The sequence below is a fragment of the Parasteatoda tepidariorum genome, chromosome 1 (genome assembly GCF_982258835.1).
Source record: "Parasteatoda tepidariorum strain Cologne lab strain chromosome 1, Ptep-v5.0, whole genome shotgun sequence".
Lineage (NCBI taxonomy): Eukaryota > Metazoa > Arthropoda > Arachnida > Araneae > Theridiidae > Parasteatoda > Parasteatoda tepidariorum.
Window position 1 is genome coordinate 113,082,891 of NC_141755.1, and position 72,089 is coordinate 113,154,979.

Below are 72,089 nucleotides of genomic sequence, written 5' to 3' on the forward strand. Positions count from 1 at the left end.
TGCCTTTTTCAAGGGGTGTTTTTAAAAGGTTCGAAAATTAGTTTTTTTTCTTCTTCCGAAAATGAGTTTTTCGGTTCATAGCTTATGAAAGCTCCAATCGTTTTACAGGTTTGCTGAGCTGGGTTCAGCGAGATCATTGCACTCTCATGTGCAACTCCGCTGCATTTTGCAAGACATTCTTTCCGGCTTTCATTTTCCTCCTTCTGAAATCGGGCCGAAAAATCTCCCGATCATTTTATAATGGTCAATATAATCAAGAAAAGAGTTCTTGGTCAGAAACTAGTTATTTTATCATGATCGTGTAAAGTCTTCGAAAATTATTTTGCTAATGTATATAGTGCTTAAAAATATTCTGTCAGTGCTTAAAAAGTACTTAAAAGGTACTTTTTTACTTAAAAGGTACTTTAACTACGCTGCCTGTCCAGACATTTGAGTACTTCAACACTCTTTCTTAAAACACGTTAATGCAAAACGAAAAAAAAACTTCCGAATACTTTGGATAAGTCCAATGAACTTTGTAGTTAGACTTAGATTGGACAGCTCCAAATAGCTGGGCACATCAACCAGAGGTCTATTGTACCCAAACCCTAAATCATGACTTTTTTTTCTTTCTTTTTTCCAAACTTTGGACATGTGCCTAGGTTATTATGGAACGAGCCCAGTCCTAAATCATGACTAGAGGAAATTCCTAATAAGGACAAATAAATTATAATATAAAATGCTGTACAACTACAGTAGCCAATTATTGCCTTAGCAGCATCAGCGAGTTGTTCTTTTTTTTAAATAGGGGAGATAGGGCCGTGATGGCTCTTCCAATGATGTGAACCGGGTTCGAATCCCAGCAATTCAGCTCTTAGACGGTTGGAGTCCCCTTGCCGTCAAGCTAACAGTGGGAGATTTCCTCTCCATGTAACTTAAATGCGTGAGACTTCCATCTAAAAGTCCTCCACGAAGGCAAATTTGACCCAATATTTAATGCAGGAGTTCCCTTGTCTTCTGAATTACGGAGTTAAACTTTAAGGGTCAGCTCTTCAATGAGTTCTATAATATTTGTTCTGAAACAATATGTTTAGACTGATTTAAAATTTCGGGCCGGCCTGGTGGCCGAGCGGTTAGCGTGCCTGACTGCGAAGCCATAGGCTGCGGGTTCGAATCCCGCTCTGGGCATGGATGTTTCTCTCTCTCTTTGTGCTGTCCTCTGTTGTGTGTGTGTATGATGTGTGAATGTGGCCCACCCTATAAACGGGTTTGTGGCAGTCTGGCGTGGGCAATGTTGCTCGCCTCCGTGACTTTGGTTCACAGGTGCCCACTGGGTAACGCGAAATGAGCAACAATTCTGGCTTAGTATAGGCAAAAGATTCAAATTCAGTGCCTGCCATTGGGAAAAAAAAATTTCGGGATTTTTATTAAATTTATTTTCTGCGGAATAAAAGAGCCATTTCATAATTAGAGTTTGTTTCTGGAATGGGTCCAGAGATGATTGTGTTCCGGAAAAAATCCGAATTTTTCGCCAACTGCGATCAGGAAGTTTTCGGGAATCTAAGGTCCTGAAGTTTCACGATATCATTGATCACATTTATGTCTAAAAAATCTTGTATATTTTATTTAAAAATATTGGAATTTATACTTGGCATCTCTTTCATCTGTAAATATTTTTTCTGGAAGAATAATAAGTGTGATTAAAAATAAAAATAAAATTATACATAATTATTCATTTAAATTATGCTGCATATAACAGGGTGTGTAGCGTTTGTAAAAAGTACTTAAAGGTGCTTTTTTGTGGATTTCGTTTTTAAAAGCTTTTAAAGGTGCTTTTTTCAGCTGGCGTTTTTAAAAAATGCTTTTTTCCGAATAATTTTTTTTCTTCCCTTCAGTGATATCTGGTGGATCCCATGCATTTCACAAAAAATGGGGAGTTTGCTACGTAATCATTCACGCGGACTTCATGTCGTACCCACGTTATGACTTGCGCATGCGCGCACACTTGAAACCGAAACCCGAGTGCTCCAATTCGGATAGAGAGTATCAGATCCTTATGAAATGTTTTTCTTTTTAATTTATTTTAATTTTGTTCTTGTTTATTTTATTTTACTTCTAACACTTTTTTTGACGTAGGGGGTAAGGGTACTTTTGTTCTGAGTTCAGGGTCAAGTTGAATTCACTCGGTGATGTGGGAAAGTACTGATTGTTTCGATTTACGCCCCTTTCTTTTTGGGTTTTTTTTAACGCTAAAACTGTTTATAAAAAGTTTTTGTTTTTCAATTATATCATTGATTGAATATGAATTTTTTGAGTGCTTGAAAACTTTTGTAAAGTGCTTGAAAAGTTTTTAAAAAGTGCTTATTTTTGATTCAAAGATTTGACTACGCATCCTGTATAATTTATTTAGAATTTCGTGTTTTGAAAATTTCAATGATTTAAATTTATCATCATCATCATCATATCTGGCTAGACAGCCCAGGGTGAGCCAGTGCCTTCCTTTGAATTCGAATCCACTTCTCTCTACTTTTGACATTTGTTCGCCAGTTTTTCTCCTTTAGAGTAAGGAAATCAGTCTCAACTAAATCCAACCATCTCAGCCTGGGTCTACCTCTTTTCCTGTTCGTTAGGGGTTTGTGTAATAGGATTTTTTTTAAATTTGAGTCATCATTCCTTCTGAAAATGTGAGCTGCCCAGTTCATTCGATGTATTTTAATGAATTTCACAATATCTGGTTCTCTGTAGATTTTATACAGTTCAGAATTATATCGTCTTCTCCAGGAATTATTTATTTTTATCCCACCAAGGATGGCCCTCAAAACTTTTTTCTCAAAAATGGCAATTTTATTTTTACCAGCTTGAGTTAGGTTCCAGGTCTCAGAGCCATAGGTAAGTATTGGCCTAATTAATGTTTTATAGAGTAAAGGTTTTGTATTTTTTGATAAAAGAGAGGATTTGAAAAAACGTTTTAAACCATAAACGTTTTAAACCATTTAAATTTATACTGACATTAATTTTTTTGAAATGCTTCATTAATGATTTTACTAAAGAAATTTTCAGGATTTTTGAGTTGGGCTCACAATCAACCCTGATAACACTCGAAGGTCTGCAGCCAAAACTACAGTAGCCAATTATTGGCTTAGCAGCATCAGCCAGTTGTTCTTTTTTCCAAATAGGGGAGTCGTGATGGCTCTTCCAATGAGGTGAACCGGGTTCGAATCCCAGCGATGGCAGGTAGATACGAATTCCGCATCCAGCTTGCACTGACCACAGAGCTGACGTAAGTGGTAGACGGTTGCAGTCCCCTTACCGTCAAGCTAACCGTGTTAGGTTTTCCTCCTCATGTAACTTAAATGCGTGAGAAATGCCACGAAGGCAACAATACTTAATACAGGAGTTCTTTTGTCTTCTGAATTGGGTTCAAAACTGCAAGGTTGCGGAGGTAAATCAAACTTTAATGGGTCAGCTGTTTAATGAGGTTTACATTATTTGTTCAGAAACAACTTTTTCATTCTTTTAAATTAATAATGTAGAAAAAGGAAAATTTGCGTTTTCTTCCGCTGTATGGCGTACTCTTAATTAGAGTACTTAAAACAGAATAATTTAAATTTACGTTAAATTAATTTTAAAAGATTAAAATAACTTTAAATTCAAATAATTGGTAGCAGTAAATTAATATAGGTGACAAATTCCCAGATATACAATCGTAGATTGTATTGAATTAAAAATAATGTTCAAGTAAAAGTTAAATAAAAGATTAAAAGTTAAATTAAATATTAAAATCACCCATTCGATATAATATATGAAGCGAGAATTGCCAAAGCAGCCAGTGAAGAAACCAAAACACAAAGTGTGAAGTCAGCACGCTTTAAAATTGATCAAAGGAGGAGGAGGGGGTGGCGCCACGTTCGCCGCATCCTTTCGCTCTTTTCCATCGCAGGGGCGTGGAATTCTTCACAGAGGGGCGGCGAGCATCTTAACCCTGGGCAGATCCGGATTCCGCGAGGAGGTAAGGGGGATTCTACTGGGAGAAAATGTTCTTTCATTCTGTAAACAAGCGCCGTTGCTAGGAGCAACCGCGGCCAAATAAAGGGTACGGCTTCCCTCGCAGCTGCACTGAAATGGTAGGGGTAATGAAATTCCTAAAGAGGCGAAAAAAAGGGGACCTTTCGAAAAAGATGTTCTCTCTTCGTCTGAGAGGAAAAATAAGAATTTGGAAAATAATCTACTTTCGTATTTTTATTAAATTGGGATAGTATCGTCATTTAAATTTAGGATCGCCCTTGGCCTTTTGGCTGAGGAGGGCTTGGATGGATCATAGACAGGGATATTTTGAATTGCTTCATTAGGAATTTGGGGGAGCTTTTTAATTAAATTATTGGTTAATTTTTTAGCGAAAGAGAAAATTGTGGGCATGTTAAGATCGGTGTGAATGACTTCATTCCGAACATTCCAAGGGGCTTTCGTAATAATACGCAGGGTTTTAATTTGAAATGTCTGAATTCGCTTGCGATTTGCCCTAGAGTGAGAATTCCAAATCGGAATACCATAAGTCAAATGATGGTAGTGCAAGATAATAACTTTGATTTTTAGGATAATTTGCTATTACTATTAATATAGCAACTAATTGCTCCTCGCTCAGCTTTCGCTTTGTCGAGGGCTTTAGTGATATGGGGGTTCCAATGCAATTTTGGATCAAGGGTGATTCCAAGATATTTGACATTTTTGCCCCATGGAATGGGTTCGTTAAAGATAGTTAAAGGGGCGGGAAAAGAGTTAGCTCTTATCTTCCTTTTAAAAATGACTGCGACGTATTTAGAGGCATTAATTTTGATTTTCCAATCAACGAGCCAAAGCATCAAATCGTCTAGGTAATGATTATGGAAAGTTTCCTAGAGTGAGCTAATATTACGGTGTCATCAGCATAACACGCAATTGTGAGCCCCGGGGGGCGGGGGATATCATTAATGTATAAACAAAATAAAAGAGGGGATATAAGACTTCCTTGTGGGACGCCGGCCTCAATAGTTTTGGGATTTGAGATCAACTTTTGCTCGAAAAAATCTATTTTTAATGAAGGAGTTGATAATGTGAATAAAATGAGCCGAAAAACCAAGTTGCATGAGCTTGTAGAGGAAGGCAGGGTGATAAACCCTGTCGAAAGCTTTTGCTACATCCTCCTACGGTTTCTCCTTTTCTAAAACTTTCATGAATTGATGCTGTTACTCTGAGCAATTGGTGCACCGTACTATGTCTGGCACGAAAACTGAATTGCTCTGGGATAAGGATGTTGTCCGTACAAAAAACATTTCATGCGTTTTAGGAGGACAAACTCGTAAATTTTAGATGTGCAGGGCAGTAAGGATATCGGCCGACAACTCGATGCCTCTTCAAGATTTTGATCTGATTTTGGAATAGATATTACCAGTGCGGTCTTCCAAGTATTTGGAAAATGTGACCGCTCCATCATGAAATTTATGATGAAAGTAATAAAAAGAATAAATTTAAGGGGGAGATTTTTGATCATGCGGTTTGAAATATTATCAAGGCCGGGGGCTACATTAATATTTAATTTTTGAATAAAGTCTTGAACTTCTGTAACTTGTACAGGTTCAAGTTCTGTTTCATAGGGAGAATCAAGAGCATTTTGGAAAATGATAGTATTATCATTATCGGGAATGTTATGCGGTTTAAATTGCTCCTGGAGCGAGTCCGCAATAACTTCTGCTTTCTCATTAGGGAGAAAAACAGTACCGGTGGGACTATTGAGGGAGGGCATTCTTTGAAATGGCCGACGCTTGGTCTTAAGGGCCTTCCAAAATGCAGTGTGATCGTCATTTAAACTTTCACAAAAATCAATCCAGGATTCTTCTTGAAATTCCTTAATATCCGATTTGATCTCGTTTTGGAGTCTACTTAATTTTCTTAAAATATTGGGGTCTTTAGTTTTTTGCCAAAGTTTACGTAGATAGTTTTTGTTTTTGATTTTTTTCTTAATATTAGGGGGTAGTTTTTTAGGACTGTTCCTGAATTTAGGAGTGGAGGATTCTATTTTAGTATCGTTAATGATGTTATTTAAAATGTTAAGTGAGTTCTCAGCATCCTCTAGTGTATGGAGATCTGCTGGGGGAAGAGGTTTATCTTTTAGTAAGCTCGTGAATTTCATCCAGTCAGTGTTGAGCTGACCCGGAGTGTTTAAATTGAGCGTTACTGTATCTAATGTTAAAATAACGGGATAGTGATCATCTGATAATTATAAGAGATATTTTTGAATAACGCAATGTCCAAGGTTGAAGGGTGTGTATAACCTAGGAAATTTTGCGTGTGGTCAAAAGGAGCTGTTGCCGGTGCTTTGGGCCCATTTCAACAGATTTTTACCATACACATTGTTAGAAGAATTATTCCAAAAGGTGTGTTTGGCATCTCCAGCTAGAATGATATTTGCTGAGAAGGAGAATATTTTAGAAAAATCGCCAGCCGGAAAGGGTATCCTGCTTTTCCTGGGGGGGGGGGAGGTAAGCAGATATTATTGTTAGTGGCGGTGAATTTGGAATAAATATTTTAATGATAGTCGCCTCTAAATTTTGAAGAGAATGATTGGTGGGAATATTTTGGTGAATGATACTATTATTAATGTAAATGCACGTTCCGCCAGAGGCGATACGCGCATTATTTCTATTATTAAAATAGATAAAATAATTGGGGAGTTTTTTTTTGGGGGGGGGGGCACCTCTATTAGAGAAGTGGGTTTCTTGAATTAGTATAATATCAAAGTTTTTATCTAGGGTATAGTCTCGAAATTCTCGGAATTTCGAGCGTAACCCAGCTGCATTCCACAAACAAATCGTCAGGGTTTAGGAGTGGGGACGGTGGTGGCCGTTTTAATTTTGAGATAGTTAATGTACGTGAGATATGCTCTGTCAGCATATGTGTGTGTAGCATTAAAAGAGTTGAAACTGAGCTGCATAGCTTGCAATAAGTGCTCGTCGTTTCCGAACTCTCTACCGAGTTCCATGAGTGCTCTGATCATTTCAGAGAACTCACTCATGTTGGAACTCTGGATAGAATTTTTTTAATAGGGGGTGAGGGGGTTGTCTTAATGCCCTTCAACATAGCTGATGTTGGGAGTAACACTTTATGTTACAGGAAAATTCCCCGGTTTTGGTGTGGTTTGTTTAACTTGGGAATTTTTATTTTTAGTGTTCCTACCCTTGTTTTGGGTAGGTTTTGGAGTTTTTGAATAATTATTTTTTCCTTTTCCGGGAAATATGAGGCATTGACGCTAATTACTGGCGTGCTCCCCGCCACAGTTAGCGCACAGAAGTGGTGCGTTAAAGGGATGAGTGCAGTCCCTAACCTAGTGTGGTTGCGCACAACGTAGGCATTTAATAGGCAACTGGCACATCTCGGAAGAGTTGTTGAATCCCTGGCAGAGGTAGCACACCCTTCCTACCTCTAATACTCAAATTTTACTTCGGTTCCGAGAAGTTCTGAAATTTCAAAGATCTTCTCGGAATTGGGATTGATTTGGAGGTAAAATAGGGACATTGGGGTCTTTTTGGCACCTTGTCTAGAAAGCTGAAAGCTTTTCTTGTCCCCTTTAAAAAGGGTAAGTTGAAACAATTTGCTTGAAAGAGTTTTTAATTATGTTTCTCAACTTGAACCCAATTCAAAAAAAATATTGTTATTTCAGAAAAATGACAATATTTTTTGCTCGATATGCCTTATTTTGTTAAACAGCTAAAAATGAAAAATTGTAATAAGATTCCAAAACCTTGCTAGGAATTAAAGAATATGCAACAGAGTATTTGCATTATATTTGTTTATTCTGTTAATAGATGTTCTGCACCAGTTATTTAAAATAAATAATAGTTTCTTTCTAGTTAGTGGAGATGTATATCGTCAACAGATGGCACTGAGATACATTGAAATTTTACCATCAAATCTAGTGGGTGTTTGACGGATGCTGTAAAGGCTGTTTCTGTACCAGACAACACCTGGAATGGTGGAATTGGAAGAGAGGCGTGAAAGGGGAGGGAGATAAAGCCATGATTTTCCGGGTTACATTTTTTGGCAAAACTCAATATTTAAAGGGTGCGCCAAAAGTTTCGCATTTATACTTTTTACTGATCTCTTTTTCTCCTTTTTGTGCGAATAAATCAGAGGTTGTTTTGATTCCCCTTAACTTGTCTTATTTATTCAGCCATTATTTTTAGACCATTAATATTTCGTTTCAGACATCATTCCAAATGTTGGTAAACTCCAATAACTTTTCAAATAATGTTCCTTCATATTAGTAACACTTTTCAAAAAGCCCTTCAAAAGAAAAGGCTAATAGTTAGATCTCTATTTAACGAAGTTGTTCAATTCCGATAATAAGTTCGTTATATCAAAAATTCGTTAAATGGACCTTTTAGAATACTTAAACATCACAAAGCAGGTTATAAATTCATAAACACTAGACATTATTAAAATAGCACTTGATGCACCTTTATCTTGTAAACTAGTATCTACTATTTATTTTATAAATCTTAAATGTAAAAGAAATCTGCATGGAAAGCAAGAATAGAGCAAAACATTATCCAGTGTTACACTATCATGCTATATGCATTTTCAAGTAAAAAAAGGCTACGTATAAAATTATAGTTGCATTTATTATAAGAAGTAATTTTAAACATGCCTCATGCTTTCCATATACATTACGTCATGCCTTCTTAAGTTAAATTGCTACTGCTAAAATCCGTTCATTTTGTTTTGAGTTTTTCGTTCATTCCCCCCCCCAAATAATGCGTTAATAAATTTGAAATATTGTAGGAAATAGAGAAAGTGGATCTCAAAGAAAGGTTCATTAAATAGAAAATTCACTTCGCTATTTGGAAGTCGAAAATGTTCTTGGTTCACCCCCCAAAAAATTCGCAAAATGGAAGTTCGACTGAGTATATATATACATTCTTCAAAAAGAATTTTCCTTAAAAAATAATTTTAAAGCCGTAATTAATGTGTTTGGAAAATAATTTTGATATACATTTATATAAATTATAAATAAAAATTGTTCTTTCATTTCGCCGTAAAAGGACAAGACTGTTTCATTTAGACTCAATTAAAACGTAACATTTTTCACAGTTTCCTTGTTGGTCCCTCTCTTTTGGTTGGGGCACACTTTTTTTCCCATTTAGAAAATAGTTTTGTTCAAGTAAGTAATTCCGTGAACGATTTGAATGGAGAAGCAAGCATCGACACAGGACAAGGCGTGCACAGATGGCAGAATAATTATAGTTTTCAAGTACCTAAAGGTTTTTAAATACTTCTCATCATTGACAGAGGAAAAATAAAATCCTTTTTATTCATTAGAAGTGATTTTTCAGTGAAATGAAGTATGTACTTAAAAGAAATATGTTTCTGTTATAACGTATTTTGTTCCTTCAAAGATGTGTGTTGAGCAATAAAGGAAAAATTCTACATTATAGCCTCATTATTTAGTATAGTTAAGTTCTCACACATTTGTCTTAGCTTTCTGAATTCATATTTTTCAAATCATTCAATTCATATGTTTCCGACAAAGTTTGAAATCCGCCATAATGCCTAAAACTAACCGACAATGTATGAAGCAATTTCTATTTCACACATTTCCTCCCAATGAGAAACCGGCTAAGTATATAATACATTTCCGATTCGTCAAAATGTCATTCAAGTCTGCCATGTTGCAGCAAGTAAGTTAATGTCTTATTTTTTTTTGTACGAAAATTTTGTTTCCCTTAATAAGAAAGGAATAAATTATGTTTTGTACAACTTTTTTTTTTTTTTAATGGCACTCTCATTACTTTTTCAGAATAAAATTTTTATTTTTGACATATGCACATCATTTACATAATAAACTCATCAATTACATGATCCCTCGTTTTTTTCATACTTTGCCATTTGTCATTCTATAGAATGCCTAGGGAAAGTATGTAATATTTCTCTTATTTCATACCTTGCCGGAAAACATCTATACCATGCCCGTTTTATACTTTGCCGGTAACACATATATTTCATTTTATATTTTTCAGAAAAACATTTTATATAATAAAATATCTTAACTATTATAATTTTAAGTAAGAATATTTTGTTGATATGTTAATCATTGTAAAATTAATGCTACTTTTTGATTTTTTTTTTTTTTAAAATCAGCCATAATTTAGACAAAATTAAACCCACAGAATGTGTTAAAAATAGTGTGGCTCAATGTGAAGTTATAAACTAGAAGTAAATTGTCAACAATATGTAGCTCTAACATTATGTCAAAACGTACGCCTTACTTATAGTATTAGATTGGAAACGATCTTTACCACTGTTGAGTCTCTTACATTTCTAGAAATAGGACATAAATAAAGTGAAAGATGCAAGAAAGTGACATTTTCAGCATGAGTGCCGTTCTTCTGTCCTGGGGACTGAAATTGGACTTGAGAATTCTCGCAGTGGACTGATCCTTAAGACGCGGTTCCCAGCAGATCACCGAAGTCAATCATCACTGACCACTTTGTCTAGCCTGCCTAGAAACCGAGGGTGTGCGTTATGGGTCCTCGTTAAACTGTTCTACCTTAAAGTGCCCGACTTCGCGTGCAAGTTGTCGGGCTACCGAAGCGGTGGTGCTATCCCCTCTGTAGAGGATCAAAAATTGTGATGGCATGTTTTCGGATCATCCTCGGGGATGTTTCCCAAACAGTCGCAAATAGCCCATTGTGCAACTTTAGTGCGATGTATATGAACTACAACAATAGTCTTGAGAAAAATATATGAGCTAAATTCCATCAATTAAAATTTTTTTCTTCATTGGAAATGTAACATTTTAACGCATACAAGGTTCGCAAGCATCAGGAAAAAAAATAACAGGTATCAATTATGTTATGCTCTTTAAATGTTCGGATTTGTATGTGAAAACGTCTAATTTTTTCCTCTTTTTTTTTAAAAATTTTATTCAAACTAGTCAAACGCGATTTATTAAAGCATAGATTTTGAGAAAGTATGAAATATATGGTAGGTACGTACTTAATTTACGTCACCCTAAGCTGCGCAGTGGGCTATTGGCGACGATCTGGGAAACATCCCTGAGGATGATCCGAAGCAGGCTCCCCTGCTTTCGTAGCCTGACTGCAGAGAGAGAGATAACCAAATCACCCAAGTAATATTTTTCAATGCTTTATTTTTTTAATAAGGCAATCAATAATAATTAACATCATTAATAATTAACAATAAAAAATAAGCACAATTTGCTTCTTGGTGTATTGAAAATGGAGTTAAATATATAAGAGCCCCACTACCCCGGTACCTTGTGGTTTTCCTTTCCGTGTAACGCAAGTGCGATTTAGTTCCATCAAAAAGTCCTCCACGAAGAGAAATTTCTCCTAACCCTTGTCTTTTGGATTGGGTTCAGAGTTACTGAGCTGAACATTAGTATTCGTAAATCCAAATTGGGTCGACTGTTCAACGACGGTTTAAAAATAAACTACGAATGAAAAAATGAATAAATTTTTTCCCGACAGCGGACTTAAGTTGGAAGGACGATTTAGTTAGTGCAATTATTTCATCCTAATTATAATTGATGTGTATAAGGGGCCGTTCAAAAAGTACGTACACAAAAATGGAGAAATTTTAAACCCCTCCCCCCCTTCGTACATTACCGTACATAAGGTCTTACTCCCCCCCTTAGAGTACGTACATTTTATTAGTCTACCCCCCTTTTTCATAAAAATTAAAATAATTATGTTTTAAATAAAATTAAATATTTACTTAAGGAGTGTGTAGGATGAAGTCAAATTTAAATTTGGTGTATGTTTATAAAGTACGTACTTTGTATAATACCTCCCCCCCTCCCCGTCGTACAAAACCGTACATAATAGCAAATCCCCTCCCCCCCCTTCGGGATGTACGTACTTTTTGAACGGCTCCTAAGGTTACTTATCTTAAATCTTAGCTATCGTTGAAATATGGAAAGGAAGAAAATAAAAAATGTATGTTTGTTTTCGTTATGTCTACTGCAACCTCCTAAAATGTGTCTGCATAATCTATAAGCTCCGATTTATCAGTTAATATAATACAAATGTGAAGGCCTTATCTTATAAAGAAAAGATAAGAAATAATATTTCAGTTACCTGGATTGGGTTCAAAATGACAATGCTACGGAGTTACATTAGTAGTCTTAAACCCTAAAAATTGGATTGGCTCATCAACGATTGTTATAAAATAAAATTATTATTAATACTAAATACTTGTATTTACTATGACTTATTGCTTTTGATGATTATTTCCTAGAATTTAATTGATAAGAACTGAACTAAGCAGGAAGGGGCCCCTATAACATGGTCATACTGTTTGAAATTGAGAATATAAATTTTACTGACATAAAAAAAAAAAATTTTTTTTTCAGATGAGCAATAATTTTAATTAAAAAATATTTTGTACACCTCAAAAACTCAATGAGCATAAAATAAGGCATTTATAAATTATGCATAATTAAAAAAAATTTAGTAGCTACCAGTATTGACGATAAATTCCTTGAGGTGATAGAATCTTATGGCAAAAGAGAATTTATATATCATGGCGGGCAAAATTATTTAAAATCTATTTTAATTCATTATTTGTGGTACAACTGAAACACATTTAAAGAAGTTTTGCATTAACTTAACAAAGAAGGAAAAATGATTTGTTAATTAGTTTTCTTTTCTTTTTTTTTTTTTTGTGAAACCATATTCTCATCCTTGACGACTATTTTTAATGAAGCATCAAGTTTTGTTCCATTTCAAAACGGGGTCTTCATTTCTTTATAAAAGGGTAATTACAATAACACCTGTTTTGTTAGCAGATGTTTTTCTTACTCATTTAAAGTTGTTTTTTTAAAAAAAATCGTTTCATTCTCCAACAGAACTTTTCTTTTAATTTTTTCTTTGTATGAAACAATTTTAAAACGATTTTATAACTCTAGAACATTTACTTTTCTTTGGCATTACATTTAAAAATAATTGTACTTAAATCAAAGTTTTTTTTAAAGTGCTTGCTTAAAAAGAGAATTAAAAGTAATCAAAATAGTAATGATATTCCTCAATTTTAAAGTATCAAAATGTATTTATATTTATCTAACGATTACACCACATACACTTTTAGTACTTCGAACTCAGAAGGGAAGGTAAAAAATGTTCGAATTATCAAAAATACGAGTTTCGTATGAATACTTGAAAAACGCTGATTTCACGAACTTACTTAAAAAGAAATAAACGTACTTTAAATTGGCTTTTTTTTTAATGATTACCCTCGAGTTGTGTCAGATTAAATAGATTGCTAATCTGATAATTAAATCAACCATTTTGAGCGATTAAAACTTTTCTGGGGCAATCTCTTTACAAACAATATTATACACACGCTGTAGAAATGTTTATTCTTTAAGGGTTGATTTACACACACTTAAAGTATTAATTCTTAGTTTAAATTAACTGTACTTTGAATCGGAATATAAAAGTAGCAAAAGCATTTTGTTTCAAGCATTTATCTACCTACATCTATGATGATAGTACAGCAAAAAGTATCAATCTGAATATGTTATGTTGTAACGAATTATAAACCGGTTTAAAGGAGTAAACTTAAATATGCTTATTAATTAGTGTTAACTATTAAGTTACGAAATTAGGCAAAAAACAAAAGCACACTTTCTTCGAATATAAAATGAAACTTTTTTTGTTGTTGAGTGATAGGGATTTTAGCACAAAGCAGCCGGAATTGTGTAAAATAGGGGCCCAATTATTTAGTCTTATGTTTGGGACCCTTAATGTTAATTTTACTTTTTGCTCATTTCACTATTTCGTGGACCTTTCAAGCAAACCAAAACATTTTTACATATAATTATAAAATTTCTTTTTCCAAAGAATTTTTTTTTTAATTATTTCGTTAAGTAACTATCGAACACTTTTAACAGGTGTGTAAATTTTTACACCGTTTTAAAGCATGTAACTTTAAATGACGACATTTAAACGAAATCAGTTGAGCAATTTAAATGATGAAATTTAAACGAAATCGGTTGAACAGTTTCTGAGTTATCCAATTTAAGAGAGTCGTATACTTAAAATTTAATTTCTTGTGAACTACTGTGCAGATTTCATTCGAATTTTGTACTTTGTCATTTTAAATAATTTTGTAATTTAAATTTTGCCGTAAATAATTGAAAATAACGAATAATTATTAAAAAGTATTTTTTCCCGCTAATTATCTTCAATTTAACGCGCTTCATAGGTAAGAGTAAGAATTATTTTTAAAGCTTTGCAATGAGTGTTAGCAATTAAAATTAGGGCATTTTATACTTTGCCATTTTAAATCGATAAAATGAAAAAGCGTCTTTCAAAATCACTTTGTGGTTTGTTATTGATGTTAAACAAAGTCTGATAGTTTAAAAAATTCTTTTATCTTTATGTGGAAAAAAGGCGTTTACATTTATAAGTTCGTTTTTAAAATGTATAATCGTTTTTAAAATGTATAACCAAAGTTTTCTTGAATTTAGTATGTTCAATTTATACACTGGTTATCATAAATTAAGGAAAAATCACAAAAATAGCGATAACTCTTTCAAAAGTAAGCCAAACCGTGCAAAATTTGCATATGTTGTCCACTAAGAGTAGCTGAGTAAAATTGCAATATGCAAATTAGTGGCGCTGCACTCGGCTTACGTCATCTGCCTGGAGCATAAAAGTCCAAGTTTGAGAGAAAGCACACAAATTTTACTGTGATTGCGACATTGAAAATCTGAGATAGCCAATTCGTAATAATGACCTCTAGGCATCATTTGCCTGAAGAACTACGATGGAGAGCCATCGGGAGACTAGAGGCAGGGCAGAGTCAATCAGAAGTGGCCAGATGGCTAAATGTGAGTCCATCTGTGGTTCATAGACTTTGGAGGCAATTTCAAACCACAGATTCGGCATCTAGGAGGTTCAGTCAAGGACGGCCAACTGTTACGACCAGTGCCGATGACCGATATTTGACATTAAGTGCACGCAGGAATAGAACCGCTACTCCGACACATCTTAGATCCTCTCTTGCTGCAGCCACCGGAAGGTTGGTGTCAACGTCAACTGTGCGCAGAAGGCTCCACGAAGGTGGCCTGTATGCGAGACGACCAGCCATTTGCGTGCCGCTCACATCACGCCATAGGAGAGACCGTTTGCAGTGGGCCCGACAACATGTCCACTGGACGTCAGATCAATGGAGGCCTGTTCTCTTTACGGATGAGTCCAGGTTTAGTCTAGAAAGTGACAGTAGACGTTATTTGATATGGAGAGAACCTGGGACCCGTTATCATCCATCAAACATCCGTGAAAGAGATGCATACGGAAGAGGCAGTGTCTGTGTTTGGGGAGGCATATCCTTAGGAGGGCGCACATACCTCCATGTCTTTCCAAGGGGAACCGTGAATGCTCAGGTTTATCGAGACAACATCCTTGATGCTTATGTGCGCCCATATGCCGGGGCAATTGGTGATTGCTTCCTGTTACAGGACGATAATGCAAGACCACACAGAGCTCGCATTGTTGATGATTATCTTCAACAGGAAACAATTACTCGCATGGAGTGGCCAGCTCGATCCCCGGACTTGAATCCTATCGAGCACGTTTGGGATGCTCTAGGGAGGCGTGTATCTGCCATCAATCCGCCCCCTCAGACCCTTGCCACGCTTGCAACTGCTTTACAAGAGCAATGGCTCTCACTTCCTATTGAACTGATAGACCGCATAATTGAAAGCATCACACATCGCTGTTTGTGCTGTATTGCTTCTAGAGGCAATCATATTCCATATTAAAGGTACTTTTTCTATTGCAAACCGATACTTCCAATTTGTTTATTTTATACATGTGCTAATTTCTATACTACTATTAATGTCTGATAATTTCTTTTTATGTTGTTTAATACCTTACTATGTGTTGTATATTGTGGGTAAGTTTCATAAAATTCCATGTGTAATTTCTTGAGTTATCGCGATTTTTGTGAATTTTCCTTAATTTATGATAACCAGTGTATATGTTTATCACACGCCTGTTGAGGCAAAAAAAATTATTTTAACTTTAATCAAACTCTGCTCGGCCTTTTTTTTCTTTTCTTTTCGATGCCTCACCCCTTAACGAAAGATGAGAACTCAGCTTTTATATCTTGGCCAAAGGATACCAGCTCATTGTTCGCCAAGGTTTATATAATGCAAATACCGAGAAAGAAAACTTTAATAAGTTCTTTTTAAAAATACTCTTACTTAGTTTGTTGGAAAGTATTAACTTAATATTTTGGAATATTAATTTCTAGTTCCATACAGTAGATAGAATAGAAAAAAAATCTGATTTTTATGAAGTTTTATTAAAAGAATAACCGAAATGCGCAGTTTTTGTTTCTATAGGGCCTTCTTGATTTGCATAAGACTTGGTCAAACTGATTTTCAGATCGGTATAAGATTCGATTATAATAAATAAAACAAACATCATTATCATGTACAATTATAATTAAATCAATTGATCAAGGGTTAGAATTCCTTTGCCCTTAGGCTCCGTAGGAGATTTTAATGGTTTTCCTTTCCATATAACATTTCTTTCATTTTGTCTCAATGCTTGATCAAGGAGTTTCTTTGTCTTCTGGTCTGGGTTCGAAATTACAAAACTAGGAATTTTCAACACTGAACATAAAATAAAATCATATTCGTGACTGATTACAATTTTTATCATAGATTGTAATTACTTGTACTCGGTAAACTAGTAGCGAAACAGGTTCGAACACTCCATTCAATTCGAACAAAGTACAATTAATATATGAAATCTCTTAATAGGTTTTTTTATTGTTGAACAGCCTACCCAATTTTGGGTCCACGACTACTAATGTTCAACTCCGTAGCCTCGTAATTTTCCAGAAGACAAGGAAACTCCTGGATCAGCAGCCCCCAGAGGTATTGATTTGTTTATGGGAACATGGAGGGCTTTGTGAATCAGACACCATTTACTTCACGGAGAGTCTTCGGCCGACGGGGATCGAACCCACGCCCTCTTGGACATGGGTCTAAAGCCCTATCCACCAGGCTATCCCGGCCATTTCTTCATAGGTTGTATACAAATCCTTTGAACTTCGAACTCAGAGGTAGCAAGTAGCACACTACGAGATAATGAAACTACTGTAGTCGCTACTCTTTTCGTAGTTTGTAGTGTAAAGAAAAGTAGTGTAGTAAGTAGTGCGATTGAAAAAAAAAACAATAGTTTGTAGCGATTCCCGGCAACTACTTTTAATGTCAGTTTAGAAAAAAAAAAATACGGCTCTATCGGAACAAATTTTTCGAATTTGATGGGTACAAATTTTGGCAGGCAGGTCCATCAATGGATGCAATGAAAATGCAGCTGCAATAGAAAAATTACGTATTTAAAATCAAGTATAACTAATATTTCAAACTAGGCATTACGAAAAACAGATAATGAACCACTTTGGTCACACCTTCAAACGCGAATGCACACAAATATTGATGTTCTTTTTAAAAAATGGAGTGTATTTTCGATGTAGTACTTAATTTCTTAGAGAATAAGAAATTGCAATTATTTGATAATTTCGCATTTCTTAAAAAAAAAACATTCTTATTCGAAAAAGGCATAAAAAGTTGAAGGTTAAATGAACAAATTCGAATTTTTTTTTTTTTGGAGTAACAAACTGGCTCATATACACATTAATAATTATTTCTTAGTTATTCTCTCATATTTAATGTCAGCCAATTTCTTATTCAGAACAATTTTGAACATAATATGTAAATTAAGTTCTCCAGCAAAGTTCTTAAAGTACAGTTTTTAAAAAAGGTAGTTGTAGTTAACTACATTTGTAACAAAATAAACTGCAAGAGTAATTTGGTTTTTCTGTCCACTGGTCGAACTAACAGTGTGTGCTTTTCGTTGTTTTCTTTTCCATTTAAACACATATTATTATCATTTTTTTCAGCAGAATCGTTATTCTCTCAATTGTATATTTGAGAAAAACATCTTTTTTTTTTATCATTGTTATCTTTTTATTATCTGATAAGAAGGAAAAGAAAAAAAAATCTTTAAATTAAAATCGAATTTAATTTATATAATATAAACGTTGGTTGGTATGGAAACAGAATATCAAAGAAATGAAAAAGCAGGGCAAAAGTAATTAGTGGTTGATCCCATTTTATAATTTTCATTTAAAAATTCTGTGATAAATTATTGAATTGTTTTGTCAAATCAGATGAACTAAATCAAAGTATTTTTGTACAAAATAACATTTTTTGAAAATAAATGATCCCTCAATTTCTTAGATTCAATTTCAGGAAATTAAAAAAATGTTAAGCTGTCTACTTTAAAAAAATTCCGAAACAAAGAAATTCCGTAAGTTAGACCAAACAGTTCTTCGGAATTAATAGACATTCCCTTTACTTGACATGGAACTTTCACAATTTTTTAAAATTCCTAAATCATTATTAAATCTAATAAATATGAGAGACACAAAAACTAACGATATGGAGAAAAAAAAATTTTGTTTAAAAATAAATATTTCTTAAAAATAGACCCCTCAATTTTTATGTTTAAACTTTACGTTTTATTTTTAAAGTTTAATTAAGAAATTGTTGAGTTGTCTACGTTTATTAAAATAATAAAAACAGCTCGTAAACTACAAAAATTCGACATAGAACTTTTTAAAATTCTTAAATCAATATTTAATCGAATAAGAGACACGAAAATTTTGAGGACTTTTTACATACCACGAAAACTCGTTGATAAAGTAAGACTTCTTTACTAGCGATAAAATCAATTTAATAAAATTAATATTTGATTAAATCAAATTAATATATGATAAAAGCATAACAATCAAATAAATATTGAGGTTGTTGGGAAAAATTACGAGACTTTGCAAACAGTTATAAAAATTCCTTTCCCTCCCATGTCACCCTTGTTAGGGGTAGATAAGAATTAATGGAAAACTCCCACACCGCCCTTAATTTATTTCTTTGAACACCTGCATTAAGTGAAGGCTACTTAAGATTTCTTTTCAGATTTATTAATATACTTATCATGCTTCGTTGTCGGTTGGTTTTCTTAAAAATTATGTGAAGAAGAAAAAAAAAAAAGGACTGCGTAAATATGAGTAGACGATGATTTACAAAACTATGTTCTTTTATTTCAATTAAAAAAGAAGACAAGCAAAATCTATTAAAAAAGCACTTTATAATTGCTATTCTACTTTTTGTTTTAAGATTCAAACTGTACAATCAAGTGTTTCCTTTAAAGAGAAATAAAATAAAACAAACAGTGAATATGAAGTGTTGAAAGAATTGGACCAGGAGTTGAATTAAAATAAAGGTTTATGTTTCACTTTAAGTGTTGCTTTCAACATAACGGTTGTATTTTATTTTTAAATATATCTTACATTTAAATCTTAATCGAATTTGATAACATACAGAAGTTACTGGTACATGTACCGCAAACTTTCTAGAGTAGTGCCAATCGATTCCTTTTTTTTAAATGCTCGTTATAATGGAAGAGTCGTTGTAAGAGGAGATCGTATATAATGAGTTTAATCTATTTTAGTAATTTGAATTAGTTGATCTAGGTCAGCGGTTCCCAATATTTTTCACCTACCGAACCCTATATAATTAACCTTATTTAGGCGGGGGGGGGGGGAAACGATTCTTTTTTTAAAACGAACTTGATGAATCGATTCACAAAAGAGTTGATTAAAATATCGATTCGTTCGTTTTCACACTACTCTACAGTACCTGGACAAATTATGAGACGTACTCTAAGATTCTATGTAAAATCTTAATGGTTTGCACTTGTTTATGTATCAATTAATGCAAAGTAAATACAAATAGGAAGTATATAAAAAAAATCTCCTGAATAAAAACTCATTACATGTATGTTTAAATATGAAAATATTGCGTATTAACTCGTGAAAAACATGTAATTAATGAAATACTACAGCACGTCTAATAATATGGTCTAATTATTATAATGTACTTATAAAATACCTGATATAATAAATATTCTCTATTTATATAATAAATATTGTCTCATGTATCCAATCGTCGAATTTAACCAATTGATAGACGAACATAAACAATTGCAAACCGGTTTCAATTGCCTAGAAACAATAAGCTGTATGTATCACTTGATAATTAACATAGAATCTCATAATTTAGCCAGGTACTGTAGAGTCATGTGTTACAGCACACGACGCAATAAGCTTTACCACATTTTCTGATAACTTCTAGGACACCATCCACTTTCTTTTCTAACCAATCCCATCTCCACGGAATTTTTATATTTTGCTCACATTTATAATATCAGAACGAGAATTAATTTCCGTTCTATCTGACACCATTGTGATACAGCCGAATCCCAATTTAACGAACCCCTACAGTGTTTTCATCATAGAAAGAAAATGGGTGAGATTTCTAAAAACTGAAAAAATACAAAGACTTGAAAAAAAAATTTCTTTCATTATAATACATTTTTAACGTCTTCTATTTTTTAAAGCATTGAATATTCTTGCTGCATCATCATAGAAGATTTTGCCTTTACTAGGTATTCGTCCATCTTACATTAGTGCATAAAAAATTTGAACGTCTTACATGAAAAAACCTTACCTGCGGTAAACACGTGGTTGCAGAGAAATGTGTTCTGAAAGGGGTTGTGTTCTGTTGTTCGAAAAAGTTCTGAACAATACTGGTAAATAAGGAATCTAGATAACGGGGAAAATGTTGAAAATAGTGAAAGATCCAGGAAGAAAAGTGAAATGGATTTTATTCTAATTGGCGTAATTCGAAGCTTTTTCCAAAATGCGAGAATTTTGAAATTGATTTATAGAGTGCGCGAATTTCTCGCGGTAATCATTTTTTAATGCGAGAAAAGAAAAAAATATGCGAGATTCTCGCGCTGTAGTGAAAACACTGGCCCTATATACCGAATTTTGCGATTTATCGAATTTTATGAAGTAGATTTATAGGAGATAATGACTCAGAAGTCGATGATATTGAATCTCCAGTAAAAATCGTTACTTTTTCTGATGTTTTGCACGGTTTGAAAACTTACCGAATGTAAATGTAGGAGTATATTCTTGACGTCGAAAAAGAACTTATTAAAGTAACAAATAAGCAAACCTTACTCACGAAATGCTTTAAAATTTCAAAATAATCAGCGTGTAATCATTCGCTGTAGTATAAGTTCCTAAATAAAAAGTGTCAAGATTTCTTTTTATTTCGTGTATTTGCTTATTAGAGATGTTCGAATATTTCATAAGGTTGGACAATTTTTTTATTTTATTTTGCCCCGATATTACGAATTATCCCAGTTTTAGCGTATCTCATATATTAGTCTCTATGAATTCGTTAAATCGGGGTTCGACTGTATATTAAAAATTCAAATATTATTGCGGTTACTTCTTAAGAGTTCGAGTCAAAAACCTGAATTCGGCGTGCGAGGCTCATGAAACGTGTTTCGTGGTACCCTAGGGTTCCGAGAATTTAGACAATTAAATTAAATTAGTAACAATTTTTGAAATCTTCAAATTGTATTTACATCCAATTATTATTTATTTAATATGTCGGTTATTTCTATTAAATTATTTAAGCAAAATGGCACAGAATAAGTTAGCAGTTTCTAAAAAATAACTTGGCTACTGAAGTCTTTTAGTTTTGTCTCTGATCTGTATTTCCCATTTTTCGTTGGTAACTTTACGTTTTACAATTAAGTCTACGTTTGTCACACACGTCTGGAAAATGAGCGTCTATTTTTGAGCGCTTGAAACATGTTGACTGTTATTTCCAATCAGTGTAGTTTTAAAGCAAATGAAGTTTTAATCAAGTAATAATATAACATTTCAGCTTCTTGCGATTTTTTTAAAATAAATGCACTAGTAGTTTCCGACAAACTTTACAGAGAAAGTAAACAAGTTTAATTGTAAAGAAAAGTATTTCTCTAATAACCATTTTCAATGTTTGTATCATTTGTTTTTTTTTCCTTGAAATTCAGCTCATTTTCAGTTTATACTAGATTTGTCCAGAAGAATTCGTCGATCTGACACAACACCTAATTTTAATATTATTAAAGTTGAAACAATTAAAAAAATCAATTATTCATTTCAAAGCTAATGGTAGTCATTGTGCGTTTATTAAATCGGTGTTCTGCCACATCAATCATTTCGAGTTCTGTAGCCGGAAAGAATTGGGAAAATATGTTTTCTTACGATTTTATATCCTTTATGGCATCTGCAGCGTTTTATAAAAATATTTATAGTTCGCTGAAACTATTAAGGTAGCATCAAAAAAGCTTCTGGTTATTCTATTTTTTTAAATTATTATTGGGCTCCATATACCCTTTAAAAAACCGTCGGTTTCCGTGATGAAAGGCCGAGTGAAAAGTCTTTTCTTATACTATTTATTGATTCTTAGCAATTATCATGAGTTACGAAATTAGACGAGTAAACAAAACATACCACTTTTGTTTCTCGAAGCATTCGGATTCCTGAAGCTCAAATATTGAGAGTAGCTGCAATCTAGGAAATAGCGTCCGAATATATTGGTCAGCAGGGCAGTATGTGTATCGAATCTGTGTTCTTCTGAAGTCAAATTTAAAAATGCGAATTTTTCTAAAATTTTATCCCTTCAGTGTCGATAAATGAGTACCAAGCATGCTTGGGAACTAAACACTGGGGGTTCCGCGTTCGGCTGACTACCTGAACGAAACATCTGCCCCTTCACCCCAGAAAACTGAGTTAGAGATATTTTAGAAAATATTTGTCCCATTTTGCCCAAATTTTTAAGTAATAAAAATAATTAACATTTGATAAAAGCTATTTTTTGATAAAGGTTATTCCTGAATGTGAAAGTTTACACTACGTTCGTAATGTCGGCACAAAGAGTTTCCCTTTGAAAAAAAAAATATATATTTTTTTTTAAAAAGAAATGCATATATATATATATATATTTTTTTTAATTGAATGCGTTGATAGTTAAAATTTTGAAAACTCTTATTATTTTTCTTAACAATGAATTTCCGTCTAAGACCCGCTTTTAAGAAAATATTTAGCCTATTTCTTTGTTCTGAGGGTATCTGGCACACAGAGCTTCGTTTAACCCATTATGACGAGAAATTTTATTTTTTTTGTTCATAATTCTTTATCTAAACGATTGCTTTCGCATAAATTTTCTATTTCAATATTAGCTTGCTTTTTAGCATAATTTTAGTTTATTCCACTGTTTAAGGAAGCGAATAATGTGCATCGCCTTTTCTGAAATTTACACATTTATGAAAATAATGCCAAGTTAAATTGATAATTAAAAAAAAAAAAGTCAACTTTGAAGTTATTTTTAAAATTGAAAACTTTATTTTACCTCTGATTTTTAATTGAGAGAGCGAATAATTTGCTTTTTTTGGTTCTGAACTTCAGACATTCGTGAAATAAAATTGGTAATTTTAGAACAAAACAAAAAAAAAATGCAATTTAGAAGGCTATTTTTCGAAAAGAAAACTTCTTTTGAAATTTAATTCAAGCGGGTAAACTGTATCTCGCTCTTTCCGGAATTTAGACATTAAAACAGATAATGTCAAGTTTAATTAACAAATTTAATAGAGAAAAATTTAGTTTAAAATCACCATCAGTCAAAAATGGTTCTCTACTGAATGAATTACAATAAAAATGAGCTTTTCTCTTATATCTATTAGATAAACTTCATTTTAAAGTGTAAGTGTATACAATGCTTTGATTTCGCCTTTCCATTCCAATTATTAATTCCTTAATAATTGATGTTAAACTAATTTAATAAATTAAAATAGAAAGTCTCTTGTTCCATATTATAATTTTTAAAAATTTGTGTGAAGTTTAAATTTAAAAATCATGCAGGGGACGCGCCCGAGTTTATTTAAGCCACTGATAAGGAAACAAGTTCCCATACTAAAATGAATTAACACAAGCTACCATATTCACTTAAATAATGTTAGCAGTTTCTTAAAGCAATGGGATTTATCTGAGTTTTTAACTATCTGTGATTTAAAGTATCAAGTAATTGAAAAAAAAAAGAATTTTAATTACAATCGGATAGAAATTTTGAGAAGGAAAAAATATTCTTGCTGTGTTCGAATCAATAAATCAGCAAATCAGTTTAAAAAATTTTATAACCTTGGTTTTTAGGGACATATTTAAATGAATAATTATTTCAGATGAATGACTGTCATGTGACTGCACAGCAAAATCTTATAAATACTCATACTTTAATTATCATTAGTAAATGAGTAGTATAATTAAAGGAATGACTACTTTAAGTGAGAATTATTTTTCTAAATTTACATATTTTAAATATTGTTAGTTTAAACTTAGTTTTTATAATAAGGAAGTAATGATATTATTAGATCAGGTTCATGTTAAATAAAATTATGAAGCCGTTTCGGAGATTTACTTTATAGATGGCACCACTACAATTTATAGAATAAGCTGTTTTAAAAATCAACTTAACTGAATTGTATATTTATTAATCGTGAATTGATGAGCAAGTTTTTACAAAATTGTTTTCATATTTGTTATTATTCTGGGTAGAAAAAAACATAGCTAATAATCCTTCAATTAATAAAAAAAACAAAAACATTTTATGCATCCATCACGTACAAGTTATTTTGAATTTATTGTATGTTCATTTACTAATATGATTAACCATTTATAAAAATAATTTATTAGTTTTTTTACATGTTATGAAGTCTGTCATAATGAAATGTTTTAAATTCTCACTTTGAAAAAGTGAATTAGCGAACGTTTTTCTCCTCTTTTAAGCAATTATTTTATACTTTATTTATTTAATATAAATGCTTGTCACCAATATTGGAAATTTTTCTCACTATAATTAATTGTATCTTAATAATCAGAATCTACTGATGTTAAATACTTAATTATGACAAGTAAAATAAATAATAAGTTAGCTTAAAATTTTGATTGCTCTATCTATTGTTTCATATAGTAACTACATATATTATCATTGACCCCCCCCGAAAAAGTAAAATAACGTTTATTCTTCTAATTACCTAACCCTAATCGATATAATCGGTTAACAACTCACATCAAGCAAATGAAACATGTTCTTTATAAAACTGTATATGCGTAAATTAAATTAGACTTTTCCAGACCGAAAAAGTTTTCTTTCATTTACCCATTATTCGAATTTGTAGTAATGATGATACGTTGTAACAGTTTATCACCTTATGTTCAGCACAGCATTTTGTATTTGTGCTGGTCAAGGTAATATATATATGAATAAAAAATGAAATGAATAAAAATATATTGAGTACAAAAATGACTTTCTCAAAATTTAAAATGTATCTGCTAGAACTAGACTTGATTTTAAAATTTGTTTTGGAGGTAAATGATGACACCAACACGAAATATTATTTTAATTACATCCACCAGTATATGAATATATACCGGTATATGAATATACCTGCATAATATATGATCATCAGTGCACGCCATCAATAACTGTCTCATAATACTGTCAATATAATACTGAAATAAAATGTTCGAATCTATACATAGAGGATCAAGCTCATAATTAAGCGAATCCAATTCAAGCGATCATAAATAGAGCATTCGTTCTGTAGTAATTAATTGAACAACGTCTGTTGACTAACGACTTCCAGTAAAGCAGTCCCATAGATCTGAGTTCCCTTGTTGTAGACACTGTAATAAAAAGTACATTATTATTACCTCTTTATAACACATTTTTTATAATTATAGAATGATAACAAAAGCCTTCGTTTCTAAGTAGTAAAGAGGAAGACGGTTCTTTTGTTTTCATACAGGGTGGCCACTCAAACCAGATTTCAAATATCCCTGATTTTTCCAGGTTTTCCAGATAAAAATCTTAAAATTTCCAGGTTTTCGTTTCTTTTTTCTTATTAAGTGTAGGATGTGTACAAGAAAAGTGTCTATATTATAAAATATTTTATTCAAAATGTTATTTTGACAATTTGGCAAGATTTTTTTATTTATTTTTCAAATGTTTTGGTACAAAATATTGACCAAGAAAAGAGTAAAATTAAATATTAACATATAGTTAGTTCTTAAAAAAACCATTTTTAAAAAATATGTTATAAAAGGTTAAAATGAAATAGAAAAAATTAGCATTAATGCAACAATTGTAACGATTTATCGACAAACATTGCTGTCAGCGATGGTAAAAAAATGTGTGATTGGTTGGCTTGCTGAGAAAAAATAATTCACAGATTTCCTTGAATGGGAGTAGAAAACATTTCAGAAAAAGAGTGCAATATAAAATCTATTATCAAATTATAACCAACTAATTTTTGGAGAATTTTATAAAGTTAAAAATACAAAAACATTTTGTCAAAATAGAAAAAAAAAAAATTAACACCAAAGCATCGGAACAAACTTGAGCCATAAATGGATTCAGCCCAAAGGCAGTATTAAAAAATAGAAGCTAATATCCTAAATCTTTTTCCACCTACACCAGAATCTTTCCTAAATTGCACAGTCCCATAGCGGTCAAAGGTTTCTGCATTCGTTTAGCAACAGTAGGAGAATTTTATGTGACATTCTAGTTTAACAGCTGTAATGGAGCAAATTTTGATGCAAGCAAAGTATAGCTAAATTGATGATATTTCAAGTGTTTGGCGATACATTTCCGTTAAAAAAAGTGAATATAATGGATGAAATAATTTAAATTAAGAAAATTAGTAAATAATTTAAAAAAGTGAAATTAAAAAAATTATCAAAGAAAAAATTTCCATCTTTTCTTTAAAATTCCCTGATTTTTCCAGGTTTTTATCCTAATTTCCCTGATATTTCCAGGTTTTTTCCAGTATAAAAAAATTCCCTGATAATTCCAGGTTTTCAAGGTTTTCCAGGTGGGTGGCCACCCTGTCATATTGTAAATTTATTTACCATAAATTAAACTATGCACCGAAAATAATTAAAATATTGCTTAAAATTCTCCAAAATATTTCTCTAATTTCTTCTCATACATTTTCTGAATAAATGAAAAGAAATTATAAATCATTAAACAATCTAAAATTTTTTGCTCTAAAACGAGTCAATATTTTTTAAATAATATTTTTCTACAGAATTAAACAATTCTATTTATATTAATTTAAAACTAAATTTTTTAAAATTTATAATTTCTTGAAACTATAGATAGATTACAGAGACCTTTGTTTCTTATCAGTGAAGCAAAATCAAAGTTGTTGCTTTACTGATGTCTGGACATAAAAAAAAAAGTTCTACTTAGTAGTAAATTGTTAAACACCTGCCTTAGCTATTAATGATCTCTCGTAGATAGTAAAAAAGAAGGATGGGTTAAATAAAAGGTTAATTAATATTGTTTCCTTCTGATATTTCCCAAATGTTATTTACTTATGATGCGTTGATGTAGATTAAATTCATTATAAAGACTTATAAATTCGAAGTCATGTTTGCAAACAGAAAAGGTGTTCGAAAAAAGGTTGACCTGAAACTTCTTCTTTTCTAAATTGCTATATTACATCAATAAAAGTATCCAATTTAATAAAATAATCAATGTGAAAATGCAGAAGAAAAAATAAAAACATCGAAGTGATAAAAGAAAAATAAATAAAACAGCGTAATTTATATGAATGTTATAAGTTTGAAAAACAATATTTATTTTAGATAAGATTCCTTCAGTAAATGTAATTTTCAGTGAAAAATGTCCGTTGAATCAGAAAATTGTTATATAATTAGATAACATCTAGAAGTAAATAGGTCATGAGCTAAAGAAGCTTTAAATTATTTATATAATTGATATAAATGTTCAATATTAAATTTGCTCCAAAACACTTATTTGCTCCAAAACACACTCTAGTTCGTCTGAAATTATATTTAACATTATTCTTTTTTAATTCGCAATTAATAAATATAGAAATTATCAATTTATGTTTTAAATTTTTGGCTATTATATATTAGCTGAAATCAAAGCTAACTCCTTTTTTCATGGATGATGTTATTTTTCCGTTGCCATTCAGAATTGCAAGAAAATCTGCAAGATTTTTCTCATTATTGATACAAACAAATACTAAACTAAAACAAAACAAAAAAAAAAAATATGAAGGAAAAGAATTTTAAAGTCATAAAATAAAAGTTTTATTTTAATTTAACAAAAAAAATCAAATTCTGTATGATATACGAGAAACAATAAACAAAGATAATGGCAGCAATTAAACAATAATCTAAGAAAAATTAACATAAAATAATAAGACTAACTAAAATTAATAAAAAAAGTCACATAAACTTTCACAAAACTAAAATGAAAAAAATTGAAATAAATAATATATATAAAAGAAAGTAAATCATATTCTAACATTTAAGCAAAATTAATAGATCTATAAATAAATAAAAATAAATAAATAAATTAACTAACTAAATAAAATAAATAAATAAGCAAAATAAAGTAAATAAGAAAAAAAATTAATAGAAAGAAAAATAAATAAAAAATAATAATTATGCTGATATTTTACTAAAATTAATTGCAATAATACAAAACCTTATAGAATACAAATTTAAGTAAAACTCCAATCTATAGATAAAAAAGTGTTAGTAATTAAATAAATAATAATAACCTAAATAATAAAATAAAGTTGTGTTATAGAAGCACAAAATTACTAGAAAACTCAACAGAGAATTGAAACAAAACTACTTTTAAGTTTACTAAAGCTAAGCGCAGAGTAATTAAAAGTATTTAAAGAAAAAAGTACACAAAATACTCTAGCTCAAAATATCATTCACAATTCAAAATAAAATTAAATTTTTTGAATTAAACAATAGCACACAAATCTAAAATCTACAAGCAAAATAATTTAATTTTGCAATCAAACAAGATTAACTGAAAATTTTAACAATATATTCAGACTACAACTAAAGTAATTCTTCAGTAAAACATTACAAGTGCAGTAACATTTTGACAGAACTAATAATTGGTGACAAATATTAATTGTAGTAATATTCAATTAAACCTTATAAAAATGTATGTATATTTTTTTTCTTCTACAAACATAAGTTTAGAAAACTTTCAACCTATAAAGTAAGAGGAAACCAAATTCCGAAAGTTAAGTAATTCAATTCTACCTTTAAATGACATTAAATAAAACTGTTCACAATTTGGAATACCAATGAAATTCTAAAGTAAAAATAATTTAAAAATCAGATTAAATTTTTTTTTGAAAAAATATAAATAACAAATTTTGAAACTTAAACAAAAATAGGATAACAATAGATGGAAATAATAATGGTTCTATTAATGTAAACTGCTTACAGTGAGCTGGAAAAAAGAGATATCACCCTAAATAATTTTTGTTTTAATGAATGATTTAAATAAGCTAAATAATTAGTATATCTATTTCTAAAATATGTCATTAGACACCAAAGTATGTTTTCTCTAAGTAAAAATATGACAGATTTGGCTTTTTAATTCTCAAAACACAAAGTAATGGGTAGTCTAAATTTGACACTGAAAAATAGTGGAAAGGATAAATTGTAAACACATAAAGCACAAATTATATATTATATTATTTATTTGGCAAAATAAAATGAAGTTTAGTAAATTAAAGAAAAAAACGTAGAAAAAAAATTATTAATAAGTAATAATTATTTTAAAAACGAGTGAAAAATATGCGTAAGAAAAATTAGAATATATAATCATGTAAATCAAAAATTTTTTTTTTATAGAAACAATACAGTTAATAAAAATAAATTAATATTAATGGAAACTTATATTAATGGAGACTAATATTAATGGAAACTAATTTTAAATGTTTTAACAGTAAACTAAATTTAATACATAAATTAATGAAATAAAAAAAAAGAGTTGCTAATACGTAGAATACAAAAACTTAAATATATTATTTAAATTCAAGTAAATTGAAATCTAAAAATTAAACAAGTAAATATACTAAATAACTAAAATGTAAAAGTAGATAAAGTAATACTATTATAAACTTATGTGAAGTGTACTAATACTTAAATTAAATTCAGATATAAGTAATGTTAGAAAACACTTTTACATGCAAAAAAAACATTAACATATTATTCATAAATCAAAAAATGCTGTAATTGCATAACATTCAAAAATGAAGGTATACGAGTATTACCATTCATTAAACAATATAGATCAAATTCTACAATTTACAATATATATATATATATACAAAATAAAATTAATTAAACAGTAAAAAGGAGAAAAGTATTAATATAAATTTATGCTTAAATTTTATAACAAAAAAAAAAAAAATGCAATTTACAAATAAAAACATTGATTGATAATAACTTATACTAAACTAAAAGTAATTAAATAAAAAAAAAACGAAGTTAACAAATTAAAGTCTAATATAAAAATATATATTATTTATACAGCTAAAGATAAAATCTGTAGACAGAATAATGTACGAAAAAATCAAAAATCAATATATGTTACAAAAGCAAAACACAGATTAAAGTGAAACTTCTGCATAAATAAAATTAAGAAAAAACTTGGAAAGGCATTAAACATAAAAAGAATTCTGTAAATAACTCAAAAAAGTGTATTAAAATAACTCGACAACAAATTAATTAACAACCATTACAGTTTTGAAATAATATTAAAATACGAAAAGATATTATCTAAAGGCATGAAGTATAAAAACAAAAAATATAACATAAGTTAAGTAAAAGAAAATCAGAATTTCGTAAATCACATCAAAACATTTACTTGGAAGCTAAAATTAAATGAACACATAAACTAATATTAATGTTTTATACTAAACGTGTACTAATACTAAACTGAAACTTATAGAAAAATTAATGTAATAAAACTTTTAAAATCATTTTTAAAAAATTACTAAACAAAAAAAGTAAATTAAGAAAAAAGTAGCACTATCATAACCTAAAACTATTTTAAAAATTATGGTAAGAAAAAACTTAAAATATGAAAAGGTGAAATAGTTTTAATGCGGCAAAAGAAAGTGATATTCTGTAAATTAAAAAGAAGTTTACCAGAAAGAACAAATGTCCCTTTTTGTAAAAAAAAAATTCACAATACTGTTAAAAATAAGAACGTATTTAAGAAGCTTTTGAGTGATCACAAAAATTAAGGGGCTTCCAATAAAAAAAAGGGAGAGTTGAGACCAATATTAGAAATAGCATCAAAAGAGTTTTCCAAATACAAAAAAAAAGCTTTTACACACGTTAAATTTAATTATAAAATAAATACAAATCAAAAGATTTATTAAAAATTATTTATTTACCTGAACAGATCTTCTTAAACTTAAGAGCTCTTCTTCAAGGATGTAGATTTCTGTAAAAAAGAATTTTTATAAATAAAAAAATTATATTACTCTTACCTACAATACAATATCATCATACAAAATGGGATAAATATATAAGGTAAGGTAAGATAAATATGTAAAATAAAATTAGTTGAAGATAGGTTTTTTTTCAGGTATGTAACGAATATTCGGCCTTTTTGTGGAACATTCGGTTCGTCGAACATTTGGCCAAACATTAGGCCGAATAAAATTTGTTAAATTATTTATAAAAATTATTTTTCGACAAAGTTTTCTAGGGGGAAATTTTAAAAGATTTAATAAAAAAACAATCTGAAATAATATATTTTGCAATGCATAATTAGAAATAGTTTTTATACATATTTATTAAGTTCTAAAACTTGTTAATTTATGTTCTGAAAGACACATGAAACTTTAGTTTTTTCTTTTTAAATAGCTGTTAGTCAGAGTTTTCAATCTTTATTTCTAATTATTTTAAACATTCCTATCAAAAGTTCTTTTTTATGCAATATCAAAAAAGTCGTGTGTAAATTTTGAAGAAAAAAAAGTAGTCACAAAAAAAAAGTAGAAAAAAACATTTACATATTATTTATTCATAAATCAAAAAATGTTTTTTCAAAAGCATAACATGTAAAAATGAAGGTATACGAGTATTACATTCATTAAACAATATAAATCAAATTCTATAATTTGCAAACAAAAAATTATGCATAAAAATTTAAACAGTAAAAAGGAGAAAAGTATTAATATAAATTTATGCTTAAATTTTATAACAAAAAAATACAATTTACAAAACAAAATTGATTGAAAATAGCCTATACTTAACTGAAAGTAATTTAAAAAAAACTAGTTAACAATTCAAACTCTAATATAAGAATATATATTATATTTATAAAGCTAAAGATTAAAAAAAACTACGTAGACAAAATAATGTACTAAAAAAATAAAAAATCAATACCAATGTTACAAAAGCAAAACACACACTAAGTTAAGTGAAACTATTGCATAAATAAAATTAAGAAAGAACTTGAAGAGGCATTAAACACAAAATGAATTCTGTATAATCCAAAAAAATGTATTAAAATAACTCGACAATAAATTAATTAACAGACATTACAGTTTTGAAATAATATTAAAATACGAAAAGATAATATCTAAAGGCATGAAATATAAAAAAAAAATATATAATATGGATTAAGTAAAAGAAATTGAGAATTTCGTAAATTACAGCAGAAAATAAAATTGGAAGCTAAAAATTAAATGAACACAAAAACTCTTGTACTAAAAGTGTACTAATGATAAACTTATACTTATAGAAAAATGTATTTAAATAAAACTTTAAAAATCATTAAAAAATATTACAAAACAAAAAATTTAAATTAAGAAAAAACTATCACTATCGTAACCAAAAACTAATTTAAGAATTAATTTAAGAAAAAACATTTAAAAATCTTAAAATATGAAAAGGAGAAATAGTTTTAATATGGCAAAAGATAATGATATTCTGCAAATGAAAAACAAAATTTACCAAACAGAGAAAAAGGAACAAATGTCCCTTTTAACAAAAAAAGTTTACATTGTTAAAAATAAGGACGTATGTAAGTTTAAAGAAGCATTGGAGGGATCACAGAAAAGTAGGGAGAGTTGAGACCAATATTAGAATAGATTTGAAAGAGTAAAAAAAAAAAAAAAAAAGAGCTTTTACACACATTAAATTTAATTATGAAACAAATACAAAACAAAAGACTTATTAAAAATTATTTATTTACCTCAACAGATCTTGTTAAACTTAGAGCTCTTCTCCAAGGATGCATATTTCTGTAAAAAGAATTTTTATGAATGAAAAAATTGTATTACTCTTACCTACAATACAATATCATCATACAAAATGGGATAAATATATAAGGTAAGGTAAATATGTAAAATAAATCAAATTTTTAAAGAAATTCTGCTAATATAGACCTCCCTGCAAGTTCTAGATTGTTTCTTTTACATGGCAGAATTTTCTCCCGATAAAATGAAATAAAATAAACATTTCATTTAGATATACCATTAGATATCTCATTAGATATGATTAGATTTTGTTATTTTATGACCGTTGCTGAACAGCCGACCCAATTTTGGGTTCATTACTACTCAAGTTCAACTCTATAGTCTTGTTATTTTGAACCAATCCAGAAGACGAGGAAATTCCTAGATCAGTACCCCCAGAGGAGGTACTGATCTAACATGGAGGACTTTGTGACTCGACAGATTTAACGTGCACCGGTCACCATTTAATTCATGGGGAGTGTTCGGCCGACGGGGATCGAACCCACTCTCTCTTAGACATGGGCCCGGTGCCCTACTAACCAGGCTATCCCAGTCTCGATATCATTTGATTGCATTATCTCATTAGATATCACTTGGCCTTAAATATAAATAATTACTAAATATGGTTTTCTCAACTATAGGTAAACATAAACAAATAATTAAAATTCATGTTTATATTATCTACAGCCTAGAAACCTAGATGTAGAGACTATAAATTAACTGAAATATTCCTTAAAAACTCTATAAGCTTTCTGCATTATTCACTTTCCTCATCATATATTCTTAAAATACATTATTTTGATTAATTGCGATGCTTTTTATTCAAAGTTAAATCATGCATAATATTTCATTATAACTACGAATATAATTCTGATTCACATTATACAACATCTATATGAAATAAAGCCAAAATTATTGAAACTCATAATTGGTTTTTCTAAAAATAGGACACAATAATACTTTAGGATCAATAATACGAGCTATATTACAACTATTCAGTTCCTATTGCAGGTAAACAGTTGTAAATTGTCATCAATCTGAAGATCTATTTAAATTCTTTTATGTCTCAATTAAAGCAGATTTTTTGACTTAAATAAAATCAAAGTGGTTGCCAATAATTGTCCGATCTCAGTTTGCGATTTTTTTTTTACTTTTAATAATTGCAGTTAATGCTTCTATGCGCCAAAAAAAAAAGAGAGAGAAAAAAGATATCCTGAATAATTTTTGCTCTAATGATCCGATTTTTACGAGCTAAGTGTCAATCTTAAAGGTTCCAGAGAAGGATTTCAAACATGTTAATTAACTAGTTCTGGCTATTTTATTTTATAACAGTCGTTGAACAGCCGGCCAAATTGTTAGGTTTACGACTACTAATGTTCAACTCCGTAGCCTTGTCATTTTGTATCCAATCTTGAAGACAAGGGAACTACTAGATCTACTATTAAGAGTAATTTTGACTTCGTGAAGGACTTTTTGATGATACTAACCCACATTTGCGTTTCATGGAGAGGAGAAAAACGAGAACCTCCCATGGTTAGCCTGACTGCCAAAGGACTCTAACACATAATCCGTCTACCACTGAGGATATTTCACGTCAGCACAGTGGTTGGTGCAAGCCGGATGCGAATTCGTAGCGACCAGATATCGTGGGATTCGAACCCGGTTCACCGCAATGAAAGGCGAACGCTCTATCCTTTCAGCCATCGTGGCTTTAGTTGTTATTATTAATTACTTTACAAAATCAGGCACAAAAACGCATTTTCTCTGAATTAACGCATCTATGATTTTTTTCATAGTTTGATTCGTGAACCCGATGGCTCAGGGGATAGAGCGTTCGCCTTCAAATAAGGAGAACCGGGTTCGATCCCGGCGACGGCTGGTCGATATCCGGCTAGCACTGACCACTGTGCTGACGTGAAATATCCTCGGTGGTAGACGGATCATGGGCTAGAGTCCCCTTGCCGTTAGGCTAACCGTCGGAGGTTCTCGTGGTCTTCCTCTCCGTGTAAAGCAAATGAGGGTTAGCTCCTAGAAAAAGTCCTCCACGATGGCATATTTCTCCCTATACTTAATCCAGGACCCCAAACCTCGCAGCTTTCGAACACGGACTGTGACGTCACTATCCCCCGGAGTCTATTCTATACCACCGTCCGATAGTAAAACAAAATCCAAACCTCGCAACTCCCGAAGAGAGCGGTGAAGGGAATCCCAGCCCTCGAACAAAGGTTCGGACCCTCCCCCTAGGAAGTGAGTTTTGTATCGATAGTTATAAGAAAGTAACCAATGGCTTTTGTTTATCCTTTAATCGTTCTCCCTTCGCTTAGGGGTCGTGACCTCTATCCCAGAGTTTACAGTGTTCTTTCAGAAAGAGAATGTATTCTTCTTTCATTTTGACAGTTACATACATAGTCTAAAATAAATATCTACATATTTTAATCTTTGATCTTTCTTCAAGAATTTAATGTGTAGTATTCGTTTTAAACTTGTTTGCATTATTGTATTTATTATTAGAGAATCGATTCACTTATAACTATATTTACTAACAGTTTGCCAAAAAAAAAAAGAAATATTCTTAAAATAAAAAATAATACATCAAATAATACAAATCCAATACATCTTTATTTATTACCTTTTCTAAAAATCATACTTTGAATGTTGTTTTAAATAAATGTAATTGAGTCATTCAGAAATTTTATCACTAGATTATGAAACTTTAGAAATATGTATATTATCGAGAGCTTTTAGATTTAAAGAACTAATGATTAATGAAGTTTATTTAATTTCACAAAATTTTGCAATTTTCTATTTTTACTTATTTTATTATTTATAAAATGTTTATTATATTTATAATTACTTTATTACCTTCTATTATTTATAATTATTTTTTTATTATTATTTGCAATTGATAAAATGTGTAGCTTTATACTTTATACCACTAAAATCTTTTAGTTTTAAAGCTACAATAAGTATCAAATTAACGCGCAATAAATAAACTTTAATAAATAGGTAGAACGCATGAAATAAACTTTAAACTAGCATTTTTTAAATAACTGTTAGCTTAAATAATCTTAAAAAAATTTGCTTTACAATTTTAAAAGAAACTGCTTTTTCAATTTTTCACTTTCTTTTTTGTTATGATTCCTCTTTTTTTTTTTTTTTTCCGCAATTGCAAACTTATACATTTTAATAATTGTAAGTTATTTTTTCAAAAAAAAAAAAATTATTTTCTTCTCTTTTATAATATTTTTTATAATAAATTACAATTCGCAACTCAAACAATGCAATATTTATTTTTCAAATTTAATAATTTATCTCTTTTTTGAAAATGGTATTTTCAATCTTGTGTTATATTGAACTAGATTTGGAAAAAAATTCTCTGCAATTAATTTTTCGCCTTTTATTACCCTCTTACATTAAACCCAACTCAGAAGACAAGGATGCCAAGTAGTTGTACTTTATTTAAGAATTTCATGCTAGAGTTATTAGTTACACAATTTCACTATTGTCGTTCTAACCATAAGGGCAGTTCGTGATTTTTTTTTATATCACAAATTCGTTTTTAAAGTTTAACTCGTTACAAGTATTTTTAATACTTTCAATTAAACACATTTTCAATTTCAAAATATCCTCAATCGTTTTTATATTATTATTGTTGATGCTGGATTTTATTATTTTTGCATTATACCATTGTGTATGTAAATAAATTATGAAAAAGTAATTCGGAAAAATATTTGTTTTAAGTGCCACATAAATTTTTAAGAGACTTTTTGAATTAGAATTAATTGCATCAATGAGGATAACTTAAAATATTATTCGAATAATACCAAAAAAAGACTGGTATAATAATTACCAATGAATACAGGTAAAACAGAATATATTAGCTAATATTTAAAAATTAATAATACTTAGCAAATTATTAATACTTAGCTAATATTTAAAAAAAAAATCTCACGACAGAGAAAACAATTATGCTTGATTTTTTCTCTCCCTAAAATTTGTAATATTAACAATAAGTATTTTCAAAAATTCAAATGTCAAACAACAGTTTAAGAAATAACTAAAAAGTTTTCTTTAGTCTAGAATTTTTTTAGTACAATTTTTAAACAAAATATTTAAAACAACGTGATTTTTTTAGATAATTTTTAATGTTTATTTTAATAATTTTTTTTTTCTTAAAATATTACATAATTTTTAAAAAAAAAATTTTCGAGTATATTTCAATGTCATAATTATAAGACTAGAAATATAAATAATTTTTTCTGGAATATTGAGAACAGGAAAATTAAGGAAAAAAATAATAAAAAAAATTTTCTTAATTATGCATCTAAATTTACCAGCAACTTTAAAACAATTAATTCAAAAACAATTTTTATTAAAAAAGTTTTCTTTCTTTATATTCCGGTCTTTTTATTACACTCTTATATGGAATCCAACTCAGAAGACAAGGTGCCAAGTCGTGAGAACTTTGTTGGAACTTTTGGGAGTTAGAACTTTTAGTAATACATTTCCATTGTACAGCAATGGAAAATGGTCTAGCCATAAGGATGATTCGTGATTTTATTTTATTGCAAATTCGTGTTAGTAGTTTAGCTCGATGCAAATATCAACTAGTTTTTATTGAACACATTTTTAATAACAAAATTCTCTCAATTGTTTTTCTGATTGACGCAGGATATTTTTTTCTTATGATTTACCATTCTGTATATAAATGAAATATGCTAAAGCAATTCAAAAGAAATTCTCTCTTTTTGCACGTCGCATAAATTCGAAAAAAGCTTTTTGAAGTAGAATTAATCGCATACATTAAGATAATTTAAAGTATTAATTGAATAAAAACATAATAACGCTAGTTTAATAATAGCAAATAAATATAAGTGAATATCTTTAGAATAACTTAGCTGATACTAAATGGAGAATCTCAAAACAGAAAAGAAAATAATGCTTAAGTTTTTTTTTTTCCACTCTAAAACTTATTATTTACCATTTTATTAAAGGAGTAATTATTTTAAAAAGATCAAATGTCAAACAGAAGATTAAGAAATAACTCTAAAACGCTTTTCTTATTCAATTGCTTTTTTAATGCTATTTCTAACGAAAAAAAATTTAAAAAAAGGTGATATTAGAATTTTTTTAATCTTAATCTTAACAAATTTTATTCCTAAAAATAATAGATAATTTTTCAAAAAATAAATTGTCGAATATATTTTGGCATTGTAGATAGATATAAGAGTAAAAATATCTTTTTGTCTCAGAAAATAAAAGATGAAATTTTCGCATTTAAAGTATGAGCAGAAAAATAAAAAAAAATAATAAAAATGTTTCTTAATTATGCATCTAAATTTAACTGCAAGTTAATAATAATTAAAAAACGATTATATCGATTACCCACTTGTATTCTACCCAACTCAAAAGGCAAGTGAAAATAAATGAAATTATGCTTCTTAATTAGGCATCTAAACTAATCAACTACTTTATAAAAATTACAAAACCGATCATATTCTAAAAGCTTCAGTTCTTTCAAATCTCTGATAGAAAATTGCATAGCGGATTAAAAATAAGTATACAATTTATAGAAATCCTTAGTTAAATTATATACGATTTAGTTATGGTAATCTTTTTATTTATTATACACTAATCTTAGTCATAACTCACCAATTTTTTAAACAAAAAAATTTCATTTTTTTATGCAAATGTTTTGAAAATATTACGAGGTAATTAAAATAAAAGTTAATAAAAACACGGCAATAATTATACTAAACATATTATGGCTAAGAATACACAAAAATTTGGAACAGAAAAAATGTTCACGTTTTATTTAAAGTCGTGCAAGATTATTATAGATTTTATTATAAGTTCTGCTAGAAACCGAAACTAATTATTTAATCCATTTATTATATAAAATAATAAATTTGTGAGAGAAAAAATTATGTCTGAAATATATTCATAAAATATCTAGGTAAATGATTATAAAAAATCATAAAATATCTGGGTAAAAATTATCTTTGAAATCGGAAATCTAATTTAATCCCAGCGTTAAACGCATCCTATTCGAACGTTCGAATCGCTTTCACCAGCAAATTGTTAGGTGAAAGTTTTCCGATAGATGGGAGGAAAAATGAAGATCGCAGTCCGTTAGCAAAATCCGTTCGAAAGCGCGAGGTTTCAGGTTTTCCTTAGGAGTAGAAAAGTGACGTCAAAATGACGTCATTTTTCTCTTCCTAGCTCGTTCGAAGTCTGCGAGGTTTGAGCTCCAGGAGTTTCCTCGTCTTCTGGATTGGGTTCACTATTACGAGGATACGGATTTGAACATTAGTAGTAGTAAACAAAAAAATTGGGTCGGCTGTTCAACAACCGTAATGAAATAAAATATTTTAATTCGTGACCCGCAATATAGGGGTGTAGACAAAATTTAAAAAAATTGGGGAGCTAGGAAGCTACATTTAGTGTAGTCCTAAAATAAGGGAAAGCAATTAGGAGGAGTAATTTAATAACCATAAACTAACTGTCTGATAGACAAGATAGAATTACTTAGTATTTCTCGGTTGCTGAACAAGGAAGTTGAGATAATAAAAAAAAGAAACCTTATTATTTATTGTATTGTGTTCGCTGAGATCGAGAACACTTTTTTTAGTAGTTAATACAAAAATATCTCGAAGTTTCTAGGCAACAGACAATTTTTGGGCTTATTTCTGTCTAAAAAGCAAAGACTGCTTTCCTTTTAAGAAATTTTAATCAATACATAAATTTTTTATAATTTTACAAGATTTGAACACCTGAACTTTTTATGTGGCAAGTTGTATATTATGAGTATATATTATAAGTTGTTTTCAACTTTTTTAAAGTTTTCGTTGTACCAAATTTGCATTAGTTCTTTATACATAATTGTAAGGAAAATCATTAAAAAGATTCCGTAAAAATGTAGAGCATCTGGAAGAGATTATAATGCACATTATTAAGATTTTACATAATTCACAATATTTCTTTTTTCTATAATTGAAAAAATTAGTTCATTATTCATGGCATTTCAAAAGTATTGAAATATGAATGTTTAAGAATATTGTATGATTCATTTTTTTTAAATCGTTTTATTTTGCCAAATATGTGAGCTACGCGTCTTTTTTTTTCGCGGTAAAGACAATTTGCAACGAGCATACTAATGTTTCTATACATTCTAAAACGAATTTTCGAAATTTTCCATAAAATTTTGCAGAGCGTGTTCTTTAATTACGATCTGCTGCATTTATCATCGAATATTGCTTCTTTGCTTAGTTCTTTTTATTATGTGAACTTACATTATGATTCTTACATACATATATCTAATATGATAGTTTCCTTTAAAAGTTGAGTTCGTAAGGTCTGTAAGAAAGTGAATCGTGGCAGCAAATGTATTTTATTGCGTTTATATTCTCCACAACATTCAATTATCAATTTCAATAATTCCAAATATCTGAATATAAAATTTTGAAACTTTAATTTAAAAGATAACTTAAGATAACGTAAAAGATTACTTGAAATTCAAATAACTTCTTAATTTTAATATAGATGCAATTTTTTTAATGTTTTATGGAGCGCATCTGTTAAAATAATACAAATGTTTGTCTTAGTCAGCATAAAATTCTTATCAAAATAACGATTGAGATTCGAATGTAGTATACTAAAAGTATAAACTTCATTGGCCTTAAAAATATGAAAATGGTAATAAAAGTGGACATGTTTGGAGCACTCAGAAATAGAAGCCTATTCTAAAGAATCGCCATACGTGAATGAAGAAAACCGAAGCGATTCTAAACAGAAAACGTGAAGTTGCCAGCAAAATATGAAAAAAAAAGGAAAAATCACAGTACCCGAGAGTGACATAGACAACAAAAAATTGAATAAAGACAAAAAAAAAAAAAAAAAAAAAAAAAAAAAAAAATAGAAAAATAGAAAAACCGCAGTGGCCGAGAATGGTATAACAAGGCAAAATGCATTTTGACGTGTAGAGAAACTACAAGGGAAATTAAGCATTCGTATAAATAAAATAAGATTTGTGAGTATCAAAATGCGCTGATGTGACACGGGTGGTTAAAAATGTTGGCATTATCGAAATTCAATGTATCCCCAATATTGAAAACATGTGCGGCAAAAAGGTGATTTATCGCATTTTTGATAACTGTTTTATCTACTGTTTTCATTTATTTAAATTTTCAAAACGCGTCTGGTTGAGCAAGAGTTGCACTGGCATTCTCTGTTTTACTCTCGGCTAACACGGTGCTTCTTATTTTGTATTTTACTTTTATTTTCCATTGGTTTAAAAAAAAAAAAAAAAAAAAAAAACACTTTTTGTTTTAAAACAGTTTCGTTTTCCTCAGTCACGTCTGGCAAGTCTTGAAAATGGGTGCCTTAATTTTAACGAGCTAAACATTTGCTTCAAACACTGACCAACACAGAACTGGCTAAACGTGAAAGACGTGGCTTGAATTTTGGCTCTCTGAAAGCATGTCGACTTTTACTTACATCTTCATATTTTTTGAATATAACTGAAATTTTTCATTTGTTCACTTCAGAGTCTTGGCCTTATTCACTTAGTAACAAAGTATATTAAATGAAAATAAGTTTTCGCGATATTAAAATAAGTTTTACGTAAGATAATCGTTTTCGCTCTTAATTTGAAAAAAATAATGACTTATAATTCATCGCAACTTTCTAAAAAAAATTAAATAGTGCAATTTACTTATTTTTTTAATTGTATTTATTCATTTATTATTATTTCTTAGTGCTACTCGGAAAAAAACATTTCTTAGGAATTTAAACAATTCCGTTTACAGTTGAAATTTCAAAAGTCGAATGAGACAATGTAATAACTCTTCCCATGAATCAAAGTTAAATAACCACAACGTCAATTAATTCGATCAACTTAAAAAAGAAAAGTTTAAAAATATATTTTTTACTAATCAATCTAAAAACTATTCTAGATACATATTAGGGTATATTTAAGGGCATATTTCGATAGAGTTTTATTATACACCTATTATTATATTTTATTTTACTTAAAATTACTCAAGTTATATGATTAAATGCATGAATAGTATGATGGTTTTCACTGCTTGCCCTCATTTTTCCTGCCGTCTTAACAAAATTAAGAAATAATTTTAATACATTAAATTGTTTCTATTTGTTTCAAGCAATAAATTAATTAGCCCAAACTGATGCCAATTTTAGGGATAATAAAATTAGTCACAGTTCAATTGAACATTAATGAAACATTAACATTATCGTCTCCTTTACTGCGAAATAAGAACTAATTTTTTTCATAATTTATGAAAAAAAGTATATTGAAACAATTTTCTGGACATACTAAGTACAGCTATAAAATAATTTGAAATCCTAAAATGTATTAATATAACCTATTTAAGTATAAAGAAAAACTTGAAGTTATAAAAAAAGAACAATTTTTTTGAGATGATTCTAAAATTAGCATGGGCTGGAATTCTTTTTTTTTTACAATTTTTTATTTTTAGTATTTGTTGTTAAACAAAATCTAGCCTACCGAGCATAATTTTCCTGCTATAACAATACTTTATGAATTATGCTAAAATTGAGAATTGTTTAGTTAAAAGTTGATTAAAAGCTTCTTTTAACAAATTTCTTCCTCGTTATTTTTTTAAAAAGGCAAACTTCTTAAAGTTAACGGGCAAAAGTAAGTCTGAACGTCAAAAAAAAAAAAAAAAAAAAAAAAAAATTGTAGCTCCGAAATTTTTTATCCAATTAAAAAACAAAGTATACACACTTTGAGTTGCGCATACATGCATTTACTTTTTATTACTTAAATAGGAAACAATATAAAAAAAAAAACCAATAATTTAAATTCCTTTTTCGAAAATATAGCCTGCTGATTTAGATCGAGTAATAGATTGAGTAATTTTAAAGCAGCAGAATCTTTATAATTTTTTAATAAGGTTTAATTTTCAACTAACTGGCAATAATTCTAAGCTTTCTTTTATTAAAAACTTGACAATAATTTTTAAAAAAGTTTCGTGGTTTTACTCTCGATGTTACGCATATGCAGGTTTGTTCCATCAAAAAGCTCTCCACAAAGACAAAATTTCTCCCGATACTTGATCCAGGAGTTCCCTTATCTTCTGGATTGGTTTCAAAATTTCAAGGCTACGGAGTTGTGCGTTAGTAGTCGTAAGCCTAAAAATCGGGTCGGCTGTTCACCAACGGTTATAATATAAAATAATTTAAAAACGAACGAGGGTTAAAGAAAAAGCTAAATTAAATTGCTAAAACAATATATTAGTACATCATTGAAAATATAACATACGGAGTAGTGTAGACAGGGATGAGATTGGCGCCAAAGGGCAAAAAAGCTGAATTTCCAAGTGAGTAAATTTTACGTTGTCGATAGAAAAACAGGCACCTTTATAGTAACTAATTCAAGAAAAAAACTTACTTTTTACAAGAATCGCGATAATTGATTTTAAAATCGCGTGAATATGAATCGCGATAATGGATTTTGAAATCACGTGAATATGAATGAGAAAATACATTCTGCGTTATAGAATTTTTAAATCGCGTAAATACAAATTACGATTCATAATTTTTAGATAGCGTGAATGCGAATCCTATAACGCCTTACTTTAAAATCATGTATAAATACGAAAACCGTTGTGTGATATTATAGCCGCATGAACAAATCACGACATAGGTTTTTAAAAACGCGTAAATACAAATCGTGATATTAGATTTTTAGTTGTTGTTGTTGGTTGCTGTTAATTTACGTCGCACTAGAGCTGCACAATGGGCTATTGGCGACGGTCTGGGAAACATCCCGGAGGATAATCCGAAGACATGCCATCACAATTTTGATCCTCTGCGGAAGGGATGGCATCCCCGCTTCGGTAGCCCGACGACCTGCGTATTAGATTTTTAAATCTCGTAAATAAGAATCGCAATGTACAATATTCAAATCGCGCGAATAACAATCCCAACGCGCAACTTTTGAATCACGTAATTACGAAAAGTTATGTTTGATATTAAAATTGCGTGAATGAGAATCGAAAGGATAGCAGATTCCGGGCTTGGGACTTCTAAAAGGTTTGTTTGACGCAGGGAAGTCTGAATTACGAAAATACGAGCTATGTGGCAGGCGGGCAGAAGTGAGGAAAATCTTATCTTCGGCGCGTAAAAGCGGAGAAAATAGCTAAAATAAGTAAAAATGCGAAAGGTTGACTGCTATATAGTTTGAATTTTCTGTTTATCTTTGAAAATCAGAAATAAATATAATTATTTTATTTCTATGGCTGAATTCTCTGAAAAATCGGAATATTTATTTTTTTTTAAGTTTAACTTTTGGATAATCAGAGTTTTTGATAAAAAGGCTGAAATTCGAGAGACGAAGGTGAAAAAAGCGGAAATCAGCTAAAAAGCGGAAAAATCTCACCCCTGTGTAGAGAATAATACTTTGAAAATTAAGAATATAATTAAATAGTTAGTAAAATAGTTAGCTGCAAAAACACGCACGGGCAGGTAGTTAAGAGATTATGTTTCATAATTTTTTTTAAAGAAATTGCTTAAAATTAGTGAATCAGAGTACTTATCGCTAGTACTTGGAAATCCGATTATAAGAACGGAAGTCATTTAGGGAGATATCTTTTTTTTCGTACTTAAACACTGCCTATGAATCATAAATATAATATATTCCTTGATAAAAATTTGCACAGCAAGAGTTACTTTTAGTTTATGAATACACTAATGATATACCACACTAATACTTTCTTTACATTCAATTAATATTTTCGAAAAATATAATTTATAGTCTTTCGTTGATTAATATTTTCACGAATGCTAATTACTGTTCTTAAATCTCCGTCTAGAGAATTTTTATTACCTAAGAGTCCCATAGCCAGAAAGAAAATATACATGATAATATATTACCGTAATTCGAAAACAGGGAATGGAAGGCCGAAAGGATCAATTTATTTTTATTTCAAAAAAGCAATGTTTATTTTTTATTATATTTTGTACTAACTTGTACAAAATACTTTTTTTTAGATAGCATGCGTACAAAAAACATGCTTATTTTAATCTAATTTCTTTTATACATAATATTAATAATTTGATTTTCTTTTTAAAGTGTTAAGTGGAAACTGAAATAATTTGAAAAGTATTTTTTCTTAATATTTTGTTTGAAAATTATTAAACTGGATAATAAAATTTGTTTCTAATAAAGTGATTAGAATTTCATAAATAACATAGGAAATATTAAAACATTTTATTCAATTTAAAGAGATTTTAAGATGGTTAAAGCATGAAAATAAAATTCTTACCAGAAAAGTGGTGTAGTACACAAATTCTTCTCTTTCATAGAGCTATAGAGGCTGCAGTTAATCCTGTAAAATACAAAAAAAAAAGAATATTCAAAATTTCAAATATCACATTAAAATTAAAATTAATCAGGGCACTGTTAAAAACAACGTATTGAATATGTCACATGTGGCTAACTGTAAAACTACTACTTTTGTAGTAACTACATAGTAACTACTTTTGTAGCAACCACATAGCTAAGCTACAACAGCGCCACCATATACAAGGCAGTAGATGCTCAGACATCAAACTGAATGGACCTTACACTTATTTCTCCTTTTCTTAATTAATTAAATTTATGTTTGTTTGGCCGTGTGCTATATGTGTACTAATAAAAATATTTGGCACTAAGCTTTTTCCCTTATTTTAAACCCCCCGAAATCTAGCTAGGGCCACACTTTTAAGTTTACTAAAGCTAAGCGTAAAGTTATTAAAAGTATTTAAAGAAAAAAGTACACAAAATACTCTAGCTCAAAATATCATTTACAATTCAAAATAAAATTAAATTTTTTGAATTAAACAATAGCATACAAATCTAAAATCTACAAGCAAAATAATTTAATTTTGCATTCAAACAAGATTAACTGAAAATTCTAACAATATATTCAGACTACAACTAAAGTAATTCTTCAGTAAGACATTACATGGGTAGTAACATTTAGACAGAACTAATAATTGGTGACAAATATTAATTGTAGTAATATTCAATTAAACCTCATAAAAATGTATGTATATTTTTTTTCTTCTACAAACATAAGTTTAGAAAACTTTCAACCTATAAAGTAAGAGGAAACCAAATTCCGAAAGTTAAGCAATTCAATTCTACCTTTAAATGACATTAAATAAAACAGTTTACAATTCGGAATACCAATGTAAAAATAATTTAAAAATCAGATAAAAATTTATTTTGAAAAAATATAAATAACAAATTTTGAAACAAAAATAGGATAACAATGGATAATAATAGTTCCATTAATGTAAACTGCTTACAGTGATTTGGGAAAAAGGGATATCACCCTAAGTAACTTTTGTTTCAATGAATGCTTTAAATAAGCCAAATAATTAGTATATCTATTTCTAAAATATGTCATTAGACAAAGTGTGTTTTCTCTAAGTAAAAATATGACAGATTTGGATTTTCAATTCTCAAAACACGAAGTAAAGGGTAGTCTAAATTTGACACTGAAAAATAGTGGAAAGGATAAATTGTAAACACATAAAGCACAAATTATTTATTATATTATTTAATTGGCAAAATAAAATGAGATTTAGTAAATTAAAGAAAAAACCGCAGAAGAAATAATTATTAATAAGTAATAATTATTTTAAAAACGAGTGAAAAATATGTCAAAAAAATTTAAATATATAATCTTGTAAATCAAGAAATAAAATTTTATAGAAACTAAACAGTTTATAAAGATAAATTAATATTAATGGAAACTTATATTAATGGAGACTAATATTAATGTACACTAATATTAATGGAAACTAATATTAAATGTTTTAACAGTAAACTAAATTTAATGCATAAATTTATGAAATAAAAAAAAAGAGTTGCTAATACGTAGAATACAGAAAATTAAATATATTATTTAAATTGAAGTAAATCGAACTCTGAAAATTAAACAAGTAAACATACTAAAAAACTAAAATGTAAATAAAGTAATACTATAAAGTAATAATATAAACTTATGTGAAGTGTATTAATACTTAGATTAAATTTATATATAAGTAATGTAAGAAAAAACTTTCACATGCAAATAAAAACATTAACATATTATTCATAAATCAAAAAAATGCTGTAAATGCATAACATACAAAAATGAAGGTATACGAGTATTACCATTCATTAAACAATATAGATCAAATTCTACAATTTACAAGATAGATACAAAAGTATCACATTATAGATAGATACAAATAAAATTAATTAAGCAGTAAAAAGGAGAAAAGTATTAATATAAATTTATGCTTAAACTTTATAAAAAAAATGCAATTTACAAATAAAAACATTGATTGATAATAACTTATACTAAACTAAAAGTAATTAATTATAAAAAAACGAAGTTAACAAATTAAAGTCTAATATAAAAATATATATTATCAGGGTGGCCACTCAAATCAGGTTTCAAATTTCCCTGATTTTTTAAGGTTTTCCAGTAAAAATCTTAGCATTTCCAGGTCAGCGTGTTTTTTTTACCTCATAAAGTAAAGGTGGATGTACAAGAAAAGAGCATATATTATGAAGTATTTTATTTATAATGTTATTTTTAATGAATCATCTTGAAAAGATGTGGAGAAAATAATATAGTTAGCTAGTAGAATACTTTGCTTTGAATGAATAAAAAAATGTTTTAAAGTGTTGAGTAGTTTAAGCACAAACTGTACCAAATAGCAAATACAGAGTAACCCCCCCCAAAAAAACCATGGATAAGTATTGTTTAATATATTTTCCTTAAGCAAAAGCAAATAATTCCAGCTGATTATGCACTAATAAATTTTTATATTTATTTACATTTCAACATAGAACCATTTTATACTATATTTTATCCAAACAGTGCTCTTAATAAAATTCATTGATATAATTTTCTTTAAACCAATATCTAAAGTCAAATGTTTAAATAATGTTGTTTGTTTTGAATAAGCATTATTATTGTAGGAGATATTCAGTATTCAAAAAGGCAAAACTGTCAAATTTCTTGTTGCATATTCCATAGAAAAAAAACTAGATAAAATTATTTAAATTTCATGATTTTTTTCTTATTAGAAATTAGAATATCTAAAGAATTTGCTAACTACATGGTTTCTTAGCTTAGATTAGTTAATTGTTTTTACAACAGGGCAATTACATGGTGCTGGACGTAAAAAATTAACATAAATTTTTCAGAACTATCTAATAAAACATAGGTTTATAATCATCAAATTTCTATATTAAATATTTAGTACATCATAACCTATCAAAAAACAATTTGTTTCATAGAAATTAATAGCAATAAGTTCAAATTAAATGGATTAAATTGTTGGTGTTAGATGTAAATTGCACAAAAGCAAAAAATTATTACTCATTTACAAATTGTCTAAACTCTGTGAATTTGTTTGTAATTTAAATGTAAACTTGACTGAACTTTGAAGCTGACATTTGAATAAAAGGTTCTATGCAGTTCTTAACTAAAATATGATATATAATTAATTTGAACTTTTTTACTTCCATGTCAGATGCAATTTTTCAAGTTGGACATAAATATAAGTTAATGGTAACCATTATAATGTCTGAAAGTTACTTTAATTTCAATCTTAATACTATAAACAATATTTTTCACTTGAATAGCTTCTTTAAATTTAAATTGTCTTCTATTTATAATGACTGAAAATTACTTTAATCTTAATACTATAAACATTATTTTACAATTTATTAGCTTCATTGAATTTAAATTGTCTTCTATTTATTGTTGGAATGTGTTTCATAACATCTTGTGAAAAAAGTTTGTCGAAAAATCACTCCTTTTAATTTTAACTGTTCAACATATATTAACAACAATGTAAATAAAACTCATATTTAAGCAATATTACCTTAAATTTAGTAATTTTAAAAATCCTAGAATAAAAAAACAGTTGCTGAATATTTTTCTTTTTTTAAAAAAATATCAGAAAAAGATGCAAAAAGTTTCATTATTTTTATGCACAATAAAAAAAACTATTGAAAAAATTGTCATTGTATATTAAAAAGGAAAAAGAAAAACAATTTTTTACAACAATGACGATTTTTATACATAATTATATAAAATATTTATATATTTTATGTAATTATAAATGCATAATATAATCTATAAACTGAAAAAAAAACTTTAAAATTTATTCTAGAATTCCTATTATCTATTTTTAATATCCTCTTCTCTAGTTGCATTTGCCAATAACTACTAACAATTTTTATCCCATTTATCTAAAATTTGAATAGGATGAGAGTTATTATAGTAGTTTGCCATGCAAGTAGGTTTTTTTTTTTTTCAAAATTTTGTTTTCTTAACTTTATTAAAAAATAAATAAATAACTACAGAATGTTTTGAAAAAAAATTCTCTCTAAATACATACATTTTATAAGCTGTAATCAAAATGACTGATTTAAAATGTTCTAAATGAAGTTAAATTGTTAATTAAAACTGAGTTGCTAACCTCAAATAAATAAATAAATATATATATATATATATATATAAGTTATGTTAGAAATAACTTTCAGTATGGCATAAACAAATTTTATTTTGTTACTGAGGTAAAATACATTATAGTAAATTAACCTAAAGGAATATTTAGATGGTTCATATTCACATTAAATTTCTTTTTTTTTAAAGAAAAAGCGAAATAAGAGATGGAAATAAATAAAAACAAATGTAATGAAAAGAAAAGTAGAGGTGCCTGATGTAAAATTAATTTATTATTAATTTACAATAAAAATAAATATTATCAAAATCTTGCTTTAAATAGAAAAAATAATTTAATTATGTTAAATAATAGTGGCACAGAACAATTAATTATATATTTTGGTGTTGCACGTAAAATATCAGTAAAAAGTCTATCTTGAGAATTTTTTTTGTATATCGTAATTTGAAATGATTCTATACATTTGTTCAAGATAACATGTATTTTAACAATTCATTTCAATTACTATTGTTTCCATTTTTTTTGAATTTTTTTAAAAAAAAGTTACACTTTGATTGAGATTCACTAATCATGGTAAAAAATTTCAAATGATGTAATCATTTAACAGCCTATAACCTATTGATAACTGATATTTATAAGTTAAAAGTCATTATTTTTAAATCTTTAATTTTTCACCTTGAAAATGATACCTTCTTTACTTAATATTAAGTTTAAAATTTTGGTCAACTGGTTGCGCAACTTAAAACCTGTACCTGTACAGTGCAGAAGAACGAAAAAAAGTTAAATTTTTCTTCTTTCTAATAAACAAATATAAATAAATTAATTCCATATTCTAAGTTTTTACATCATTAAACATGTTTTCCATACATTCCTTGGTTTTTCAGAGTAAAAGAAGAATCAGTTTTGGAAATATTATCTCTGGAATATAAGCAACATTTACAAGCTTTCAACATTGTGATTAACACACAATTCTAATTTTGAATCAAAAATAAAATATTTAACAACAAAACAGTAAAATTTAATGTAAACATCTAGTTGGTTCATAAAAGAAATAAAATATGTTATAAAAAGTTGAAATGAAATCCAGAAAATTAGCATCAATGAAACAATTTTAGTGTTAGTGATTCAAGAAAATGAGTGACTAGTTGGCTTTGCTGAGGAAAAATAATTCATTGGATAAGAGAACAAAAGCTTTCAGAAAAAGAATGCAAGAAAAAATCTATTATTAAGTTATAAAAAATTATTTTTTGGAGAATTTTATACAGTAAAAAATACTAAAACATTTTTAATAATTTTGTTAAAAACAAAAAATACCCTCAAAGCAATGGAACAAACTTGAACAATAAATGAAATAAGCCCACAGACTAGAAGATAAAATAAATAATTTTAAAAACAGAAGCAAATATCCTAACTAAAGAGCTAATATCTTCCACCTCCTCCACAATTTTTGTCTTTCCTAAACTGCATAGTCCCATAACCTCCAAAGAGGTCAAAGGTTTCTCCATTCATTTAGCAACCATGGGTGAGTTTAATATGGCATTCTAGTTTAGCAAGATAATAATGGAGAGAATTTTAATGCAAGCAAAGTATTGCCAAGTTGATGATATTTCAACTGTTTCACGACAAATTTCTGTCTAAATAAAGTGGATATAACGGATGGTAAAATAATTTAAATTAAGAAAAAAAACCCAGCTTTTCCTTAAAATTCCCTGATTTTTTTCAAGTTTTCGTCCAAATTTCCCACCCTGACCTTTCCAGGTTTTTTTTCAGTGTAAAAAAATTCCCTGATAATTCCAAGTGGGTGGCGACCCTGATAAAAACTATTTGGGGAAACAGGAGTTAGTTACACATTCTCTACAGGGTTGGGTTTTTGACGTCAAAAAGTGGTTTTTGACATGACAAGGGTATAATACTGGTTTAAACCGTCAAAAACCCGTCAAAAATGTCAAAAACTGAAGTTTGCCAAGAAAATATATAAACTTCAAAACTACCAACAGTTGCCATGCATTATATTGAAATTTAATTATACTATAGGTAATCAGCAAGTTTTAAAATATTTTTTAATTAAAATTAAGGTAAAATAACAGATTTAAAATCTCAGAAATTTATATTCAAATGCATGTGCAGAAAAATTTTCCACAAAAATTGTTTAAATATTTATATTTAAAAAATTTTTTTTTTCTTTTTGACTTACTTACTTAAGAAAATTAAAAGTTTATTACTATGCATTTTTGACATATAAGGAACATATAACTAATATTTATAAGGAGCTTACAAGTTATGTTGTATAAATACAAACTTGATACAAGATACAAGTGTATAAAAAAAATTTCTTAATGTTATACCGAACATCTTTATTATCCAATATGTTAATTTGAATTTAAAAGTAGTTATATTTATGAATAATGATAAATATAATTCATATTGTTTATTATATTTATTTATAATTATTACACTTATCATTTTAAAACAATTTTTATCTCTTAATTTTTTTTTCTCCACTTGTATTAAGAATACAAATAATGCATATCTTGAAAGCAAGAAGTAATTATTCAACTGCTGAATATTTAGATATTCAACAAAACTATATCGTATTCAACAAAATGAAATTCACAAGTATTTGGATAAACTAAATTTTCAGCATAGTAAATGAATAGGCTGAATATACTGTAAATCGACACTAACTACTCTGTGTATTTAACAGAAAGCACTTAAATTTGTATTGTCTTATGTTAAAAAGATTATTAAGAAGATTTAAAAGAATATTAAAAAAAAAATTTCTTTAAAAGAAGATGTCTAATGTTCAAAACTGCTAATGTTTATCTTTAAAAATGTCTAATTTTTAGTATAATCTATACTATACACTAAATTTGGTTATAAATAAATTTCTTAATATCACTGCAGATTTTCAATAACACATGAAAATGAATACATAATATTACAAAAGATGTGAGTTTTCAAAAGTACAAGATTTTGGTTACTATTCAAAATATAAGTGCTTCTTCAAAATTTTAAATTTATTCTTTCTAGAACATATTTAGAAGCACTATCCTTAAAAAAATATATAAATTTTATGTATTAATTAAATTTCACATATGAATATAGGTTTTTGACATTTTCGACATTTTTGACAGTGAGGTTTTTGACGTGACCATGGTTTAAACTGTCAAAAACTGTCACATGTCAAAAACCTGCCAACCCTGATTCTCTAGCTTCTAATTTTTTTTATTTCATTAAAAAATTATCGATAAATTTAGAATACTTTTTTCCCTACAAGACAATCTCTGCACACCATTCATGATTTTAAAAAAAATAATTAAAAAAAATGTTCGATTTGTAATTTTTTTTACGAAAGAGCCTTTAAGTGTGGGTGAATGTACTCCAACGGTGGGGTACTTTTAGCAATTTTAGGTATATACATAGTTGCCAACTTAGATAGAAAAAAATCCAGTAGATTTTACAAAATATAAAATAAATTTTATGATAATTGTTGCATAATGTACTAAATATTTTACACATAGGGAAGTTTAGGGTTTGGTATAGTCATCAAAAAAGAAAAACTGCAATACTTTCTAGTCATGAGTGGCATTAAATATGCTTGAAATATTATGTATTTTGTTTACTCATAATTTTGAATAGTAGTAGGCATTTAAATTCATATAAAATAATTTAAATTTTTTTAATTAATTTAAAGAGGGAGCTGTGAATAAAAATAAACTGAACATTTCAGAACAAAAAAAAAAGGGGAAAAATTTTCAGCAGATTTGTATAAATGAGGCTCGCTTCATTATATATTAGTAATATTTATATAAATATTCAAGCAAGCAACAATCCATGCAAAAATTCTATTTCAAGAGAGATTTTTTTAAGAAACTTTCTTAATTTCAGGGAATTTTGGAAAATGTACAAAAATCGGGAGAATTTTTATTAAACTAGTAGACCAGGAGAAACTAGCAAAATCCTGTAGTTTACTGGAAAATCTAGTATAGTTGGCAGCTATGTATATATATGTAGTGGTAACAGGTCTACTTTATGGGATGCATTGAACACACAATATAGTTAGAACCCCAAATTTTGAGTGTGACTGTTTAAACAACATGCATTGTGACTCAGAGACAACTTTAAAAAAAAAATAAATACAATTTAAAAAACGCAAACATACAGATAAGGTTTTAGATATTTTCTGTTTTTCCATATGAATAGTAAATAGTTTTTTGTGGTGTTTCTTTTAGGAAAGTTCAAATTGAAAAAAAGGATTATTTTTTTTATTAAGAGCATTTTATATTTAGATATTCGATTAGATAAGAAAAATTAAAAATTCTTTTACCAAAAACAGAATTATAATAGCCAATACTGCAAGTTACATATCTAAATTTAACTGGTGTTTTGTGAAACTTAATTGTAGAAATAAATAAGGGTAATCCTATATTCTTGGAAAAAGTAAAAATTCTATTATCAATTTCTTTTTTAGAATTATTAATTTTGAGAAAATTATTATTGTTTTCACATTCTTTACACATTAACTAATGAAAAAAAATTTCTGCAAATCAAGCAATAATTATTAGAGGCTTTATCAACAACACAAATAATAACCCTGGTTTTTCATACTATTGTTCAAAAAATTCAATTTGAAATTATACAATACATAAAATTTCCACTCACTAAATCCTTCTACAGGCCAATTAAATTTTTTTGAGCATTTTCGCAATAAAACAATCTAAATTCTTACTGATTGAAGCAAGAATAAAATTTAAGTGATAATTTTTTTTTGCTAAACTTAGTCTCAAGTCCCATGAGAAATCTTAAATCTTTATTATTAATAAAGTTAAGGTCACCCGTGACAATGTGCATAAAATAATTATTAACAACTCAAATAAATATCTTTTAAATTATTTAAATTTTTATAATAGAAATTATAATTACAAATTCTTTTCTTTAAAGTTTTGCAATATCTAAAACAAACAGAAACTCTGATCTTCTCTTTAATTGGGAAATATTCAGAAAGTTTATTAACAGTCATAGAAGGTAGTAAACCCCTTTCAAAATCTTTACCAAGAAAATAAATAACACCAAATTCTTTTTTAATTTTTGAAACATTTAATAAATCAAAATTGTTGATAGCAAGCTTAAATTTAATAAGATCTAAAGCAATATATTTAAATTCAGGGGTACAAAATTTAATTGTTCTTTAATCATTCTTTTTAACACTGAACTTTTAATACTAAAAACAAAACTCCTAATCTTTTGAATGTTAAATTCTTTGACATCCAGTAAAAACAAAATTTTGAAAAGTACCAAACTAAATTTATTTTTAATTTTGCCTTTACGTTTGCCCCATTTTATACTGATCCTTTTATATTGTGATTCTATTAGACTTTAATCATCTGTCATAATGAAAATAGTAACAATTTCCTTAGGGTATTCATCTCAAATGAGTCAGGACTTAAATGAGTAGTAAAAACTTGAATTCTAATTAACTAACTTATTAACTTTGATGTGATCCTGTAGCAGAATTTTCCGAACTATCAAAGACAAAACTCTCTTGCACTAATATCTTTTTGCAAGATATTTTAATAATAACAAACATATATGTTAGTAAATTAAAATAACAAAAGCACTGGGTTTACAAAAATCTCTCTATATATATTTTTAAATTGAACATTTTTATTCTAATATTATGAGTGATATTCTCGCATTTTGGTGGGGGGGGGGGGGGATAAAGAAACAGCTTTAAAGATAATTTGATTCTAGAAATGTTTTTTCTTTCATTTTTTGAAAGAACACCATAATTTTTAAAAAACATGATAAAAACATTTTCCATTTTTTTATTTTGTTACAAATTCAGATATTCGGAACACTATGAAATGGGGAGGGGGGGTAAATTCCATTTCAAAAATTAGATTTTACAGCTACTTAAATCCATGAGTTTTCATGATTTTTTAAAAAAAAAAAATAGTTAAAATCATGACATTTCATCACAAATTTGGTTCAGTACCGAAACTCATGACTTTCCAGGTGGGCAGATACCCCGTATATCGTTAAACTAAATTAATATCTAAAGATGATTTTAAAATAAGAAATCTAATGAAACCCTGAAAATTATGTCGTATGTGTGTAAAAGCCATAAAAAAATATAAAAAATTGCTTCTAACTTTAATGTTTTTACTATATGAACCAATATGACTATAACAACCAATATGAAAAATCTTTAAAAAAAATCCTAATATTTAGCAGCTATGAGAATTTAGAGCAAAATATTGCACAATATGCAATTCAAAAAGTAGGGAATTTTAAGTTTTTTTTTTTTTTTAAATTCAGTAAAAGATAATAAAACTTGAATACCTAAATATTAATTTGCATATATTGCTGCTGGTTAACATTTCCCATTTGTAATAGACATCAAACATACTTGAATATAAATTTATTATAATACAATTAAATTTAAAAGTTTGAATAAAATGTGGAATTTTATTCGTTTTTAGATAATTGCTACTCATTTTTAATAAGTTACAATGAATAGATGTAAAAATATTTCAAGGGAAAAGCTAAATATTAGAATTAATTTGAAAATAGAAAATATTCATTTATGTATGTATGTACAATATAGTATTTCCCAGATCATAAAAATTTACTGAAATAGACAGAAGAAACTTTCATTGAAATCAAGAGAAACTGATATAAATATATTTAAAAACTCACAACATTCTCCAGACTTTCGATCAACAATGGTAACATGTCTAGTTTCTTTAATAAAACGTTCTCTGGCATCTTCAGCATGGTCCACAATGTCATCAATTATTTCTAAAACATCATAATGTTTTATATTAAAACAAAATAATTTAAATTATTAAATTCTTTTCAAATTTTTGAAAAGTTAACTAAAATATTTTTCAAATTATACCTAAATTTAATTACATGCAAAAAAGATACACATGACTTAGTTTGTCTTTTGTAATCAAGAAAATTGATACAATAACAGGGTGGCCACTCAAATCAGATTTCAAATTTCCCTGATTTTTCCAGGTTTTCCAGATAAAAATCTTAAAATTTCCAGGTTTTTGTTTCTTTTTTCTTATGAAGTATAGGATGTGTACAAGAAAAGTGTCTATATTATAAAATATTTTATTCAAAATGCTATTTTTTAACATATCATCTTGAAAAAAATAATTTATTTTGACAATTTGGCAAGATTTTTTATTTATTTTTTAATGTTTTGGTACAAAATTTTGAATCAAAAATCATATATTGACAAACATAAGAATAAAATTAAATATTAATATATAGTTGGCTCTTAAAAAAACCTTTTTTAAAAGTTAGAATATGTTATAAAATGTTAAAACGAAATAGAAAAAATTAGCATTAATGCAACAATTGTAATGATTTGTCAACAAACATTGCTGTTAGCGATTGTAAAAAAATGTGTGATTGGTTGGTTTGCTGAGAAAAAATAATTCACAGATTTCCTTGAATGGGAGTAGAAAAGCCTTCTGAAAAAGAGTGCGACATAAAATCTTTTATTATTAAATTATAACCAACAAATTTTTGCAGAATTTTATAAAGTTAAAAATACAAAAACATTTTGTCAAAATGGAAAAAAAAATACCCACCAAAGCATCGGAACAAACTTGAGCCATAAATGGATTCAGTCCATGAAAGAATTAAAAAACAGAAGCTAATGTCCTAATCCCTTTTTCCACCAGAATCTTTCCTAAATTGCACAGTCCCATAGCCGTCAAAGATTTCTACATTCGTTTAGCAACCGTGAGAGAATTTTATGTGACATTCTAGTTTAACAGAGCTGTAATGGGGCAAATTTTGATGCAAGGAAAGCATCGCTAAGTTGATAATATTTCAACTGTTTGGCGATACATTTCTGTTTAAAAAAAATGGGTATAATGGATGAAATAATTTAAATTAAAAAAATTAGTAAATAATTTAAATTAGTGAAATTAAAAAAATTATCAAAGAAAACAATTCCAGCCTTTCTTTAAAATTCCCTGATTTTTTCCAGGCTTTAATCCAAATTTCCCTGATATTTCCAGGTTTTTTCCAGTATAAAAAAAATTCCCTGATAATTCCAGGTTTTCAAGGTTTTCCAGGTGGGTGGCCACCCTGATTATTTATACAGCTACAGATAAAATCTGTAGACAGAATAATGTACGAAAAAATCAAAAATCAATATATGTTACAAAAGCAAAACACAGATTAAAGTGAAACTTTTGCATAAAAGAAATCAAGAAAAAACTTGAAAAGGCATTAAACACAAAAAGAATTCTGTAAATAACTCAAAAAAGTGTATTAAAATAACTCGACAACAAATTAATTCACGGATATTACAGTTTTGAAATAATATTAAAATACAAAAAGATATTATCTAATGGCATGAAATATAAAAACAAAAATAATAAAATATGGATTAAGTAATAGAAAATCAGAATTTCGTAAATCACATCAAAAAATTTACTTGGAAGCTAAAATTAAATGAACACAAAAGCAAATATTAATGTTTTATACTTAACATGTACTAATACTAAACTGAAACTCATAGAAAAATTAATGTAAATAAAACTTTAAAAATCATTAAAAAAAATTACTAAACAAAAAAAGTAAATTAAGAAAAAACTAGTATTATCGTAACCTAAAACTATTTTAAAAATTAAGTTAAGAAAAAACTTTTAAAAATCTTAAAATATAAAAAGGTGAAATAGTTTTAATGTGGCAAAAGAACGTGTCATTCTGTAAATGAAAAAGAAGTTTTCCAGAAAGAACAAATGTCCCCTTTTGTAAAAAAAATTTCACATTACTGTGAAAAATAAGAATGTATGTAAGTTTTAAGAAGCTTTTGAGTGATCACAAAAAATAAGGGGCCTCCAATAAAAAAAAAGGGAGAGTTGAGACCAATATTAGAAATAGCATCAAAAGAGTATTCCAAATACAAAAAAAGAGCTTTTACACACATTAAATTTAATTATAAAACAAATACAAAGCAAAAGACTTATTAAAAATTATTTATTTACCTCAACAGATCCTCTTAAACTTAGAGCTCTTCTCCAAGGAGGCAGATTTCTGTAAAAAGAATTTTTATAAATGAAAAAATTATATTACTATTACATACAATATAATATCATAATACAAAATGGGATAAATATATAAGGTAAGGTAAATATGTAAAATAAAATTAGTTGAAAATAGTTTTTTCTTCAGGGATGTAAAGAATATTTAGCCTTTTTGTGGAACATTAGGTTGGTCGAACATTTGGCCAAATATTAAGCCGAATAAAATTCGGAAAATTATTTATAAAAATTTGTAAAATTATTTTTCGACAAAGTTTTCTTGGGGGAAATTTTAAAAGATTTAATAAAAAAAGAATCAGAAATAATATTTTTTGCTATGCATAATTAGAAATAGTTATTATACATATTTATTAAGTTCTAATACTTGTTAATTTATGTTCTGAAAGACACATGAAACTTTAGTTTTTTCTTTTTAAATAGCTGTTCGTTAGTCAGTGTTTTCTATCTTTATTTCTAATTATTTTAAACATTCCTATCAAAAGTTCTTTTTTGCGCTATATCAAAAAAGTCGCGTGTAAATTTCGCAAAATAAAGTAAAAAGAAACATTAACATATTATTCATAAATCAAAAAATTTTGTAAAAGCATAACATGCAAAAATGAAGATATATGAGTTTTACTATCTTTGTCAGTGTTTTCTATCTTTATTTCTAATTATTTTAAACATTCCTATCAAAAGTTCTTTTTTGCGCTATATCAAAAAAGTCGCGGGTAAATTTCGCAAAATAAAGTAAAAAGAAACATTAACATATTATTCATAAATCAAAAAATTTTGTAAAAGCATAACATGCAAAAATGAAGATATATGAGTTTTACTATCTTTGTCAGTGTTTTCTATCTTTATTTCTAATTATTTTAAACATTCCTATCAAAAGTTCTTTTTTGCGCTATATCAAAAAAGTCGCGTGTAAATTTCGCAAAATAAAGTAAAAAGAAACATTAACATATTATTCATAAATCAAAATTTTGTAAAAGCATAACATGCAAAAATGAAGATATATGAGTTTTACATTCATTAAAAAATATAGATCAAATTCTATAATTTGCGAACAAAAAATTATGCATAAAAAATTAAACAGTAAAAAGGAGAAAGGTATTAATATAAATTTACGCTTAAATTATATAATAAAAAAATTGATTGATAATAACTTATACTTAACTAAAAGTAATTAAGAATAAAAAGAACGTAGTTAACAATTTAAACTCTAATATAAGAATATATATTATTTATAAAGCTAAAGATTAAAAAAACTCTGTAGACAGAATAATGCACCAAAAAAATAAGAAAAAATCAGTACCAATGTTGCAAAAGCAAAACACACACTAAAGCTTTATTGCATTAATAAAATTAGGAAAAAACTTGGAAAGGCATTAATCATAAAAAGAATTCTGTAAATAACCCAAAAAAGTGTATTAAAATAACTCAACAATAAATTAATTAACAACCATTACAGTTTTGAAATAATATTAAAATACCTAAAAAAAGTAGAAAAATCTTAGAAAAGAAAAAAAAAAGCAAAACAAAGAAAAATGTTAGAAAAAGCTAGCATTATTACCTCGACAGCAAGTAAGCTTCCAGTGTCCGGAAGGCGGCCAGGTCCTAGATTAAGAAATTCATTGCAACTACACTCTGCAGATGAATTTCTAAATCGTTACTACGGCCCCGGCAATACAAGCACATAGATCAAGTAATTCTTTTACCGCTAGCGATACAGAATTACTCAATCATATTCCGGACTTTCTGGAAGACATACCCCATCATCAACCAGTTCATCACTCGAACTGGTTGGGGCATAATAACTAGAAAAATCATAGAAAAGAAAAAAAAGCAAAACAAAGAAAAATGTTAGAAAAAAGTAAGCATTATTACCTCGACAGCAAGTAAGCTTCCAGTGTCCGGAAGGCGGACAGGTCCTAGATTAAGAAATTCATTGCAACTACACTCTGCAGATGAATTTCTAAATCGTTACTACGGCCCCGGCAATACAAGCACATAGATCAAGTAATTCTTTTACCGCTAGCGATACAGAATTACTCAATCATATTCCGGACTTCATGGAAGACATACCCCATCATCAACCAGTTCATCACTCGAACTGGTTGGGGCATAATAACTAGAAAAATCATATAAAAGAAAAAAAAGCAAAACAAAGAAAAATGTTAGAAAAAAGTAAGCATTATTACCTCGACAGCAAGTAAGCTTCCAGTGTCCGGAAGGCGGACAGGTCCTAGATTAAGAAATTCATTGCAACTACACTCTGCAGATGAATTTCTAAATCGTTACTACGGCCCCGGCAATACAAGCACATAGATCAAGTAATTCTTTTACCGCTAGCGATACAGAATTACTCAATCATATTCCGGACTTCATGGAAGACATACCCCATCATCAACCAGTTCATCACTCGAACTGGTTGGGGCATAATAACTAGAAAAATCATATAAAAGAAAAAAACGCTAAACAAAGAAAAATGTTAGAAAAAAGTAAGCATTAAAAAATATAGATCAAATTCTATAATTTGCGAACAAAAAATTATGCATAAAAAATTAAACAGTAAAAAGGAGAAAGGTATTAATATAAATTTACGCTTAAATTATATAATAAAAAAATTGATTGATAATAACTTATACTTAACTAAAAGTAATTAAGAATAAAAAGAACGTAGTTAACAATTTAAACTCTAATATAAGAATATATATTATTTATAAAGCTAAAGATTAAAAAAACTCTGTAGACAGAATAATGCACCAAAAAAATAAGAAAAAATCAGTACCAATGTTGCAAAAGCAAAACACACACTAAAGCTTTATTGCATTAATAAAATTAAGAAAAAACTTGGAAAGACATTAATCATAAAAAGAATTCTGTAAATAACCCAAAAAAGTGTATTAAAATAACTCAACAATAAATTAATTAACAACCATTACAGTTTTGAAATAATATTAAAATACCTAAAAAAAGTAGAAAAATCTTAGAAAAGAAAAAAAAAGCAAAACAAAGAAAAAATGTTAGAAAAAAGTAAGCATTATTACCTCGACAGCAAGTAAGCTTCCAGTGTCCGGAAGGCGGACAGGTCCTAGATTAAGAAATTCATTGCAACTACACTCTGCAGATGAATTTCTAAATCGTTACTACGGCCCCGGCAATACAAGCACATAGATCAAGTAATTCTTTTACCGCTAGCGATACAGAATTACTCAATCATATTCCGGACTTCATGGAAGACATACCCCATCATCAACCAGTTCATCACTCGAACTGGTTGGGGCATAATAACTAGAAAAATCATATAAAAGAAAAAAAAGCAAAACAAAGAAAAATGTTAGAAAAAAGTAAGCATTATTACCTCGACAGCAAGTAAGCTTCCAGTGTCCGGAAGGCGGACAGGTCCTAGATTAAGAAATTCATTGCAACTACACTCTGCAGATGAATTTCTAAATCGTTAATACGGCCCCGGCAATACAAGCACATAGATCAAGTAATTCTTTTACCGCTAGCGATACAGAATTACTCAATCATATTCCGGACTTCATGGAAGACATACCCCATCATCAACCAGTTCATCACTCGAACTGGTTGGGGCACAATAACTAGAAAAATCATATAAAAGAAAAAAACGCTAAACAAAGAAAAATGTTAGAAAAAAGTAAGCATTATTACCTCGACAGCAAGTAAGCTTCCAGTGTCCGGAAGGCGGACAGGTCCTAGATTAAGAAATTCATTGCAACTACACTCTGCAGATGAATTTCTAAATCGTTACTACGGCCCCGGCAATACAAGCACATAGATCAAGTAATTCTTTTACCGCTAGCGATACAGAATTACTCAATCATATTCCGGACTTCATGGAAGACATACCCCATCATCAACCAGTTCATCACTCGAACTGGTTGGGGCATAATGACTAGAAAAATCATATAAAAGAAAAAAAAGCAAAACAAAGAAAAATGTTAGAAAAAAGTAAGCATTATTACCTCGACAGCAAGTAAGCTTCCAGTGTCCGGAAGGCGGACAGGTCCTAGATTAAGAAATTCATTGCAACTACACTCTGCAGATGAATTTCTAAATCGTTACTACGGCCCCGGCAATACAAGCACATAGATCAAGTAATTCTTTTACCGCTAGCAATACAGAATTACTCAATCATATTCCGGACTTCATGGAAGACATACCCCATCATCAACCAGTTCATCACTCGAACTGGTTGGGGCATAATGACTAGAAAAATCATATAAAAGAAAAAAAAGCAAAACAAAGAAAAATGTTAGAAAAAAGTAAGCATTATTACCTCGACAGCAAGTAAGCTTCCAGTGTCCGGAAGGCGGACAGGTCCTAGATTAAGAAATTCATTGCAACTACACTCTGCAGATGAATTTCTAAATCGTTACTACGGCCCCGGCAATACAAGCACATAGATCAAGTAATTCTTTTACCGCTAGCAATACAGAATTACTCAATCATATTCCGGACTTCATGGAAGACATACCCCATCATCAACCAGTTCATCACTCGAACTGGTTGGGGCATAATGACTAGAAAAATCATATAAAAGAAAAAAAAGCAAAACAAAGAAAAATGTTAGAAAAAAGTAAGCATTATTACCTCGACAGCAAGTAAGCTTCCAGTGTCCGGAAGGCGGACAGGTCCTAGATTAAGAAATTCATTGCAACTACACTCTGCAGATGAATTTCTAAATCGTTACTACGGCCCCGGCAATACAAGCACATAGATCAAGTAATTCTTTTACCGCTAGCGATACAGAATTACTCAATCATATTCCGGACTTCATGGAAGACATACCCCATCATCAACCAGTTCATCACTCGAACTGGTTGGGGCATAATAACTAGAAAAATCATATAAAAGAAAAAAAAGCAAAACAAAGAAAAATGTTAGAAAAAAGTAAGTATTATTACCTCGACAGCAAGTAAGCTTCCAGTGTCCGGAAGGCGGACAGGTCCTAGATTAAGAAATTCATTGCAACTACACTCTGCAGATGAATTTCTAAATCGTTACTACGGCCCCGGCAATACAAGCACATAGATCAAGTAATTCTTTTACCGCTAGCGATACAGAATTACTCAATCATATTCCGGACTTCATGGAAGACATACCCCATCATCAACCAGTTCATCACTCGAACTGGTTGGGGCATAATGACTCAAAAGAAAATGAAAAGATATCGAACTGGCAGGAACATAATCGTTTATAAAAATATTAGTAGAAAAAAAGAAAAACAAAAGAGAATAGTTATTAAAAAAATATTTACTATCACGATAGCAGTCGTGCCGATAACGACACATAATTTCTGAATGATAATCAGGACATGATATAATTTATATCGAGAGTATTATTAATTAATTTAGATTGACCTTCTGATCAAGAGAAATAATGATAAAGTTATTGTATGTAAATTAGTTTCCATATTCAAAATTTAAATACTTAAAAAAATATGAAGTAATATAAGACTTACTAATATTCTATAAGCTGCGTGCAAAATAATTTGATAGTTAATAAACCTTTTGCTGCATAAATTTTCAACTGAAATTTAAACTATGTAAATTTTTTAAATATAATTTCTAAGGTTTATATATTTGCAACATGTATTAAGGTAACGACAATCTCTGACTGACCACACTGAGGTTACAGAAATATCCGATTTTTGAAGATAGTGTTATGGAATCTCTCTGTAAATTCTGCTACAGGGGTTTAAAATGTCACATCAATATTTCCGATACAATATTACTGTTATTGTTATGGAACAGTTAAATGTAGGGCAATTGACTAGTTTTGTATGATAATAATAGTATGATTTAATAAAATTTTGTTTTAAAAAAAGAAATTAGTTCTAATATTCGAATATGTGTTTCATTTTCGAATGAATTGCGTGCGAGTTTTTCTAACAATATTAAACGAGTTTTTCGAAAATGTTTAACTTAAATATTATGATTGGCAAAATTTGTGCATTATCATTCCTTGAATATATTGAGTATTACCAATTTAAAATTTGTATAAATTACAGTAAAGAATTTGTTTGTATAGGGAAAGGATAGAGAATATAGTGTATCAAGAATATAGAATATATATACGAATATTAAAAAAAAATATAGATATTCTTTGCACATTTATAATGAGCACAAGCAATTGATCGAAATAATTGAATAACTGGTCAATGCCTTTAAATGAAAATATTTATATTATATGTAAAAACTATAGCAAAACAATAATGCTAAAAAACTGATTAACATTTTTGAATTATCTGAAGTTTTGAATTATGAAGTTTATTTTTTCAAAGCAATAAAACAAATTATAAAAGTTAACTTATTACCTTTAAAATGGAATAGCAAAAAACAAATATCTATATATATATATAATAAATAAATAAATACAAGAAAACACTAAGAAAGTTAAGAAAAACTATAAGTTTAACCATTTCAGGCAAATCCGTGGTAAAAATTATCTGCTAAAATTTTTTCTTTGTTAATTTTTCCATGTGCAAATCCATTTCGGGCAAATCCGTGTTAAACTTATCTATTAAAATTTTTTCTTTGATATTTTAAATAATTTTTCTATGTGCTAATCCATATCATGCAAATCCGCGGCTAAAATTATTTGCAAAGCAGGCAATTTATGTTTCTTCTTTCTATTTTATATTTTTTCTTAAATAAACATCTTCTAAAACTATTTATGATCAATTTTTAAAATTATCCAGTATAATATTACCTTGCGCACATCCATTTCGGGCCCATCCTTGGTAACTAACAAATCAAAACTCAGAATAACAAATCACTTCAGCAGTGCAGTAAGAACGACACTTTAAAACCCTCTTGTTACACTCAATTTGCTCTTTTGTTTTCATATTTTGTAATCTGGCAATCTTTCTGCGAAAACATTTTTAAATCATTCTTGAAAAATATCCGTCTATGTAAGTTGTTATGATTTTGCTACTCGCTTTATAGTCCCCCCTTTTTAATGTTTTTTCTTTTTATTTTATTTTATTATCTGTTTTTACATGTTATTTTTACTTTTTATGATCTATTTTATTTGTAGTTATTTTATAAAAAAATTCTTTGAGTGCTCCTCACACTATTAATATATTTTGCTTTGGCTTTATTGATACAATATCAGAAAGCACTCTGTTTTGCGGATATAATCGTGTGGGCTGAAGAAAAGATTATATCCTTTTTTTCCGGTTTTTTAATTAACATTTAATTTTTTTTTTTAATAAAATGTTGTTTGTTATTTTTTTACTTATTATTTCCCACCCCCCTTTTTCTCATATGTCTATAATTTTTCTTTGTTTTATTCTTCATTTTGAACATATATACATATATATAAATGAGAGAAAGAGAATTGAAATCGAGCAATAAAATCGGTACTTATCATTTTTTTCATCAAAATTCTTCGAGCTTATACTTCGATTTCCTTAGTTTCATGACCTTGAAAGAGAAATTAGATAATATTAATATCAATATTTCACACATCAAAATAGCAAGCATATAATCTATAGCAAGTATATAATCGGCACAAAGGGACTGTATATATGCTGTTTAATTGAGCGGTTGTAAAAAAATCAAAAACGTTCAATGTTACTTACTAAATTAGAAATACAGTATTTATTTCTTTTGTTTTTTTTATTTCTGTGTAGAATATGAAAAAAGTAATCAATAAGATTTGAACTATTCTTATTATAGCGTTACAGTTCTTCGGATAAGCTTCATGGCTCAAATAGTAAAAAATAAAAATAAAAAAATAATAAAGAAAAAACGTTAAAAAAAATTCATCAATATCAAGAAAGAATTGTTCTAAGAAGGGATTAACTGAGCTGGAGATTTGGAATTAAATGTAATTCTTATCAGGGGTCTGTCCAGACATATTGTGAAAGGTCCGTGTTCGTAAAATTGTGAAAAAATTACTCGTAATTTGTAAATATAAAATAAACGTTAAGTCACACATTCTTTCAACCAGGGTTCGCTTTTGTGAATTTGTGCAAATAGGATCCGTTATTGCAAAACTTTTTCAAGGTGTTTTTAAATTGTAAAGACATACAAGATTATGCTCAACACTGTAAATATATAATTAAAAAAATTAAATTTTATAAAATAAACAGCAATTACAGCTACTGATTTAGCGATGCAACTTATAAAACAATAATGAAGATAAACAAATTTGTGAAGGGTCCGATTAAAAGAAATTATTTTGTGAAGGGTCCGTAATTTCTTCTGAACAGACCCCTGCTTATGAATCACAAAAATATTGTTCGCTGAAACCGGGGTTTGCTCTTTAAAAGCGAACTAAGTTCCAATTGGGTCTACCAACCAAGTATTTTTGCTTTCTTCGTTAAATCCGGCTTCTCATTAAATCTGGGTTCATTATGAACGATTTCGACTCTACTAGAAGGAAACGGTTAAATACTGCGCATTCGTACTATGACTGACAAAGTAAGGAGAGAAAAAAATTACATTTTATGAAATAATAAATCCATTGTGTAAAGTATAAAAAATTCACCACAGATAGAATTTTTTAAACAATCAATAAATACAGTAAAATTTAGATTTAATCTCTACCTTTGCGAGTTTAAATACTTCGGATTTTCTAATGAAAAGAGGCATTTAAAGACAAGTTAAAAAGTGAATCAGTTTGTACAAAAGCCAACTTATTTCATTAAGTTCAGTAAAGAAAAATATTTTTGATTTATTAAAATCTAATAAAGACGAGAGATGTGAAAAATAAATATTGACAAGTAAATATGATTTTAAATATACGAGTATATCTGGTAGCCCTTTCATTTTTCTCAACTTTATACGCTTTTGTATAAAAGTTGACTAACATGCTAATTAGTTTCCTTTTAAGCAGTCTAATTAGCTGGCTTCGTAAACTTTTTTTGAAAAAAAAAACATAAAACAGTTAATATAAGCCCAATAAATTCTAAATTGGCAAGCTAAAGTGACCAAAAAATATTATATTGAAATTAATTATTAAAAGCAGAGAGTTGAATCACTAGCGAAAAAGATTGGATAAAAAATAACAAAACCAGTTTGATAGCCTGATAACTTTCCAATGATCGCAGTTGAACTCCTTTTTTCTCCGGCAACTAAACAGGTTTTGATCCTTTGTCCCTCTTTCTCTAGATTTCTTAAATTTCAATAACTTTTTCTTAAAACTTTTTATTCATTTTTTTTCAATGTTTCATTATTAATTTTCAAACCTTAATGCTGATACTTTTTTCACTTAAGTTTTGAGGGTTCTGAGAAACGGCGATCAATATTATATATCCTGTATATTTGATTTCTTTTTGCGGCAGTTGGGTGACGACCTGATATTTTGAAACTTTTATTTCATTATAATTGCGAACATTACACATTCTTTGTATTTTAATTTTTATTTAAAATTACTTTAGTACTTTTTTGTTCACAAAAATTTAATCGGGACATAAACAGACCAGTGAAAATGTAAAGAGATTATTACTCATTATATAGTGCCTGATTTTCGTAATTTCTATCCTTGTATCAAATTATACAAAATTTGGAGGCATAAAAATGCTGATAGCGGTTGTTTTATTTTATAATCGTAGTTGAACAGCAGACCCAATTTTGTGTTTATGAAACTAACGTTCAACTCCATAGATTTGTAACTTTTAATCCAAACCAAAAGACAAGGAAACTCCTGGATTGAGAGAAATTTGCCTTTGTGGAGGACATTTAGATAGAACTAACACGCATTTGCGTTACATTAGGAGAAAAACCCCGAAAACCTTCCACAGTTAAACTGACAGCGAAGAATCTATCCCATGATTCGTATAACACTGAGGATATTTTACTCCAGCACTCTAGTCGTTGTGAAATTTATTTCGACCCGCCATTGCTGGGATTCGAACCCAGGTTACCTTACTGGGAGGCAAGTGCTTTATCCCCTGTACCCCAGAGATCAAAAATCAGAAGTACAATAACACAGAAATATATTCAGTTAACCTTAACAAAATTCATATTAACTCAATTTTAAGCAGTATATACTACTTCATTTTATATTGGAATATAACATTCATAAAACTATGCATATATTTACTATTGAATAAAAAAATAATATTTAGATAAACGATATAGAGATATCCTTACTTAATCCTAAATCTATATATAGATATAGGATTTAGATATATCTAAATTAAAAATTAAACTACACTGAAATTTTATACTTCTATGTAAAATGATGAAATAAGTGTGATTTTTAGAATTCAATGTTCTAGTTTTGGGGGGAAATTAACACTAGAATTCTTTATCACTTTGCATTTGAAGCAATAGAAATTTCTGTTTACAGCATTTATTTGGGTTTATGTTTTCTAGCTTTTTTGATAAGGAGTGAAGATAAAATTTTAGAACAGTCCATTTGACTGTGATTTATAAGATTTCTTAGCTTTTTTTATTAAATTTTATATTTCTATAAAATCATTTACAATATTTAATCATTTATTGTATTTATATTTGTTAGAAGAGTAAAAAAAAGGATAAGTAAATGAGTTGGGGACAACAAAGTTTCATAGTTCTAGGTAGTTATGAGAAACAACTTATGTTTAGGAAATTAGTATGGAAATTATCAAAATCCATAATTCTTATTACTCAACGTCAGACCGTAATTTCAGTCATGTCATGACATCGTAATAATTACGGATAAATCTAAATTGTTTGCTCTACCATATATATGAAATGTCAATGCTCTTTCAATTTTCGACATGGAAATATAGACAGTTTTTTTTGTTTTATTTTATTATTTTTTTCAACTATAATCTAAAAAAATATTTAATAAAAATTAAAGAAAAATTTGGAGAAAAAAAATTAAAAACTGCACAAGCTATGAGCATTTTAAGTAGTTTTTCATGCTGCGCATGTGCAGAAAAATTACCTCAATTAAAAAATATTTTTGTCAAATAAATAAAAAAAGTATTATTCTAATATCATAGAAATTTTATTAAGTTTGAGGCAATTTTCTAAGTAGTTCGTGTACTTTTCAAAAGAAAGCTGAAAATTATCAGGAATTAACACAATCTGATCCACAAATGTCATTTTCTAGCATTGCAAATTACATAATACAAAACATACAAAATTAAATTTGTAGAAAACCCTCAATCGTTTTGAGTTTTTTTTTTAAAAAAAAAAAAAAAAAAAGAAATACAAAAACTACTTGGTAAAGTGCCTAAAACTTTTAAAATTTTTACAATGTGAAAATTAAAACTTTTTTCATTAGTCAATTATAATTCACTACAAAATTATGAAAAATTTAATTTTTTGTGCATGTGCAATATAACGAGATGCATTGAATACTCATATCTTGCACAGTTTATAAATTTTTTTCAAATTTAAAAACAATAATTTTGTAATTAATTTTAAAATGCTTCGAAATTTAATTTAATCTCATTAAATTCGGGTTGAATGATCCTAAACGATTGGGACTTTACATTTATATACAAAAATAAAAGAGGTGTAATGATTTGGTTTTTTTTCCTGGTATTTTTTTTTTCGAAAATTTTCACACATATATATCCGATACATTACTTTGAATTACAGTTTGTGAGTATACAGAATAATACATTAAATACGGACAACTAAACTTTTAACCATAACTGTTCAACTTCAATATGTGTGTATATATATATATATATATATATATATATATATATATATATATATATATATATATATATATATATATATATATATATATATATATATATATATATATATTTCTTAAAATTTAAATATTTTTTAAATTGCATTATTAAATATTATCAAATACTCCAAGTCCTTAATGTAATGTTTGAAATTCGGATAAGAAAAATTAAATAATCTGTTAATTCACATAAGATCAATCGTTTTATCACGAAAAATATGAATTAAATCAAGTGAGAAAAAAAAAATCAATATTTTTCAATACGTGCGTTTTTGTTTAATTTTATCTTTGAGATTTATTTTCGTTATTTTCTTTTTGTTTATAGAGTATGTATATATGGTAAGAACTTTAAATAAATAGGAAATAGTAAGTTTTGAATTAATGTAACATTTAAAAGAAATTAGAATTTCCTCCAGTTAATTCCAATTTATTTATTTATAATTATATAAATAATTAAAAACGTTAATTTTGTTTATTCAACAAATAGCTTTCATATAAACAATAGATTCTGATCACACTAAATTTAAATATTGAATCTAAAATACAATTTAAAAGTGTCTCGAACGTAAAAAGAGCTCCATTCTGAAAGAACTGTTTGGTAAAAGCGTCTTAAGATATACAAAACATTTCTCTTTCGATGTGGAAAGAAATCCATAAAATACAAAGATTTTAATATAAATATTAAAGGGAAATTATTTAGCAAATAAAATGTATCATGAATATAAAGTATATTAAAATTCTTTATTACCTCTATCAAGAGAATTGCCAATCACGAACAATCACCGTCTTAAATGCAGCACGATCACCGTTCTATAAATTGTTCCATCACATGATGAGTTCATTTCATTTTCGCCTCTTAGTTGATAACCAATCAAATAGAAGGACGATTAAAAGAAAATTTGCATCTGCCAAATTTCTGCAGAGCGAAGTGAATACTCTTCTACTGTTTTAAGGGTTGCTTTAAGTTAATTTCTTACAGATGAAAGACGGCAGATCGCCAAGTCAATGGCGGGAAAGAGAATCGAAATTTTCAACAAGACATTTTTAAATGAATTATTTAAATCCTCGTTCTTTTTAAAATGAATCATATTTATTTATTTTTACGCATGCATAAGCAGGTTTGTGTGCTTATTACGAAATACAACTTTTGTTTTACGTAGAAAAGTAGAATTTTGCAAAATTCTAATTTGCCTCATTTCTTTCCATTCATTCTCCAAACTGGCGTAACGTTTAGAAGCGGGTAAGGAAGTGGAAATACTGTGATAATTGAAATAAAAAGTGTTTGTTTGTGCAGTATGGTGAGATGGAGGGGGGAGGGGCTATTGTGACTAAGGAGAGTCACTTTTTATTCCGTCCTAATGTCAGCAAGGATATGAATTTTTCGAAGCTTGATGACAATCAGGAAACTGCATGATAAACATGAAATTGTCAATCAATAGAATAGATGGAACGATATTTCGTCTAACCAATGAACGGGGGGGGACTTTATAGCTATTAATAGGTTCTAATCAATTTTTTTGTTATGTTATCTATAATGAGGTGAAAAATTTAAATTCCTCTATAAAGTTCGGTCTTTATTACTGAAAAAGTGAGCAGCGGGGGGCCCCTCAAGAAGTTTTTGGCCCGGGCCATAATTAGGCAAAGTCGGGTCCTGTTTATGAATCCCGGGACAAATTTTATTGAGGGCTAAAAACAGAGTCACAAAGTTTTAGAAACCCTTTTTCAAAACTGTAGT

At 28.6% G+C, this 72,089-nt stretch overlaps 1 long non-coding RNA gene across 1 annotated transcript; it reads right to left on the reverse strand.

Annotated features, from left to right (window-relative positions):
- Nucleotides 1-25,135: 25,135 nt before the first annotated feature.
- On the reverse strand, nt 25,136-56,514 carry LOC147816732 (uncharacterized). Its single transcript, XR_015435943.1, has 5 exons — nt 56,319-56,514; nt 45,428-45,490; nt 33,074-33,122; nt 31,266-31,315; nt 25,136-25,695 (listed from the first exon to the last, which is right to left on the reverse strand). It is a non-coding gene; the product is annotated as an uncharacterized LOC147816732 (long non-coding RNA).
- Between the last annotated feature and the right edge of the window lie 15,575 nt (nt 56,515-72,089).